This window comes from Helicoverpa zea, chromosome 30, assembly GCF_022581195.2.
Source record: "Helicoverpa zea isolate HzStark_Cry1AcR chromosome 30, ilHelZeax1.1, whole genome shotgun sequence".
NCBI classification, from domain to species: domain Eukaryota; kingdom Metazoa; phylum Arthropoda; class Insecta; order Lepidoptera; family Noctuidae; genus Helicoverpa; species Helicoverpa zea.
The window spans coordinates 2088565-2142403 of record NC_061481.1 but is presented as its reverse complement, the minus strand read 5'-3'; the positions used below and the strand labels follow the sequence as shown (position 1 = coordinate 2142403).

Here is a 53839-nt window from a genome sequence, read left to right as displayed (position 1 = left end):
TAATGCTGGCTGCTGACAGCAATAATTATGGTAGAGCTTATTATTTCTTCAACGATGCGAAATGAACTTTGTAGCAAAATAAACTCTAATTTCTCTAACTAAAACTCTTATGGAGTGTGTGTGCACTACATTAACGACGCTAAATGATTGACAAGAGTGATGCTGAACAAGAACACTCATAACATGCTCATAACTCATGTCAGAAAATATTTAATTTAGTTGAAACTTTTTGAGTTAGCCTCCAGTTTTGGCCACAAGTTTCTTGATCATAAACAAAATGCGAAATGAACGAATGACAAAATAACTTAAAATACAAGGTCTTGGAGTATTTGAAAAAAAAAACGGAAAAAATCAAATCAATACCTTTTATATAGTATTATATAAAATATAATTACTTATTTCGTCGTAATCTAGATATTAAGTATCAGCTCATATCGATTTATGTATAAAAATCATAGAAATTAATTTATTTTTAGCCAAAACTTGCATATTATTGCGTTTAAAAGTTTACTAACAAAGTTCGTACCTTTCACTTGACGTACTTCCGGGTGTTTTAAGTTTTAGCGGGTTTTGTGAAAATGCCACTATATAAAAAAAAAAAACCTCCTTTCACACGGAGAAGGATTGAGCATTAATCACCACGCTTGCTTAATTTCAGACTATATAGTCCAGGTTTCCTCAAGATATTTTCCTTCACCTTTTTATCAGCCATTAGTGTCCAAGGTCGCCTTCAACAGGCATCTGTGGAGATCTAAGGGGGAGGCCTATGTTCAGCAGTGGACGTCCTTTGGCTGAGATGATGATGATGAGTGTCCAAGATATACTTAGAAAGTAGGTACATACAAACTTGGAAAAGTTGCATTGGTACTTGCCTGAACTGGAATCGAACTCACACCTTCGTACTCGAGAGGTAAGTTCTTTACCCACTGGCCACCACGACTTCGATAAGATCACGCCTCATATCAATTTATTTATCAAAAGCAAGCAAAAACCCTATATATTAAAATGCCAGTTGAAGTATTCGCCTTAAAATGAAAATAGTAATGTTCAAATCAACATATTTATTTAGAAAAAGTATAAAATGAATAACACTATTAACTTAATCTAGTAGAAGGATCAGTTTTTATCGTTCTTAAAGTGATAATGTCGTCCTGGGCCAATTATCGGCTGTTCTCATATAAGGAGATCAGCCAGCTGCGCAAGTTATATTATAGTGCAACGAGCATTTGCTTGGACACAGGTGCACTCACTATTCCTTCACTCTCATAGCGCGATGGGACGACAATCCGACTCCACCGGAGAAAGATTAGGCGCAGGACCGACATTTACATGTCTATAGTAATTATTTATTGACTAGGGTAAATACATTTTTATTTATGTTAAATTCGTTTCATTAGGCGTAGAAAACATTAATTACTCCGAAAAGAACTAAGATTGAATTTCGGCCACGGCGGCTGTTCTCATATAAGGAGATCAGCCAGCTGCGCAGGACATTTACTTAAAAACTAAGTATAAAAATAGTAAGTTATTTTAAACTTTCAAAATCAAGACTTAAAGTCTTATAAAATAGTTAAACTGTTGAGCCTTAGACAGTTTCGTTTAAACTTAAAAAAATAATCAAAAATAACCTCACAGGTTTTCTTATTTACTAAGATTGAGTTGCACCATTTATAGTTCGGCCATTCAGAGAATGCGTTCCTGACACGTCGCGATTGAACTGACGACGTAACTTTGCAATGGCGTTGCAGTTACGATAAAAATATTTTTGCTGGTTGTTTACCGTTTTAACAATTGAGGAGCATTAAAACAACATTATTATATCAATAATCAATGAATGTAGTTACGTCGTCAGTTCAATCGCGACGTGTCAGGAACGCATTCTCTGAATGGCCGAACTTTAACTATAACGATAACCAAACCATAACCAGCCGTATACTTGCCGCCCATTGGTCACATCGGCGATTTGACAACTGAAAATGGTTCGCTTATCGTTATACCTACCTATCTTGTTAACTATAGTTCGGCCATTCAGAGAATGCGTTCCTGACACGTCGCGATTGAACTGACGACGTAACTTTGCAATGGCGTTGCAGTTACGATAAAAATATTTTTGCTGGTTGTTTACCGTTTTAACAATTGAGGAGCATTAAAACAACATTATTATATCAATAATCAATGAATGTTATTACGTCGTCAGTTCAATCGCGACGTGTCAGGAACGCATTCTCTGAATGGCCGAACTATAGTATTTTTTCTCTTATACTAAAGATATTTGGAACGTATTTAACACTTAAATACTCTTAATACATACGAATTTAATAAAGTTGTACAAAATATGAGACTCGTTAAATACAATCGTTGGGTAGGTAAATCCACAGAGGAAGGAAATACGAGTAGAGATGCCATAAGGCAGGTAAGTCCAGCGCCTTCTTCTAGGTCAAATTCGTACGGTGGGCGTGATAAAACACCCCGTTAAGTGTGAACTAACGAGGCGTTCGGTTTCCTAGACACATCTGTAGACGATTTCTGGTTTTACCAAAAAATGGGCAGGTTCCAAAGGTGTATACGGGCGGAGATAGTAACTTTCCTCGTCCCCCTCGCACCCGCATGTTGTCGCGCTACTTTCTTAGGAGATTTTGCGTTATGACATCTCCGCTAGTCATTTTGTTCTCCATGGGTAGGAAAAACTTAATAATATAACAAAATCATTAAAAAAAAAATGGCACCTTAACTCAAATTCGTATTTTTTTAGTTATAATACATTTTAATTATCAATAGTGATATGGCCAAATTATTTATTCTAATAATGTACTTGTTATGTACTAGGTACCACTCGTCACAAGGGTAATACTTAACGAGGTTGTTTTTTTCAATATCTCATTTACAAAATCATTCCTTTTTAATAATAGAAACTTTCTTTTTCTTCCCATCCCCATCTTCTAGTACCATCAAACAAGCAAACTTGCTTGTCAAATCTTTAATACAAACCACTTCATCTTTCGTCAACCCCATTGGCAAATCGAATTTGAAATAGCCATCCCTTCCCACCAATTCTTGACACATGCCTTCGACGCCATCTTTAAAATCTCCATCGACATCATAGACTAACTTTTCTTCTTGAACAGACTCATTACATAAAGCCTTACGCCACATAACTTTTTCAGTAATGGCCGACTGTTTATTTTTCTGATCTAAATCCGCCAAAATCTGACCGATCTCTTTATTTTTCGGTTCTAACTTTAGCGCTTTTTTGTAACAAGAAATTGCTTCATCTATCCTACCTAATAGTTCGTGTGCACGACCGTAATAAAATATAGCTTTACAGTGTTTATTAATGTCAATAATTCTATCAATATGTTCGCACATACCAATAATATACTTAGGTTTATTTACTTTGTAGTAACATATTGCTAAATTGACATACATTTTGACTTTTAAATCTTTTATTTCTTCTTCTTCGTTTTTGTTTTGTGGTTGTGAGAGGGATAGGACGGACATAGCTTGTTGGTAGCTTCTAATAGCTTGAACATATTTATGTCTTTTGAATAAATCTTTGGCTTCGGCGCGTATATCTTTGATGGTTTTGACTGTAGTTTCGAACTTGGCTTGCTCAGCTGTTGGGAGGTCGTTGAACCTGAAAATATAAGTTTTTTCGTTCATGTTAGGGCACAGTTAGCTTCTAGTCTAACCGGATGGAGTTCATTTCAGATTTGGCAATCAGTGTCCAATTTAAGCCTATATAATTAAGTACCGATCAGATAGGCAGTCGCTCCATGTGACACACTGGTACTCAGCTGAATCCGGTTAGACTGGAAGCCGACCCCAACATAGTTGGGAAAAAGGCTCGGAGGATGATGAATTAAGAACCGGTGACTTACACGGAGTAACTGCCTATTTTTGAATTTTTGGCGTCTATCATGCAGTATCTTTTATGCAGTTGACAGCTGTCAATTTTGAAGGGAAAATTGCCAATTCTCTTGTTAACAGTTGTGAAGCTAGTTCGTAACAATGTCACTCACACACGCATGTACTCGACGCACGACAGTCAGTACTGACAGCACCGAGAGAAGAACATTAAAGCTCGTCGACAAGCGTGTGTGAGTGACATTTTTACGAACGTTAGTAGGTAGTTTCACAACTGTACATCTTTGTCAATTAGTCAAAGCTAAAGAAATGGCTGATACACAAGTGTTTTTATACGCTAGAAGAATTTATGCAATGTAAAAGTGATGATTATTTGTAAAACCAAAGGAAATGTAATACTTATTGTATATTTAGGTATAATGAATCATATTAAGTAGGTTCATCTTCCGAGCCTTTTTCCCAAACTATGTTGGGGTCGGCTTCCAGACTAACCGGATTCAGCTGAGTACCAGTGCTTTACAAGAAGCGACTGCCTATCTGACCTCCTCAACCCAGTTACCCGGGCAACCCGATACCCCTTGGTTAGACTGGTGTCAGACTTATTGGCTTCTGACTACCCGTAACGACTGCCAAGGATGTTTAATGACAGCCGGGACCTACAGTTTAACGTGCCATCCGAAACACAGTCAATGGTGCCTAAGATATACTTAGAAAGTACATACAAACTTAGAAAAGTTGCATTGGTACTTGCCCGACCTGGAATCGAACCCGCGCCCTCATACTCGAGAGGTTGGTTCTTTGCCCACTAGGCCACCACGACTCATCATATCGACTAATCATATTAAGTAGGTTATAAGCAACTATAATTTTTACAATTAAAATACTAGAATACAAAAAAAAAAAACGGTTGTCTGTAAAGTCGGTTTACTGACGATAGTCGAACGTGACAACGTCATAAGAAATTGATCGTCAGATGTCGAACGTTGCCGAACGCGGAGGCCGATCGTGCCTCTTTGTCACTCGTTGCGTGCTCTCGCTTGCACTTCAAGCCTTAAACGGAACGCCTCAGAACGAGGTAACGCCGCATGAGTCATGTTTTTTCGTGCGTGCAGCCGGCTCCATCGATTTATAAGACGTTGTCACGTCAAAAAATATGTAAATTATTATGTAAGTATAAATATTTGCATGCCAAGTTAGGCAGAATGTAGCTAGATCTTCGAACCACTGTAAAAACTGGTACCACCTATGTTCTAAGCAAATAAATGTTTCTCTCTTTCTTTCTTTACCACAGGTCTACAAATATGACTTACCTAGAAGCGGCGGCGACACAGCGAACATCATATAGAGTTATGACAAACAACACAGGCTTGGGTTGTATTCTCGGCAGTATGCCTCTACGGCCCCAAGCCACAGCCGGTTGGAGCAGAAGGTGGAACCTAGCCTTAGGGCCTTTCACGTGGGTTATACCTATTTCTAGCCCGGGCAACATCTTGCCTACGCCTAGGCGGATGCGCTGAGGAAAAAAAAAAAAAAAAACAAAAAACAATATGTATAAAAAAAATACTCGGCTTGTCCAATTTTAGGGTGGGTTTCCAGTTCAACCGCATGTAGCTGAGTACCAGTTTTACATGGAGGGACTGCCTATCTGTCCTCAAAACACTTATTTTTAGGCAATCAAAAAAAAACTATCCATGTATAGCGTTATTATCCATTAATTTTAATAAATTAAATAATTTTATTGATTTATGAATTAATAAAGAGACATTTTGATCGCTCAGTATTCTAGTTTCAGCACACCAAATAACATTGGGATCAGGGGCCCGATTCTGCTAAGTTAATAATGTCAAAATTGAATCGCAATAGCAGTCTATTAACCTTAGCGGGCATTCTGCTACTAACATAAGACCAATCGTATTCCGATGACATTTCATTGGTTGGCGATTGGCCTGCCATTTGGTCTGTACGGTAGTTTGCTCTACTATCAAATTGCAAACGTAAATCATTTGCAGACAATATTTATTTAAAAGAAAAAATTGCGGAATGAATGCCACGTATGCTTCATTCGTAATTGAGTCGTGATTGGATCTACAATAGAACTATAGTGATCTCAGTCGGATTTAAATCGTATGTCGCTTAAGTAAATTAATAGAATCGAGCCCCAGTGCGGAGGGTAGGAGTATAGATAATACGACATTTCGCTTTGTTCGGACGGACGTGAACGGAGCTATAGTACGCGCCAAATAAACTTGCAATAAAGGTCATTCAACCGCCCTGCCGTCAGGGGCGCATCACCTGTCCGCCATTTTGTAATAATGTCCTTCCGTCATTTCGAATTTGGAATGCGCTTGGGATAGACTACTCAACTTGTCTAGGTACTCTACTCGGAAAGTTTTACTGACTGATCATACTTTTGACCAAAGGTTTGTAATCCTTTGCGACAAGGACGCCTCTTACCACGATACACTTGTTTTGATCGTGTTACCGACACTGCCCATACATTTTTTTCGTATCGTTTTGGAATATTGGGATACATTAGTAGAAGGAGGTGAACAAACTTTATTGCACGTTTATTTGGCGCGGACTATAGTATACTAAAATAACAAATAGGTATAACTTACCATAGGCTGTCCTTTATTCATTGTCAAAGTTGTATCAAACGGTATGTCACATCTTTCGTAATACGCCGCGTGGTGTATTAATATTTCTGCATCAGGAGGCACTAGGGGGCCGTCTCCTGAAAAAATAATGTACAAAAGTTCAGATCAATTTCTTAAAAAAAATTACCGACTTTAAAAAGAGGAGGTTTCTTCCGACCGCATTTTTTATGTATTCGCCGATAAGTTTGTCGTTTGTCGGTACTCTTAAGGCTCAGAAACTAATGATCCAATTTGAGTATGGGATGCAGTATGCAGTAGACCTTCGCGAAAAAGCTAGTCATAATTATAAATGCATGGATATTTGTTTCTCTTTCTCTTTTTTTTTTCTTTCGCAAAAAGTACAGAATGAATTTTGACGAAACTTGGCAATAATATACACAGCTTATCATGAAAATATAGGCTGTATGAGAATAACATAAACATTTTTATCCAGGTATGGGAAGTAGCTCCTTCAGGAAGCGGCTGAAACAGCTGTCAGACAGAAGCAGATTTATAATATATCTGATGTCCTCCTAGCCGATTATCGGCTACGGCGGCTGTTCTCATGTAAGGAGATCAGCCAACTGCGCAGGACATATTATAGTGCACAAGCATTTGCGCAGACACAGGTGCACTCCCTATTCCTTCACTCTCATAGCCCGATGGGACGGCAATCCGACACGACCGGAAAGAGATCAGGCGCAGGACCGACATTTACGTGCTCTCCGATGCACGGGTGAATCAATCACCAACTTCCAGGCTTCGGGCTGCTTTGTGAAAGTCTTCTAAAACCCACAAATCGATTTCGGCCCGACTCGGGAATCGAACCCGAGACCTCGTGCTCAGCAGCCACACTTGCGACAACTAGATCAACGAGGCAGTTAAAGTATAATCCTAACTAATATTATAAATGTGAAAGTAACTCTGTCTGTCTGTCTGTCTTTTCTTCACGCCTAAACTACTGAACCGATTTGTGTGAAATTTGGTACAGACATAGTTTGGAACTTGAGAAAGGACATAGGATAGTTTTTATTTAAAAAAATATATATAAAAATAAAAAATAAAATTAATTACGAACATATAGCGCCATCTATTGGTCAAACCAAAAATATGCCGGAAGTCACTATATCATGCGAACGAAGTCGCGGGCAAAAGCTAGTATATAATATACCAGCGACCCGCCCCGGCTTTGCACGGGATATCAATATTTCCCCACAATTTAATGGATGTTATTATACATATAAACCTTCCTCTTTAATCATTCTATCTATTAAAAAAACCGCATGAAAATCGGTTGCGTAGTTTTGAAGATTTAAGCGTACAAAGGGACATGGGAACAGAAAAAGCGACTTTTTTTATACTATGTAGTGATCATAGATACATACCTTCTTCAATAATCAACAGCTTCACATCACCACTGGGCAGGCAGTCTATCATCTTTTTCGAAAGCTGATCAAACGAGTGATACTCCGGAGACGACAACAACATCTTCTCAGCCGACTCCTCAATTTTTACAAGAGCATCATCCGAGTCACTGAAAATGAAAAATCCTTTATTGCTAATATCATCATCCTCCTAGCCCATTTCCCCATAACCCGAACTATGTTGGGGTCGGCTTCCAGTCTAAACGGATGCAGCTGACCACCAGTGCTTTACAAGAAGCGACTGCCCTATCTGACCACCTCAATCTTCTTTCACTGCATCTAAACATGCTGTAACCTTACTAGTGGATAATTTAGCTTCCCAACAGTGAAATAATTTTTTAAATTGTTTTAGAAGCTTCAGCCTAGATCTTTATTATAGTATACAAATATTCCTGAACACTAGCTTTCTCTGACAAAAAAACTACATCCAAAGGACAATGGGCAGATTGGTATACCCCACCAATAGAAATGATTTTCTTTCATATACAAGACTTACACTTAGTAGTTCTTAGATTTTCCTTTAAAAACTTGAGGTATCAATAGATTACTTAGTTCTAACTTTAGCACAGTTTTTGATCTATATCTCAGAACGGACAAACATTTCAGCAAAGCTGTCATAGTAAATCTTGTCCTACATAAAAAGGCCTATCCAATGATATATATGACATTCCTATTGGTGGGGTATACCAGGTCCCATATATTTGTGCCCATTGTCCTTTGGTTAAAGAACTACAAAAGAGACACATACCAGTAAATTTTATAACATCTAATTTTTTGCATTTCTCAACCGAATCTATAAAAATAGTTGTACACTTGAAAGACATCCACTGCTAGACAAAGGCGTCTCCCAAGGTTCGCAACTTTGCTTGATCTTCAGCAACCTGCATCCACTTCTTCCTGGTGACCTTGGCCTAGTGTATAATAACGGCCTCCAATACCTACTGATTTGGCCATGGTGGTTGTTCTCTCAAAGGAGATCAGCCAGCTGCGCAGGACATACTATAGTGCAGGCACATTTGCTTGGACACAGGTGCACTCACTATTCCTTCACTCTCATAGCGTGATGGGACGACAATCCGACACCACCGGAGAGAGATCAGGATCTTATATAATAGACCACCACTGTTTTGTTTTATGTGTTTTTGTTTTTATGATTTACAAATAAGGTATATGAATGTCAAACTTTTTTGTTGTAACTAGTTTTATCATTAAGTAAATGCTGTGGTTTCCTGTAATTGGAGGAACACAGCAATCAGTTCCTATGTATTTGTGTTTAATGTAAGTGATCTGTGTATCCTCTGTCGGAAATCCAAATAAATCTACTAATATCTACTAATCTACTTCTACTAATCTACTAATATTATAAATGTGAAAGTTTGTAAGAATGTATGGATGTATGTTTGTTATTCTTTCATGCAAAAACAGCTGAACTGATTTGGTTAAAATTTGGTATGTAGATAGGTGATACTCTGGATTAACACATAGGCTACTTTTTATCAACACACCATGTGGGCGAAACCGCGAGCGGAAGCTAGTAAACAAATAAATTATATATAACTTACCTATCATCATAAATATCAGCAAATAGATCCTCGTCAAGGGAAGAAGATAGCATTGATTTCGTCTTAAAATCTAAATCTATGGAAAATTCCACCAATTTGTTTTCCATAAGATTTCTGAAAGCAACATAATTTTTTTTTAGGGTCACATTGAATGCTGAGGTTGGTTTAAAGAAAAAAAAAATATTTCGTTATCTGGTCAATGGGTCGTCTTAGGTTTTAAGTCTTTTATTTTTTTGTAAGGAATAGAAACAATTTTTGTACAATTTTTGTACAAAAATTGTTTCTTCGTGATGAAATTTGGTTTTTCAGCTATCCGTGTGGGTAAGAAATTTTAGTCTTACTTCCCCCGGAGCGAAGGTGAATCCCGGGGAAACAGGTAGCTTAACAGTCGATAACCAAGACTACACTACAATAAATGCTCTGACTAAGCAATTTGTATCAGATTACTTTGAAAAATCGCGTTTTTACCTCATATTAATCCCTTCCGCCAACTGTACGGGATTTTTGTACATATCTTCCATTCCTTCCATTTTTTCGAAGCTTTTTAACTTGGTAAATCACTAAAATATCACACATTAATTAAATACCGCCACTGAAGAGCAAAATAATTAGATATTTTTGAAAAGTGAAGTGACAGCATTGCTTTTTTTATTTCGTTTCGTTATCGCTATGAGCCTAGATTGCAGCTTCCTGTCTTTTGAGTCACAATCTTATACGTCGTACAGGCTTTAAGACATTTTGAGAAGGTATTTCAGGGTAGCTGAAAAATATTAGGTATGCCTTTCCTGTAGGATATGGTGATTCAATTCAATAAAAAATGTGGTCAGGCGCACGCAAGTCATTCAATCAAATAGCCTTAATGACACATGCGAGGTGAACAGAGGGTTTATTTCATTTATTCGTATTTTGGACACAGAAAGAATCAAAAAGGGAAGTAAACGATTCTACCTCCTTGACTCAAAATAGTAATATTTGACTTTGTTGACATAGTTTTTACTGGATTTGAAATATTTTTTACAGTTTTTGCAAGTAAATTCTTATTTTTAGCACAAAACGCATTAAGAAAATATAACGTGGAACGAAACACGAACGTCAATGTCAAAACGTAAATGACGTGACGTGTAGGTAATCCCAGAGGTATCTTTTGAAAACGTTTGCGAAATATCTCGACATACGGACAATATATCGTAATAATAAATTATCAATACATCGATTCGATAAGGATATTATCATCCACACTCCACGTCATAAGTTTACATTCACAGGTATAATTAATTTTCCGTACTTTCCTTACACATTGATTTCAAGTTTTAAAAAAGGAATACTTTTTTTTACACCTATTTGACTGTGTGTCGCGGTAAATGTTAATTTAAAAAAAGTTGTTTGGTAACTTTTTGGCATTTGTGTTCATGTGGTATTTTAATTTTCAGATATCAAAATGTTGAGATTACTATTCTTGGCTGCATTGCTGCAGTGTACAATTTCTCAGCAATATCAGCAGAAAGTGGCTCCAGGAGTTCCACCACAGAACTATCAGGTTGGTCACCAAAAAGTTTCTAATTCTAAACAACCATTAGGTTAGGCTGAATGAGTAAAAGTGTTTTGGTGCTGTAATAGAAAAAGTGAAAGTTAATATGTCAGATGCAAATGAGAGCCTACCAAAAATGAATTAGCTTATTGACTAAGTATTTTCCAGCATTTTCACCCTTGTCCCATGGGAACTACTGCCCGTACCGGGATAAAATATAGCCCATGTTACTCAGGGAGAGTGTAGCCTTCCAACAGTGAAAGAATTTTTCGAATTGGCACAGTAGTTTTGAAGCTAATTGCGTAAACATAAATAAAAAAACACTTGGAGAGGCCTATGTCCAGCAGTGGACTGCGATAGGCTGATGATGATGATGATGAAATAAAAAATGTTTCCTCTTAGTTGTATTAGTAGGTATTTAGCTAGGCATTAATAATTATAAATTAATATCAAACACTATCCTTGTCCAGTCCATAGTCTTTCCTTATTTAAGTTTAACTATCAGCTGACTTAAAGTTTGCACTGTGTGGGTCTTAAACACTGATTTATAAAACTAGCTGATCTGACAAACTGATTTATTTATTGGAAAACCAAAACAATGTTATAGACATAATATAAAACAACAGAAAGCCAATTATAAGTATTCACGAATAGTAGTAGAATAACACGCTTAATACGAATAACAGTCTTAAAGCTAGGTAGCTGGTCTATGAGAAATTAAAATTTGTTATTTTAAAGTTAGTTTTTTTTTTTAATCCATGATTTAGCTGCCTACGTACCACAACACTTGGTATTGAATGGGTCAAAAGAGTACTCTTTACATAATTTGACAAAATCCTTGCTCGTTTGCAACATATCGGGTGTGTCGTTCACAATCACATTAAATGAAATCCGTTAATATACTGGTTAATATATGTCGATTAACACAAAGAAAAAAGAAAAATACGTAAAAATAAAAAAATGAATTTTTCAAACAAAGTAAATAGAATAAAAATGTGCGAAAATTAGAACACCATATAAAAGTCAGTCATTACAAACAACTGAAATTCTCCCTTGAAAACTGACAGCTGTCAACCGCTTAAAACATTTGATATTCCTAACTTTATCTCTGCTTTACACATGATGTTGTAAATTATAAAAACGAAAAATGACTCCTGTGGTTAAACCACTGAATGGATTAGGTTATTTTTTTTACAATTCGCCATAGAATATTATAAAGTATATGCCATAGGATTTAATGTGATTATGAACGACACACCCGATATATGTATTCTGCCTATAGTTCGAAGGTGACAATGGGACTGATATGTTTTAGATTTTGATTCAAGTTGTCCAGTCCAAAAGTAGCTTTCTATGGAGAAGACTGGCCAATCACACTTACTTTACTAAGTATATTTATGTGACTAACTACTGCCTCAAATATACCTCAAAAAGTACATGTAATAGCGTAACACATAGTTTATATTAAATTAGTTCCAAGTGATAACAAGTCAATACTGCTATTATTGATTTTCTAGTCATAACATTTGGTATAGTGACGAGAACTTTATAGTGTACTAGCTTCCGCCCGCGGCTTCGCCCACGTCTCATTGATACTACTGCACGTCATCATCATCATCATCATCATCTCAGCCATAGGACGTCCACTGCTGAACATAGGCCTCCTCCTTGGATCTCCACAGATACCTGTTGGAGACGACCTGCATCCAGCGTCTTCCGGCGACCTTTTTAAGGCCGTCAGTCAGCTTGCTAGTCCTCGTCTACTGCCCGTACCGGGATAAAATATAGCCTATGTTATTCGGGAAGAGTGTAGCTTTCCAACAGTGAAAGATTTTTTTCAAACTGTATCGGTAGTTTCGGAGCTATTACAAATAAACAAATAAAAATTTTCTTCTTTTTTATATTAGCATAGACTAGCCGTACCTGCATTAAATATAGTCTATATCACTTCCGAATCATCATCATCATCATCATCATCATCATCATCATCATCATCAGGGTGTTTTTCAGAAAAGAATACCCTGTGACGCACAGGAAATATTTTTTTTTTATTTCGTGAATTCTATTATATTTACTCTAATATTAAAGAATATATTGTTAACTAGCTAAATCTGCATTTTAAATTAAAATTATAAGATGATTTTAAGAAATATTAAAGTTTTTCTGTCAGCGTATGATGCATAGTATTCCTGAACGTCACAAAATATAATTAATTAAAAATAAAACAAACAAGTATTAAAACGAAATCAACTTATGGTAGCATAAAGATATACTTAAAATCTTTTAAAAACAAACAAAACGATAGCATAATTTTATAAGATTATTAAATAATCAGCTAAATAATTTCACTTTCGTCACTTCTTGGACACATCTCACTAGAAAAGTTGTTATTACTAATGATATCCGCTACAATTTCCAAAATCAAGTCTAGTGAGAAATTTTAGATACTAACAAAATACTATGATGCCAAAATAAACGCTACAAAATGAAAAATATATATTTTAAAACCATTTTTGTAACATCCAGAATATGGGACAGTGACTATTATGAAAATTTCGTGATGGATAAGAATAATTTGAGCAATGTCCACACTGCCGTTTTCAAAACACAATTACAAAGAATAAAGTATTAACTCACAATTTTTTTAGATATAAACCTTTACACACACATATATAAACAAAACCGATTAAATGTAAGCCTTTTCGTTTGATACCTACCACACGCGCGGACAGGACGCTCCCATAAATTATTTAATTGTACACTAAGCTTTACAATTCAAGATCGTTACGATTTTGTTCCGGTAGTATGTAACGTGACGCACAGGAGGTGACGTTTTCATCTCACGAGACTTTTAAAATTGAAAATAACTAATATTTATTTAAACTACCTTGTTTTTAGCCTTACTAATCTAATAATGATGAGTTGTTTATGTTATATACAGTGTTATACAGTTAAAAAAACAATTTATTAACCTTTTAAATACTGCCACTATCCGGACCAAAAATTTTGCGCGCCGATGACACCAACATTGTCGTCACAGTTTTCGCCTTAACTGACTTTAAAACGGCAATGGCGGAATCCTAATACGATCATAAAGTTGCCAAGAAGGTAGAAAAAACACAAATTAGTAGATTTTGTCTTCAGTACGATATCAAATTCACCGTGACGAAACCGGATTTTCCGGAACAATGATTTTCGTAGGACAACATTAAAATAATGATATTTCTTAAAATAACAATAAATTTATGTCATAAAAATTAAAAATACGTTTTTAGAAATACAGAGACTAAGTTCAAAAACTTAAACATACCTAAAAACGAATATTTTAGAAGTTAAATGTATTTGAAATCTCCAAGAGCGCCATGGGACACACGATATTTATACGTCCTCTTCAGGTTTATTTTAAATATAAAAATAACTATCCACTTTTTATGCTACATATCGATTTAATTGTACATTAAAATATATACCTAAATTAATCAAAAACTCACTTTCACACGTGCCATATAAAAAAATCAAAATAAAAATGTTTGAATGTGTGGGACAGGCCCATTTTGCTAGGGTCAAGTTTTCTGAAAAACACCCATCATCATCATCAGCCCATCGCAGTCCACTGCTGGACATAGGCCTCTCCAAGTGCACGCCACTGAGATCGATTTTCGGCTTCTCGCATCCAGCTCCTGCCAGCCGTCTTGCGCAAGTCATCACTCCACCGTGCCTGAGGACTTCCGAATACTGATAGAATTTTTCAAATCAGTTGAGTAGTTTCGGAGCCTTTGTACAAACAATAGCAAAGCACACATTCTTGAATGTAGCCTTGAGATGATACGTGCGTGACAAAAGTAAGAAATAGTACATCTCGTTGATACCTACTGAAATAATGCTGAATATGTAAATTTTTACGTGTAGGATTAATTCTAAGAAAATTCTGTCGAATTAGCATAATTATGTTATGCTAATCATATGCTGTCTGAGACTATAGAAATAAATTCATTACGGAATCTCGGAAGCGTCCCGAGTGACCTACTTGGATAAAAAAATTATCCTGGTACGGTCAATAGCTCCCACGTAAATGTCGGTCCTGCTTGTGATCTCTCTCCAGTGGTGTCGGATTGTCGTCCCATCGCGCTATGAGAGTGAAGGAATTGTGAGTGCACCTGTGTTGGACGCAAATGTGCCTGCACTATAATGTGTCCTGCGCAGCTGGCTGATCTCCTTACATGAGAACAGCCGCCGTAGCCGATAATCGGCTAGGAGGACATTATCATTATCAGTTTCCACAGGACGCGGGTGAAACCGCGGCAAGTCTATTATACTAAGAAATTACGACGATTATACGTTTTAATGTCCTAATTACTTTAGCGATTTTCTATTTAATTATATTGTAGTAAAATTGACAAGGAAATGTTAATGTTATCTCTATTATCTATAGATATGTTACTAGAAATAAAAGATGAAGAGCTACTTATTTTTATAATTTATGGGGGTAATAAAACGTATATCGGCTTTTTATATTTTAATACTAGTTCCGCCGCGCGGTTCTACCCGCGTCCCAAAGAAACTACTTCACGCACCCACATAAATAGTCTATTTTCAGGCTCTAGAATCTAGAATATCTGTGTACAAGATTTCACTTAAAACGGTTCTGTACTCTGAAGGCCCAAGTCCGGCGACAGCATAAACATTAATGTTCAAACAACTATTATTTATGAATTTTCAAAGCAAACAGTTGATTGTGAGAGAAAGAAGGACGTTTATGTTGTCGGCGAACTTGTAATGAATGTTTTATTAATAAAAATGGGTTTAACATTATATGGCCTTACTACAAAAACTTTAACCACTGTTTTACACTTGTCTAAAAAAATGTGGCTCCAAAATGAACCATATGTCAACGTCATAATTTGTCATTTTTTTAGACAAGTCTTAAGCTGACGTTAAAAAGTTTTTGTGGTAAGACGGTTAATGTTTTTTTTTTCTTTTAATGGATTTTCTATTATTTTTTTTGCAGAATTATCAACAACCGCCGCCTCCTCCGCCCCCGCAACAGGTACCTATGTTTAAATTCGGCTAATACGTAGGTATATGTAAAAGAAACATTAAATAATGAAATTAACTACATAGAGATCAATAAAAAGTTGATTAAAATTATACATGATTGCTTACCAAATATAATAGTTATGTAGGTTATTAAGTAATACTCTATAGTCTATTGTACCTACTAAAATCAATCATAGTCGCCATATTGTTTTTTTTTTCACCATCACATACACAAAAATCCTTCGAACGATACGTCTTAATCGCTATAACCATTTAGCAAATGCGTAGATACAATACTTACAAGATATGCGCGAAAAACTATATTTCTAGTGAGTCAGGTAAAAATAAAAAAACTTGTCAACACATTACTCAATCTCACAAACTTCTATTACAGCAACAATACCAACAGCAACAACAGCAACAATTCCAGCCACCCCCACCTCAACAACAGCAATACCAGCCTCCGCCCCCGCCCCCACAGCAACAACAACAACAGTTCCAACAACAACAGCCGCCGCAACAACAGTTCCAACAGCAACAACAGCATGGACACGCTCATCACGGTGGTAAGTGTGTAGAGCTCGCCCCAATAACAGCAATACCAGCCCCCGCCCCCACAGCAACAACAACAACAGCCGCCGCAACAACAGTTCCAACAGCAACAACAGCATGGACACGCTCATCACGGTGGTAAGTGTGTAGAGCTCGCCCTAACAACAGCAATACCAGCCCCTGCCCCCACAGCAACAACAACAACAGTTCCAACAACAACAGCCGCCGCAACAACAGTTCCAACAGCAACAACAGCATGGACACGCTCATCACGGTGGTAAGTGTGTAGAGCTCGCCCCAATAACAGCAATACCAGTCCCCGCCCCCTCAGCAACAACAACAACAGTTCCAACAACAACAACAGCATGGACACGCTCATCACGGTGGTAAGTGTGTAGAGCTCGCCCCAACAACAGCAATACCAGCCCCCGCCCCCACAGCAACAACAACAACAGCATGGACACGCTCATCACGGTGGTAAGTTTAATAACTGACCTGTCCCATGAGTCATATGTGATACACACCGATTGTTTAACTATTGTGTCTACATCGTGGACAGTGAAGTGGTTAACCGACGATGCACCACCCTGCACCTGCTTTGTAACACCCTGCTAATATTATAAGAAATAGCCGGTTCATGAACAGAAGCTAGTTACATGGCTTAGAAAATTGGTAAACTAGGTAAATTGGCAGCAATTAAATTACAATTAAAAAGAAAATACGTTCAATTGAGCCCCAACAATAGCATGGACACGCTCATCACGGTGGTAAGTGTGTAGAGCTCGTCTGAGCAACAACAGCAATACCAGCCCCCGCCCCCTCAGCAACAACAACAACAACAGTTCCAACAACAACAGCCGCCGCAACAACAGTTCCAACAACAGCATGGACACGCTCATCACGGTGGTGAGTTTCCCCCGACGATGCAAAAAGAGTGTGTTTCCTACTATTCCTACTTATATCAAAAAAAGGATGTGATAATGTAATAAGATGATATGTACTGCAAACCTCTCCTACCTTTTTATGCTGTGCCCTACCGGGTCCATATTGTGTCTAATATATTGTTTAAACTTTACAAAAATACCACAAATAAAGAATTGAGTATTGAGTATCTTCTCTTGGCAGTAGTATAGTTCAGTTATATCATATTAGAATAAGTATTCTGTATATTCAGTGGCAACTTGTTTTGTTTCAAATACTTTATTTTTACAATTTTCAGATCCCCAGCTTCTGAATCCTGCCAACATCGCCCAGGAAAGAGAGTAAGTCCTAGTTTTTATTTTACAGCTCTTTTACACTAGCGAAAATCCGTTTGTACTTAGAAAGTGACTAACACAAAATTCAATCGTTTTGTATCTTCGTTGTTATTTGTTTTTGAGAAAATATAAAAAAACGTGTCCATTATTTTAGGGATAATTCAAAAAACGGAAAGGGGCCCGATTCTACTAATTTTACTTGAGCGAAATACGATTCATATTCGACTGAGATCCAATCACGACTCAATTACGATTGAAGCGTATGTGGCATTCCGCTATTTCCTTTTCCTTAAACGTTTTTATCCTTTTCTGTGATCAATAATGAATCATATTGTCTGCAAATATTTACGATTGCAATATGATTGTAGAGCAAACTACTGTATAGATCAAACTCACCAAAATGGCAGACCAATAGCAAACCAATCGAATGTCGTTGGAATACGATTGGTCTTTTATTAGTAGCAGAATGCCCGATATGGTTTAAAACTGCTATTGCTATTCAATTTTGACATTATTAACGTAGGAGAATCGGGCCCTAGTTTTTTCACCAATTTTTTCTTACCTCCTTTTCTCCAAATTACAGCCACATACAAGAACACATGGAGGTCCCAATAGATACATCAAAGATGTCTGAACAGGAGTTACAGTTTCACTACTTCAAAATGCATGACGCTGATAATAATAACAAGCTGGATGGCTGCGAGCTGATCAAGAGTCTCATTCATTGGCACGGTGAGTTCTGTACTTAACTACATATATTGTATCTTAAATATAAGGTGCTTTAATATTACCTGCCAGGACTTGAATGGGGGGTAGAATTTCGTTTATAGATTACAATAGTGAAGATTCAATTTGAGACAGTAAACATGTTAAATTCACATTGGTTCTACTCTGCATAACGTGGTTCACAAATTACGCGCGTAGTGTCGCTTCGTCAATGAAAACAACTGCTATCTCTTTCTATCTGTTCTGCAAGAGTGGCAACGCGCAACTCTACTGGATGGTTTTAAACTAATAAGTCAAATTTATACGTTCTTTTTTTTTGTATGAAAAAAAATATGACAAATAATCAATTATTTATCTTCACTATTGTAATCTTTAAACGCAATACTATCCTGGCAGGTAATTTTAGCACCTTATATATAGGGTGACTGGTAATAATTAGTGATCTTAACGAATGATACTTGAACACAAAGTGCTTTCCCAAAAAAACTTTTATTTTCATCAGTTTGATCACAATAACAAAACAAACACAAAGTTTAACATTTTAAACAGCTTTTCCGTCAGTTGCAGAAAGGTCCATTAAAATTAAAGCTTCATTAAATCTACTGCTAACATTTCTTGTTGACGAAGAAAGAGTCAGCAATAGATTCAAAGAAGCTTTAACTTTTATTATAGATGTTTGTGCAACTAGAAAACTAATGAGTATAAAAAACAGTTTCTTTGTGAAAGTTGTGTGTAATCATGAGTAGTATCACGTGTTTAAGTATTGGATACTAATTTACCAGTCACCCTTTATTTAAAGATGTAATATTAGTAGTTAAACATGTCTTATTTTATGAAAGCGGGTGAGGTATACTTGTGTGTGTAAATGTACATGCACATTGTTTTTGTATGCGTGAACTCCAAAGCGCTCAGTAGTGGTCGAGTCGCCGAGTCATACAAATACTATGTGTATGTAAATTTCACACACAACTATGGGTCCCCCGCTTTTCTGTATTAAAAAAACAATATCTGATAGCAAAAGACTTTTTCTTGATGATTTTTTCTTAATCGGGGGTTTTTATGGGGAATTTGGCAATGGGAAAGTATGATACTTATAAAACTAGATGATTTTTGTTGTAGATTTTCATATCAATACTTTAATTGTGTCTCAACCGTTTTTTATTTTTCCCGTAGAAAGTTTTGTGTTTTTTAGTAGAGGATTTCTTGGTCATTTTTTTTGTGTAGGATTTGTTATAATATTTTGGGTTATGGTAATGAATATACATAGTTAAATGTGGGTTTTGTTTGTTTGGTGAAAGTTACAAAAACATTTGTTTAGTCTTTTTAAATCTAGATAAGACAAATGTTTTTGTGCTTTTTATATGTTTATTTAGATTTTTGCCAGTTATATAATGTTTTTTTTTAATTTGTGGCAAATTGGCAAGAATCTAACAAGTAGGTATGTGTATTTATATAAAAATACTTATGTGTTTGTTTGTCCTTTTTCTATATGTGTCGTCGCTGCCGCTTGGGAACTACATAACTACATTTCGTCTACCATACTGAAAACCTGCGTTTCGGTAAACAATATGGGTATAATTTAATTTATACTTACAAAAATAACACGAAAAAAATCCGCCATCTTAAAAAAAATTTCGCGCCAACTGTCACTTTTGACATTTGAACTGTCATTTTGACATTTCAACTTTTTAAATTCAGAGCAAGGTCATAAACAAGCGCCGCAAGGAGGTGCGCCGCCCGTAGGCGAGAAAATCTTTGGTGATGATGAATTAGTGAATTTAATAGATCCTATATTAAATATGGATGACCATAACAGAGATGGGTACATAGATTATCCAGAGTTTGTGAGGGCACAACAAAAGAGTCAGCAGAAGCAAGGAGGACAGTAAGGTTTAAGAGTAAAATAGATATATGGGAGAACTAGATATGATTGGTGGCAAAAACTTTGTGATACATGAAAAAAACTGTATGTTTTAGATTTTTCAGATATGTTTTTACATTCTTGTTCCATGAAGTAGTATAACTAGGCTGTTATTTTTATGGGTTTTATTAAAACTGACTTCAAAGCATGAAGGGCCAACCTGCCATTCAATTTAATATTTTTAAAATAATTTTGATCTGAAAGCAATTCAGATTTTGGTGCATTTTAGCGCATATTTGCATGATTTTTAACCGACATCCCAAATAGGAAGAGGTTGTAATTATTTTGAAATTTTGGTAGGTACTTAAAATAAAATAATGACAAAATTGCGAAAATTGCAAACTATTTTCAACTTTTGAAGCATTTATATGGCATTTTCGAAAAAAACATTCCAATTTACAATTTCGTCACAATCATATCTAGTTTATTCTATAAAAAGCCAATTCTGATTAAAAACTTAGACTTATTTAATTTCAGGATTCACTCGCATATTACCTAACATATCTACATATGTGTTGATCAAATAAATCTATATATATCTATGATCTTTATACTCTACTATCTGTTTTCCCGTGGTTTCACCCGCGTCCCGTGGGAACTACTGCCCGCACCGGGATAAAATATAGCCTATGTTACTCGTAGATGATATAGCTTTCTAATGGCGAAAGAATTTTTGAAATCGGTCCAGTAGTTTTGGAGTTTAGTAATTATAAACAAAAATACATTTTTTCCTCTATCAATTGAAATCTTAATGCGATTGAATCCTGAATTTAAATAAAATAAAAAAATGTACTGAAAGAGATATATGTATAAAATACTTTTTGATGGAGTTTTTTAAATGTTAAACATTATTGTAAGAATCCTTTGAACATTATTGTAAAAAGCATTTGTAAAATGTCCGCGAAACTGCAACCGCCGCGCGGATCCATGCCAGCTGTGGACTCGCGACATAGCGTACACGTTTTTATATCGCGAACAATTTTGGTAGAATCTCGCCGTAAGGGTTGGCCCACATCTGGCAGCACGAAATCGCCTTTTTCCGTCGCCCTTTCTCTTTCTGTCGCTCAGAACTGCTATTTGCTAGACCGAGATAGAAAGCATAATGCGATAGCACGCGGCGGAATCCTCGAGGCAATCGCCATCACTTAATCTGTCTCGGTCTAGCAAATGGCAGTTCTAAGCGTCAGAAAGAGAAAGGGCGACGGAAAAAGGCGATTCCGTGCTGCCAGATATGGTCCAACCCTGAGACGAACTTTTTGTTTTGGATTGAAAAGTAGCTTATCTTCGGATTTCAATAACCGACCTTCGTTGTTTTGCAATTAGTAAGAATTTGACACTAGATTTTCATAAATTATGTCAAATTTCAGTCTCGCATCGAAAAACAATGGTTAGGTTATAGAAATCCTAAGTAAATTGTGCGTTTTTTTCTCAGTTTTGTCGAATCTACATTTGTGTATATTTTGATTAAATGGTATCTGTCTCTATTTTCGAATAAATATTAAATAAATTAAAGTTTGTGTATATTTTGCTTTTAAATTATCTCAGCTCAAAAAATGATCTTCCAGTATTTTTGGCAAAATGTTTATAAAAATATTTTTTCTCATTCTTTTTTTACAAAATTAAGATCTGTTTTTACCCGACTGTCAAGAAGTGTTATGTTTTTTCTAAGTATATCTGTAAAAAATATTTTTACAATACTATTAGATTACCTATTCATTTTTTTCTTTAAGATGTTTTCACTCTATTTATTTCTCTTAAAAAAACTTTTACCCTACTTCTACAAACTAAGAAGTGGTTCATGACAATTATTTCACACATTTAATGTGTTATTGAAAAAAAGGCTCAAAAATAGTTTTTTTTTTTATACATTATTTCCTTTATTTTTTTTCTTTTACTTTTTTACCGTGTAAAAGTTAGCTTACTGCGATTCATATGTTGTTTTTTGAATAGATATTGAAATTTGGCATAATTTATATGAAGCTTAGTTCAACATTCAATTCAAAAAACAACGTAGTTAGTAAACTTGGCTGTTGATCAATTTTGAACTTTATTTCTTAAAGAATAAAGTTGAAACATAAACGATTACTTTGTTTATCGAGAGTATACACATAAAAACGTTGAAGAAAATATTAATTTATCTCTTAAAATCAAGGTTACAAGTAGGCCTATCTACAGCATATCATTTTTCTCAGTAAAAAACCTGATGTTTCTATTTTTCCGACTGTGTTAAAAGAGTGTTATGATTTTGTGTTTTTAATTTTTCTTTAGTTCATTGGTTGTGTAAGTAATAGTTGTAAGTCTTGACTTCAATAAAAAACTTTATATTAACAATGATTATATTTTATTTTATTTATACACTAGCTATCACCCGTGTATCGTGGGAACTACTGCCCGTACCGAGATAAAATATAGCCTATGTTACTCGGGAAGAGTGTAGCGCCCCAACAGTGAAAGAATTTTTCAAATCTGTTCCAATAGTTTGGGATCTTTTTACAATTGTTATTTATTATTTCAATTTTTCATCCCATTTGACCAAAGGGCTCTTAAAATCAGTTGATGGAATATGGAGTTCAGATAGACAGTATCAGACCTAATAATCTATTGTTAGCTGCTAGTAGTTACAGTTATCGGCACGGATATCGAGCCATGACCTTCACCTGCGCAGAAGCGATTTACTGCCTTATTGCCTTATGCGTACGGGTGCGCAAAGCGATCCCCACTCTTCCGCCGAGAGCCCAATATCCGTGCCGGTATCTGTACATAGAGGGCAGCAGAAACGAGCGACCATAGATACCTCGCCATTCAGCCGTGCATCTCTGCTTGGAGGATTCCTTTTTCGTCATTGTGACAAGACATGTTATAGTTTGACATGAGTTTGACGGGAATACGATTTTGCCGCGCTTTTGATTAAACTTAGTTGATCTTGTTATTTCCTTGTTAAATAAACCTGCTTCTGGTTTTTAAGACTAAAGTATTGTTTTAATTACTAGAGATAGGTATTTGACATTACTTGTATGAGGCCAATGACAAAATACAATTTCTACTAAGAAAATCAAAAGTTATATATAGAATATTAGGAACGGCAGTGAGATGGGTAGTTGGGAAATGGGAATTTGTAATTGCTAACTTTACAAGGGGTTTTACCTGTATTCCTTTCTTTTAGTAAAGAGTAGAGGGTTTAATAAAAATTACGGTTTTTAATACACACTACAGCTATAAGTAAGTATTCTAAATTTTTTGACGCGTTGAAAATAACGCTTGGCTGGAATTGCCCTTATTTGATATTGACTAACTTAACAGTTATTGACTGTTTTATTACTAAAACTAGCCGTTTTCCCGCGGTTTCAATCGCGTCCCGTGGGAACTACTGCCCGTACCGGGATAAAATGTAGCCTATGTTACTCGTGGATGATGAAGCTTTCGAATGGTGAAAGAATTTTTAAAAACGGTCCAGTAGTTTTTGAGTCTATTCATTACAACCAAACAAACAAACAAAGTTTTCCTCTTTATAATTTTAGTATAGATTGACTAACTTGTAGACAGTTAAATATATTACTAAAACAATAATCCTTTTTTTTGGTAAGAGTAGGTATAGCTTTCCAAATTTTAAAGAATTTTCAAAATCAGTCTAGTAGTTTTTTGAGTTTATCCATTACAATCAAAAATATATTTTTTCTTTTTTTCCTCTTTATAATATTAGTATAGAAATAATCATATTTCAGTTCACGAAAATAATGAAGTGACAGCTTTCAAAGATGGCGAATTAGAGCAGATGACAGATGGTACAATGAAAGTATTGGATGTCAACGATGACGGGTACATAACGTGGGAAGAATATAAGCTACGGAGTACTGCGTTACATAAATAAGAAAACATTTGAAATATTAATAAAAACAAAATAAGAGAAAAACAATGAGTTATTTTTAGAACGGATTCACACTAGCGATTTTTTCCGCAAATATACGCGCGATTTAGCCTTCGCGTCTAGAGTTGCCAACTCTACTGTTTTTCACTAAATTATACTTTTTATTGTAACAAAAAAAAAGTATACAAAATACTGTTTTCAGCATCAAAATGCAGACACATTATTATGTGTTACATTTAGACGCTCACAAATTTTAAAAAATATATTCTTACAAAAATAATAAATAAATACTGTTTGTTTTGCTAAAATACTGTGTAATAATCTTCATAGACCTGAATATACTTTATTTCTTGTAAAAAAAGTTGGCAACCCTATTCGCGTCCAAGTCCGACTTTAGCCAACAGGAGATCAGTCAGCTGCGGAGGACACATTATAGTGCACGCACATTTGCTTGGACACAGGGGCACTCACTATTCCTTCACTCTCATAGCGCGATGGGACGGCAATCCGTCATACTCTCTTATGCACGGGTGATACTTCGCAAGAAAATTATCACTCCCATTCTTGGTTATGGTGACAATTTAATGTGCTTAAAATTGTCCGCATGGTTTGTATGGCCTATTATTGTGAACGTCGTTTTATTTTTAATTTGGTGGTAGTATTTTGGTCTTTGGCAATCGTTACGGGTAGTCAGAAGCCAGTAAGTCTGACAACCAGTCTTACAGAGGTATCGGGTTGCTTTAATAACTGGGTTGAGGAGATCAGATAGGGCAGTCGCTAATTGTAAAGCACTGGTACTCAGCTGCATGCGGTTAGACTGGAAGCCGACCCTAACATAGTTGGGAAAAGGCTAGGCTGGCTGTTGATGATTTCGTTTAAAAGTATTAGGTGCTGGGTCGTTATTTTTAAGAATCGTGAGTTATCTGTCAAAACCATGAATATAACATGAGACAGAAAAGTGTTGGTGTGATGGTTAAAGAAAACCCTACTTGTTACTGGGGTAAGTAATTGTATCAATTTTGTTTATTTATAGCTTTTTATAAGTACTTATGTGGCTGTTTTGAATGAGCCCTTCGGGATCAGTTTAGTTGTTTTATTTAACGTCGTTAGTAGGCTTAGGCCTGATGAGAAGTAGAAGATTGTCGTGGTATGGACATGTAATGAGGAGGGATGATACGCATGCAACAAAGTGTGTGCTAAGTATGAATGTAGATGGATGGAGAGGAAGAGGAAGACCTAAGAAAAGATGGATGGATTGCCTGAAAGATGATATGAATAGGAAGGGAGTGAGTGTCAGTATGACGAGTGACAGGGGAAAATGGAAGAAAATGACATATTGCGCCGACCCCAAGTAATATTTGGGAACAGGGCAGGAGAAAGAAGAAGAAGAAGAAGTAGGCTTAGGCCTAAATAAACAAACTTATGTGTTTTTAAAACACTAGTTCTATGTTGCGGTTTCACCCGCTTCCTGGCGAAACTACTGCCCAAACCGTGATGAAACGTTTTCGGGAAGAGTGTAGCTTTCCAAAAATGAAAGAATTTTTCAATTCGGTTTCTTGGTTTTATGCATAGTAGGTACGTACAAACAAATTTGTTTTTCTCTATTTTATAGTAGTACCTACCTACCTGTATAGATTCGACGAAGGACTCCTTATTCTATGAAAAGTTGTAGTATATAAAATAAGCACTACAAAATATTTAGTCATATTCAAAGACACACAACATCTTCATGATTACCTTTTTCAAAACTTCCAGGGCAAGTGGACAAAAATCACCAGAGCTACACTGACGAGCAGCTAGAACAGCTACTGGAACACGTGTTCAAACACACAGATATCAACAAAGATGGCTATATCGACTACTTGGAGTATCGTATCAGTGATTACAAGGCTAAAAAGGCTGAGAAGGAAAAAGAAGCGTCTGGAGCTCGATAATTCATCGTTTTAATAATAAATATAAGCCTGTGTTCAAATTAAACTGACTGTTAGCCGCCGAAAGTGAGCAAACGTTAGGAATTTCATTGTATTTCCATAATTCCATATAGTATATTCAGTTTGTCGTTTACGTACATGTAACCGACGATACGTTATTGGCGTATTGTCAGCATGCTGAGAAAAAAATACGTTTCTTTTACGTTTACACTGGGGCTCATAGATGGCTTACTCACTTTCGGCGGCTGACAGTCAGTTTGGTTTGAACACAGGCACCGTAACAGCACTTTCAAACGAGCGTACTTTCCTACAGCAAAAATTAGCGACAGCTATTTACAACTATCGGTCCTACCTATACATGTCTATGAAAGATGACATTTGAAACCGCGCGTCAGATGTTTTTACAGCGATGAGCAAAATTATACTTATTAATACTTGAAGTACCTATCGTATCAGTGATTACAAGTCTAAGAAGGCTGAGAGGGAAAAAGAGATGAATGGGGCTCGATAATTCCTCGTTGTAATAATAAACTTAAGGGTGCATCTACACGGTACGTGTAGCTGAGCAAGTGAACATGCGCAAGTGACAAGAGCACGCGGGTGGGTATTTTGCTTTGGTACATGCGCAAGTCGCTGGGCTCGCGCGAGTTTAAAATACATGTAACCTGCGCATGTGTCTCAACATGCGCAAGCTATTTGCACCGTGTAGATGCACCTTTAATCTAAAGCTGCGTGCAAACCAAACTTACTGTCAGTCGCCGAATGTGAGCATAAGCCGAATGAGATGGTTTTTGTACACGCAGTTGGACTAGCGCCATTGACAAAATTCAGTAATAAGAATAGCTTTCCCGCTCGTATAGTACTAGGTACAGTCTGAAATCAACCTAAGGCTCAGTTGCTGATATAAGTTATATCAGAGCAATACTTAAAGCCTTGAATATTATTATTTTAACGACTGGAAGCCGAGTCATTTTAGTTTCAGTGAGCTTTTCCTACCTTTACTGCGCTCGAAGTTTTTTTTTACCGTAATTAAATAATATTTAATAAGTATTCTGTTGATTTGTCTTATGTCATTTTATAATCTGTTTTGTTTATTTGTTTTTTGTTATGATTTTATAAAAAAAAAGTTTAAAAATAAAATCAATGTCGTTTTATTTCGATATTCATTTGCAGAATTATTTCCTTTGGCTTCATTTTTGGTGAGTATTATTCTACCTTATTTTATAGAATAGGTATTGTTTTCCCGTGATTTCTCCCTCATCCCGTGGGAACTACCTACTACCCGTTCCGGGAGTATTGAATAGCCCATGCTACTAGGGAATAGTGCTGGCCAGCAGTGAAATCATATTTCAAATCAACAAACAAATAAATGTATCTCTTTGTCCTACTAGGATAGATAGATATAGACCTGAGATTCTCACATTAGCCAGAGAAGTGGGGAAGATTAAGAGGAAGATATGCTGAAAATGCAGCTGCATCCGGTTAGATTAGAAGCCGACTCCAACATAGTTGGGAAATGGGTACGCAGCTGACGATGCGCATTTTTCGCTTTTCTAGGTTTAAAATTATTATTTTTTTTTAATGTAAAATGTTTAAAAAATACATTGGTGTCAGTCTAGCCATTACCTACCCGGAGCTACGGGATTAATCGCGCGAGTTACCGCGGCGCTGGTACATAAAGGGATTAAGAAGGAACATGTGCGTTTTAGTCAGCAAGAGTCTGACACTCCCTCACGCTGCACCCACAGAGAGAGGTCATTTGATGATTTAACCTTATAATAAAGTCTAGCAGTTCCAGAGATTTCTTACTGAACTTACAAATTGAACTTCAGTAGACTAATTTACGTTATATTTTATTACAGAAACGGACAAAGCAAGCGCAATCAAGTATAAAGACGAAGATTTGATAGAAATGGTAGAAGGCGCTCTCAAACAAACAGACAAGAATAACGACGGATATATAGAGTATTCAGAGTATAGAATATTTACTGATGTCAATGTCGTTGACAATTAAAAAGGCCCTGTTGCACCGTCAAAGGTTTGATTTTGGTGCAGATGACAGCTGTCAATTTTCAAGAAAGGGTAGCATTTTTGTACTTACTGTCAGAATTATCATCTGCACCAAAAAACTATCAGACCCATTTAAAACTAACAGCTATCAACTGCACAAAAACACAGGAGGGAATATAACTATAACGATAACCAGCCGTATACTTGCCGCCCATTGGTCAAATCTTACTTAATTTTGTAATAAATATATTTTTATGACAAACTTGCTTGTTTTATTTTTACCTAGCCGTCTTCTCGCGGTCTCACACGCGTCCCGTGGGAACGAATGCCCGTACCGGGATAAAATATAGCCTGTGTTACTCAAGAACATTGAAGCTATCTATCAGTGAAAGAATTTTGGAAATCCGACCAGCGGTTCTAAATATTACCCCAAAAAATATACCTCTACGTTATTTTTAATGTCTTTGTATCAATTCGAAAGTTAATTATTTTTCTTTTTATTGAAATGAAATGAGTATGACTTTCTTGAACCAAGACACTTAAAGGGCTTGGCACAATTTTTTTTTAACATTTTCATTTTGGCAAAGGCCCAGTAACGTAGTAAGTAAAACGCCATCTATGACTTTCTTAGGAACGATTTTTTTTTATACACATATTAGCTTTAATTGTATTGTAATTGTAGGTAAAAGTCGTGGTGGCCTAGTGGGCAAAGAATCAACCTCTCGAGTATGAGGGCGCGGGTTCGATTCCAGGTCAGGCAAGTACCAATGCAACTTTTCTAAGTTTGGATGTACTTTCTAAGTATATCTTAGACACCAATGACTGTGTTTCGGATGGCACGTTAAACTGTAGGTCCCGGCTGTCATTGAACATCCTTGGCAGTCGTTACGGGTAGTCAGAAGCCAGTAAGTCTGACACCAGTCTAACCAAGGGGTATTGGGTTGCCCAGGTAACTGGGTTGAGGAGGTCAGGCAGGGCAGTCGCTCCTTGTAAAGCACTGGTACTCAGCTACATCCGGTTAGACTGGAAGCCGACCCCAACATAGTTGGGAAAAAAGGCTCGGAGGATGAGGATGATGTAGGTAACTATGTATGTAAGAAAATCTTGAAATCTCAATTTAACCTACTTCCCGGTCTTCGATTAGGATGAAATTTTGCACATGCTCTGAGTTCTGATGACAATACATGACTAGCTAAGAAACGTCATTAAAAATCCAATATGGCGGCTTGTTTTTTTTATTTTTTTTAAATTTTATTCTCATTGACGATGTCTTATATTTCAGAAATGGACAAAGCAAGCACAATCAAGTATAAAGATGAGGATTTAATTGAAATGGTAGAAGGCGCGCTCAAACAAACTGACAAGAATAACGACGGATATATAGAGTATTCAGAATTCAGAGCTGTCACTGATGTCAATGTCAATGACAATTAAAAAATCAGTACATTTGTAAAGGTACCTATAGTTATCGGCACGAATCTTGAGCTCTGACCTACATCTGCGCAGAAGTAATTTATTGGGTCCCTTTTGTGGTATGAAGTGAGGCGCGGGGGCGGGCTAAAGCGGTGATTGGCCCGCAGTGCATCGCGTCATAGCCGTCACTCGGGATTGGTTCTTTGCTAATAAATCACTTCTGCGCAGATGTAGGTCAGAGCTCAAGATTCGTGCCGATAACTATAACAAGATTCACAAGACTTAATTTTGTTTATTTTATATAAATAAAAAAGCGACTTTTTATGTAATAAGTATTTTTATGTCAAATTTGCTAGATTTTTTTAACCTATTATAGATGAAATTAAGCTTAAGGTGAATGCTTTGACTGGTTGCGAAAAATTAAAAAAAAAACATGTTTGCAGTCACTAAACTATTTATTAAAATTAATTGTACAATTTGGCATCACGGTCGTGTTTTTTTTATGACAAACAATAATCCTATTTTATCAAATAGATATCTTTATTTATAAATTAAGTTGTTCTTAATTCTTAACACACAAAATTAGTTTCACAATCTCTGCATAAGAATATAACATCCATAAATAGAATAGAATAGATGGTTTTAACTTAATTTAATTAAACAAACGCTCATAAAAAAAATAAGTCACGTTGGTCTCCAGACTCCAACCTATGAGCGCTTGTAGACGTCCGTTTTTTTCACCGGATAACGGACCGTGTTTTTTGCCGGATTCGCGGTGGTGTATGAATTATAATGAATGTGTGTACATGCACCGGACATCGGTCCGGCGAACAATTTACGCCGGATGCACCACCCCTTCCCCTAGGCGCGACGGACACCGGTCCGGTGTAAGAAATGGCGGTCATCCACGCCAGTGTATTGGTGCGTGTTGACGCTGCCGGGCGTATTGCCTGTTTTCTGTTAATTGAGTGCCGTCTACCTGCGTTCTAACGCATATAGACGGCAGTCCATCCATCCGGTAAAAAACTTATGTATACAAGGATAGCCGTTTATTCACGGTCCGTTATCCGGTGAAAAAAACGGACGTCTACAAGCGCTCTATACCTTTTTTGATTTTAACATTCTAGTTTTAAAAACTTCCGTTACTCAACAATAGATGGCGCTTAACTCAATTTGAAGCTCAGTTTAAAGTGGGTAATGGTGTATTTCGAGTATACGATTAGAGATTATAATTTTGACATTCATCATCATCTCAGCCGGCGGACGTCCACTGCTGAACATAGGCCTCCCCCTTAGATCACCACAGATACCTGTTGGAGGCGACCTGCATCCAGCGTTATTTTGACATTAGCTTCATATAAATTATGTCCATATTTTAATCTCTAATCTAGATAGATCTAATCAAAATTAGTTCTCTTTTTAAAATTAATATTTAAGCAAAGTCAACAGTCACTCTTAAGAAAAGTCACACTAGTTTCACGGTTCCAAAGAGTTGGTCTCATGGAGAAGAGCCGGCAAGAAACTCAATATCAATGATATATTTTCTTTCTTTCAAAACAACAGATAGATACGTTATAGAAACCCGCAGTTAATAGATAAGTTACCAATCCAGTGTATTTTGATTAGCGTCCCTAAAAGATATGCTATGTTCACTATAAAACTGTGAGAACCAACTCCTGAAGGCGCGTATAGTTTTGTCCGTTTTGACGTACGCGGGGGCAGAGACGAAACGCTTGCTGTTCCATATTGTGATGTCGCGTTCGAACTGTGGAAGAAAATAGAAGTTTATGAGTAATACAGAATAAAAGGCTTTGAGTTTGAATGCAGGGACTCAAATAAGGTATAGTATTTGTTTATAAATGCACAGCCTATTTTTGTGACCCCTCCCGCTGTGGTTGCAGCGTGAGGGAGTGTCAGACTCTTAAAACCCATCATGTTTTTACTGAAGTCCGTTATGTATGTATCTGTTTCGAAAATCCCGCAAGCAGGCGTTGGCCCTGGTGGCCCACTGCGGATATATTCACGTCCAGTGTCGAATTCTAATCTAATCCTATACTTTTAACAAAACACACATACAAACTTTCACAATCACAATAATACTATAAATAGATCCTCCTTACCATAGCCCCCTCAGACTTGACAAGCTTGGTCCTGCTTGTGATCTCTCTCCGGTGGTGTCGGATTGTCGTCCCATCGCACTACGAGAGTGAAGGAAGAAGGCTGATCTCCTTGAATGAGAATAGCTGCCGTGGCCGAAATCGGCCGTGGACGCCATTATTATGGCGTGGATCGGGCCTTGAGAAATAACTAAGTCCTGCTTACCATAGCCCCCTCAGACTTGACAAGCAGCGCTGCTAGGGGAGCGTGTCGGCGAGTACATGCGATGCACCACGCGCTGCAGAGAGGGCGCTAGTGGCGTCACCGACTGGGAGACTAACATTGGGCCATCATCATCATCCTCCTGCCCTTATCCCAATTTTATTCGTGCTCAACGCAGCATGTTTTCTCCTTCCATACTGTTCTATCTGCCGTCATCTCACAAGTAATATTCTTGCTTACCATATCTACTTTCATACAATCCATCCATCGTTTCTTTGGTCGTTCTTTTCCACTATATCCATCCACGTTCATGCCCAAAACGTTCTTCGTTGGGTGAAATTCTACATAAAGTCATCATCTCCCTAGCCTTACCAAATTATGTTGGGGTCGGCTTCCAGTCTAACCGGATGTAGCTGAGTACCAGTGTTTTGAGTACAATGCTGTTCTACATAAAGTGAGTAATGACTAAATAAATCCTTATTACCATAGCCCCCTCAGACTTGACAAGCAGCGCTGCTAGAGGCGCGTTGTGTGTCGGCGAGTACATGCGATGCACCACGCGCTGCAGAGAGGGCGCTAGTGGCGTCACCGACTGGGAGACTAGGATAGGCCCTACTGGGGACTGCATGAAGAGACGCACGTGGCCGGGACCTATCTGGAAATGAAGGTTTTATAATGAATATCAACTGCTCGTATGCCGCTAATTATAAAACAATGCAAAATCAATTTTGTCTCGCGTGGATCTGCGCTGATGCGCTGGTACAACGGGTTAAGGTTGAAATGGCATCCAGAACGACTGTCGCCCACGGCGGGTGTTCCGTAAGGGCCGTTCCCAATATTTTATTTACCTGTTCTTTTGCTTACAGAGATAGGAATTTTATATTGCCTATGTATGGGGGTAAGTCAAAATTCTATCTTTGGTAAACAAATCAACAGACAAATATAATTTTGTGAACGGCTGTCAGAAGATCAGCCAGTTGCGCTGGACATACCTATGCATATGCAGGTGTTGCTTGGACACAGGTGCACTCACTATTCCTTCACTCTCATAGCGCGATGGGACGACAATCCGACACCGCCGGAGAGAGATCACAAGCAGGACCGACATTAACGTGATCAATGCACGGGTGTAATAATAAGAATCAATTTCCAGGGTGTTAATTACCAAGTTTCAGGTTCCAGGCTGCTTTATGAAAATTTCTAAAACCCACAAATCTATTTCATCCCGACCCGGGTATCGAACCCGAGAACTCGTGCACAGAAGTGGGGCTGATGACCACGAGACGAACGAGGCCGTGATCGTCTCTAGTGGTTATTACCCTACATTGTGTATTTATAATAGACAGTGTAGGATTTTAGGCCAACTGCACTGTATTGGTATATCTATGTTATCTTACCTGTGTAACTTTGACATCTATATGACATAAATGACACTTCATGATTTTGTAGTCATGTGTCAGCGTCATGTGCGCCGTGTGGTCGTCGCCCTTCGTCCAGCTCGCTGACCATACGTGACAACCTGGAAATTAAGTATAGAATTATTACAATCTTGTTAATAATGTATATGTATATGATATTGTTCTTAAATATGTATTTATATTAACTGTTTCTCGTGTTGGTAGACAGAGGAAAAGATGAATTGATTGCCTGACCCAGAACAAAAATAAGAAGGATGTTAGTATGACGAGTAACACAGAGAAATGGGAATGGAAAACTTGGGATCAGGGCAGGAAGAAGAATGGATCCACATTATCCCGAGGGAACTACTTCCCGCAACTGGGTAAAAAATAGCTTATATCCCTTTTCAAGGCTGCAGGCTATCTGTGGCGTTTACAAAGGCAATTTTTATCCAGATGTGGGAAGTAGTTCCTCCGGGATAAGGGTGAAGCTATTAGATACTATTAATTTTCTTAAATTAGGCTTACCTATCAAGTCATACAGTAGTGGATATTTCTCTCCTAAACTGGAAACTAAAGACGGCGAATGAACCGCATTCAGATGTGCTACATCAGCACCATTTTCTGGTATTTCCTGTAATTGAAAATAATCTCAATATTAAGTACAGTCACAATCTTTACCTATTCTACAATAATATCTAATTTACTGAATGAACCGATTTGAAAGATTCACTTTTCATCTTTCACTTTTAGGACGCTACACAATCTACGCTGAACATGGGCTATGTTTTATCTGGGTACGGGAAGCAGATTCAGTGGGACGCGGCCACGCGGGTGAAACCGCGTGGAACAGCTAGTATAAAGCAGAAGAGTTTGTCTGCTGGAACGTGCTAACCACCGAAACAATTGGCTCGAAAAGACCATAGGAGAAGGCTAAGCAAATGACAATGACGGATTTAATAGCACCCGGCAGCTGATCCTTAAGGAACTTTTTTCTACACATGGATATAAGCCAATATATTATTCTGATACTACCCGTGCCGATAAAGAATGGGATTAGAAATCGCGACAGCTGTATTTACCTCTCGCTCATACACTATAGCACATGAGCGAGAGTTGAATACAGCTGTCGCGATTTCTAATCCCATTCTTCATCGGCACGGGTTGTACATAATTTCTATTACTGCCAAGTTCCAAGTTGCGTGAACGAGGAACAATCATGCCTAAATCTACCATACTAACTTTCATTTTCTTAAAACATATTATTTAGTACACTTACTTGTATATGAGCGCTAACAATAAACTCGTTCCTGCCTCTATACCCCCAGTGCTGCAGCTCAGGCACCTCCTCTATGTTCCACAGAGGCGGTCTGTCCTCCGCGTCATACCAGATCCAAATGGCACCGTCACGTTCCACTGTCGACCATTGCTTTATCGATACGCCTTTTGGGGCTGGCGGGAAGGAAAGAAAATGTTTGATATTTTAGGGAGGTATTTTGCTGGATATCTATGTTTTAAGTATGTAACTGAAAGTCTATTAATGAAATTTGTGGAGTATAATATACCTACTCCGTTTTAGGAGGCACTTGCACTTAGGAGGCAACTGAAGGTACCATAACAATCTTGATATGACTTTTTACACAAATAGATATTACCTAAAGAAGTAGACTGCTACTTAAAATAATGATTCAATTGAATGATACGTAAATGCCTACTCAAATGGAGTATACGTATTTCGAGTCATGATCAGCCCAACGGGTTGATCAATTATTAAGTCAAACAACACTTGGTGCGGTCGATCAGTAGGGTGACCATTTTATCATGATGAGTTTCGGAACGCACGTTAAATTGGTGGGTACCGGCTGTCGTTTCAACATCTTTAGCAGTCGTTACGATACATTAGTTAGAGGCTAAAAACTCTGACAACCAGTCCTACAGAAATACCGAGTTGCTTAAGTAAATGCGTTAAGCACTCTGGTACTACATAGTTTATAAAAGGCTAGGCAGATGAGATATAAAATATATTGCGTACCTAAATGTTTCTTTAATTAAGCTTAAAGAAGTTACTACGTACAAAATACTCACCATTTTCAACTCCCGGAACACTAACACAAGCCCCATTTTCTCCAAATCTCCACTTATGAAAGGGGCACTCGATGCAGTTGCCACAGACATTGCCCCCGACAGCTAGGTTTGCCCCCAAATGAGGGCAATAGGCGTCAACACAGCGGGCAACGCCGTCTTCTCCACGGTAGACGCAGAGATTTTGACCTGGAAATCAAAATATTATATAAAAGGTGTATTCAAGTTTCATTTGCTAACTTACGTGGAAAGGGATAGTAGTAAAACAACTCTAGAATTTGCAAAATTAAATCATTTGAGTAACATACTTTTGCTACTCGACAATAGATGGCGTAACTGGATATTTCTTATCAAATAAATTGATTCAAACAGAAAAGCTTGGAACATTGAAGGCCAGGAAGACTACATCTGTGCCATTACAATAAATCTATTTTAATCGTTATAACTACTCTCAAGTTATACACATTTCGTCAATAAAACACCTACACCATCCATAACATAAGCCTCCAGTATACCGAAAATTTTCTTGAAAACATTTCAATTTCATAAAAAAACTTCCGCTACTCAACAACAGATGGCGCTTACCTAAAGCATCAACAGCGGTTACTCCGCCAACTTTCAGTTCCCTACTCTCTGCCACTGCAAACCATCCGTTAGGGTACGGTGGGGGTATTTTGTTACCCATCCGTCTGGTGGCCTGGGCCCTGGATATCCGCCTGTCCCTATCCGGGCCTTTCGCTATGTGCTCGAAACCGATTTCTGTTAGTTCCTGTAAAATTAAAAATAAAAAGTTATTTTTTGAATAAAAGTGGCTATAAAAATTAATAGGTAAGTAAAGGAGCTAAAATTTTTTTTTTAATTTTGAAGGGCGTAAAATGATCGTAAATTATTTTAATTTATATTACTAAATCCATTATTTACTCAGACATGCAGTAAAATATTGTAATTAATAATTTGGGAGTTACTTAACTGAAACGTATTTACTCAAAACTTTATTATTTTCCTTTTTTTGGGCGTTAAAATCATTATTTTTGAGAACAGGAATCGGATCTTTAACTAGGACAACTATAAGTAGCTTTGGCTATATAAGTAATATTAAAAATAATACACACTAGTTACTTACTTTTTTATACAAAAGAGGATTAACATAGCTTCTATAACCAACGAACAATAAAAAAGATACAAAAACACAAAATAATACACAGCCACTATTTTCAAAAATAAACTCAAATATCGTTCTTATAACGTTGAAAATTACATTCAAATTAAATAGCAGGAAATCTCTTAAAAATTCTTTGTTTTTCATTGCGTTTTGACATTCCGAAAATGTCACTTCCTTTTTCAAAATGCTGTCAACGTCATTTGGGCAGTAAGAAGCCATTTTGGTTTCGTGAATTTGTGATGGTCGGTTGAAAAATTGAGATTTCTGGAAAGAAAGAAAATGGTCATGTTATTATTTATTTTCTATAACATATTGCTGGGAATTCTTTCCTGCAAAAGCACATAATATATAAGAAATGCAAAAGGGCGGGCTTACTATTTTCCGAGTTTTCAGTGCCTACACGCATTTTTCTATGGGGACTTTTGACGAGTACTAAAAAAAACGGTTCCCGGATTTGTTGTTAATTTCCACCATGGAGTACGCTAGGATCGCTTTTGTACCTACTTCTTCCAATTTTGCACGAGGCGAAAGGGACATTTCTTATTGCTATAAACGGAAAACTGGGGAAAAGTTAGCTGACACATTTTTTGTTAAAAAAAACAGGTAATATAATCAATGTATTACATTTAACCCTTAAATGCATGATTTTACCTTTTTAAATACCATAAATTGAAACAGGTAGGTAATTAAACATAGATAAAGGGAAAAATAAAGAAAAAAATATTTATTTTCCAAAAAGTATATTTTTATAAAAAAAAAAAAACTTACTGATGTAGATCTACATCAGTATGCATTACAGTTAATAATAATAATGTAGCCTAAGTACTATGCTATTAGAAATAGCCTAATTATGGAATTAGGCTTACTGCAGTGAATGAAAATCTTTGAAACAGTTGTTTCTCTGATTTAGACACAACGGTACCTACATTACATTTGGTACACGACCATTGTGTCGTGCCCTTACAATTGGGCATCTTGCACCGTAATCGATTCGTGTGTGTGAATTTCTTTCACAATGTGAAAGTGAACTGTCATATTGTGAAAGCTTGAATTAAAAAACTAAGATAAATATTTTTAACACCTATTAAAAGTAAAAAATACTGTATTTGAGTTACCGTTTTGAAATTATTTAAGGACGAAAACACCGATGTATATATACATCATCATGCATTTAAGGGTTAAGGTGACGAATTGGCCAACAATAATTCCATAACCGGCACGCGCATCTAAGGCGCCAAAAGGGGTCGGAGCGTCTGAGCGGGGCGAGGATAACAATACGCGCGCTAGCTTATAACTAAAAGTCGTAAGCGACAAAATGGTTTAGTAATTTTATTATTTAGAAATGATAATTTGATAAAAATTCCTTCAACAATTTTAAAGAGTATGTATATACTCAACTACTAAAAAAGTTAAGAGGCTTAAATCGGTCCCGTTTGCCCATAATATGTGAATCTCTTTTTAAAAAGAGGTATGTTTGATAAAGTTTATTTAATATTATATATATATATATATATGTGTATGTATAATAAGTCTATGTACGTTTATATATTTTCGATTTGTCTTATATACATATTTAGTGCACCTGCCATGAAATTTCTCCTCCACCTAAAGGTTGACTGGTAGAGAACGCCTAAGGCGTTAAGTCCGCCTTTGTACATTGTTTTTTTTTGTAAAATGTGTGCAAAAAGTATAATAAATAAATAAAAATAAATATATTTTTCTCTGTTATAAAAGTTACCTAATCATGTTTTTTGACGTCTAACAAAATAAGGTTTATATCATGAACTTTCAGGTAACCAAGTTGTATTTTGATTCGTTTTGTATTTACTGAGAAAAATTGAGATCCTTGGCGCCAAAAATTCCAATTCGTCCTCTTAATAATTAACCGTAATAAATGTGATTTTTTCTATTGATAACGTTACAGATCTATGCACGCACGGCTATTGTTAATCTGAGTTGCTTTTCAAGAATGCTATGGTTACAGTAATGTAAATAAAGATCTGTATATAAAAAATAATATTATAATATATAAAACTGATTTTTACCTCCGTCAGACAAGGACTTTTTCCAAGAATATCAATATTATTAATCATCATCTTCATCATCCTCCGAGCCTTTTCCCAACTATGTTGGGGTCGGCCTCCTGTCTGACCGGATGTAGCTGAGTACCAGTGTGCTACAAGGAGCGACTGCCTATCTGACCTCCTCAACCCAGTTACCCGGGCAACCCGATACCCCTTGGCTAGACTGGCGTCAGACTTACTGGCTTCTGACTACCCGTAACGACTGTCAAGGATGTTCAATGACAGCCGGGACCTACAGTTTAACGTGCCATCCGAAACACAGTCTAACAGTGTCTAAGATAAACTTAGAAAGTACATACAAACTTAGAAAAGTTGCATTGGTACTTGCCTGACCTGGAATCGAACCCGCGCCCTCATACTTGAGAGGTGGTTCTTTACTCACTAGGCCACCACGACTTCAACTACATCAACCTATCTCAAGCAGTCAAATATCTTCAATAGGTTTTCAACCTTAGCATACTGCACGTTTTATGGGGCCATTTTCAATGAGAACTCTTGTATCTATTTAATAATTAATTCTATGTACATATTTACATGACCTAAAAATAAACTTATTTATATAATACAATTAATATACACAACCTTAGCACAATATTGGAAGGTTTATGTTCGATCGGTAAAATTTTATAGATTCAGATAGGTTCGTAGAACAAACAAGAAAATCGCATTTTAATATTACGATTTTAGTAATCACCATTTCATTAAAGTTGTCTCAAAAGGGTTTCAGCATGTTGGCCGGGACTCTTTAGTCCCGTGGTCGGGTAGAGACATCTACCTATACTAATATTATAAAGAGGAAAACTTTGTTTGTTTGTTTGGTTGTAATGAATAGGCTCAAAAACTACTGGGGCCCGATTCTCCTAATTTTACTTAAGCGACATACGATTCACGCTCGACTCGATTCGACTGCGATCCAATCCCGACTCGATTACGATTGAAGCGTATGTGGCATTCCGCTATTGTTTCTTTGAAATAAACGTTTTTATCCTTTTCTGTCATTCAATAATGAATCATTTTGTCTGCAAATGATTAACGATTGCAATATGATTGTAGAGCAAACTACCGTATAGACCAAATTCACCAAAATGGCAGACCAATCGTAAACCAATCGAATGTCGTTGGAATACGATTGGTCTTATATTAGTAGCAGAATGCCCGATATAGTTAAAACTGCTATTGCGATCATATTGCGATTCAATTTCTATTCGATTTTGACAATATTAACTTAGGAGAATCGGGCCCCTGGACAGTTTTTAAAAATTCTTTCACCATTCGAAAGCTACATTATCCGCGAGAAACATAGGCTATATTTTATCCCGGTGCGGGCAGTAGTTACCACGGGACGCGGGTGAAACCGCGGGAAAACGGCTAGTACAAGATAAATATTAGGTATAATATATTATTATACGTTAATATAATAATTCTGGAGATAAAAAAATAGCCCATGTTCAGAACATTGAGTGTAGCTTCCTTACAGTGAAAGAATTATTTACATCAATTCAGTATATACGGAGCCTATTCGATACAAACAAACAAATAATAAAATCTTTCCTATAAGTAATACTAGTTTCCGCCCGCGGCTTCGCCCGCGTAGAGTTCGGTTATATCCCGTTTCCAAGAGAATTCTTCAAAACTCCGGGATAAAAACTATCCTATGTTCTTTCTCAAGGTCAACTCTAACTCTGTACCAAATTTTATTAAAATCATTTCAGTGGTTTATACGTGAGGGCGTAACAGACAGACAGAGTTACTTTCGCATTTATAATATTAGTAGGGATTATAGTTCGGCCATTCAGAGAATGCGTTCCTGACACGTCGCGATTGAACTGACGACGTAACTACATTCATTGATTATTGATATAATAATGTTGTTTTAATGCTCCTCAATTGTTAAAACGGTAAACAACCAGCAAAAATATTTTTATCGTAACTGCAACGCCATTGCAAAGTTACGTCGTCAGTTCAATCGCGACGTGTCAGGAACGCATTCTCTGAATGGCCGAACTATAGTACGCATATCAACAATATTCAACCACACACAATTTTGTTAAAGGAAGTGAATAATTAATACTTAATCATTAATTTTACAGACTCGTGTAGTATCGAATGACAAACTAGTGTGGATTAGTGTACCGGCCTTGCTGTGTCAGCGATGTGACTTGACAACTCAATATATAGGTCAATTTGACAGGTTCTAACATAGGCTGGTTTTAGAATACCTAAGCTAAACTTATGTGTGCACTTAACTACTTAAAGGTTAACAATTTTGATAGAACTGTTTACTATAAAAAAATATTCAACTGACTTCTTATTATCTACCGAGCCTCTTCGCAACTATGTGGGAGTCCGATTCCATCGAATCGGTCTAATCGATTGCAGCTGAGTACCAGTGGTTTACAAGGAGCGACTGCTTATCTGACTTCCCCAATCCAATTACCCGTGCAACCCAATAGCTCATGGTCAGACTGACTGGCTTCTGACTACCCGTAACGACTAACAAAAATGTTCAATCACACCCGGTACCTGCAGTTTATCGTGCCCTCCGAAACACAGTCGCTAGTGTCCTAGGTAAGACTTAGAAACTTTGCATTGGTACTTGCCTGACCTGGAATTAACTCACACGCTTACTAGAGAGGTTGGTTCTTTACCCACTAGGCCTTTATTTTTTTTTTTACCGACGTCAAAAATCATCAAATGACCCCTCCCACTGTGGGTTAGCAGCGGTGAGGGAGTGTCAGACTCTTACTGACTAAAAACCGTCGTGTTCCGTCATAGGCCTTTTATGTACCAGGGCCGCGGTATCTCTTTCGAATAGTGGAAGGGGACGACCGAGAAACGATGGATGGATTGTGTGAAAGTTGATATGGTAAGAAAGAATGTTACTTGTAAGACGACGGCAGATTGAAGAGTAGGTATGGAAGAAGAAAACATGCTGCGCCGACCCCAAATAAAATTTGGATAAGGGCAGGAGGATGATGTAAGATAGGCTACTTTTTACCCTCGTGCCGGAAGTAGTTCCGACAGGAAACGGGTGACATCGCTGTCGGAAATTATTCCTTAATATTTACCTTACGCAATAAGTAATTATTTTTATATATTTTTAAAGTGAAGGTGACCCCGTCGAACTTCATGCCAAAACTACTGAACTGATTTTAATTATAGGTTTACAAATAGCATGCCTGAAAAAGGACATAAGCCATTTTATCTGGTTTGGGAAACTTTTATCTTTTTGTTATCTTTATCATTATTAGTAGTATTTAACAAATTAATGCCTGAAACCAAGGAAATAGGAAAAACTAGCTATATTAATTTGTCCTCAACAAATATTTTTTTATTTAGGTATCCTGTAATGGCGTCCACGGCCGATTTCGGCCACGGCGGCTGTTCTCATTTAAGGAGATCAGGCAACTGCGCAGGACATATTATAATGCTCGAGCATTTGCTTGGACACAGGTGCACTCCCTATTCCTTAACTCTCATAATCCGACACCACCGGAAAGAGATCAGGCTCGGGACCGACATTTACGTGCTCTCCGATGCACGGGTGAATCAATCACCAACTTCCAGACTACGGACTGCTTTGTACAGTTATCGCGCAATAACTTCTATTTGTTGTGAATATTATTTTCGTGCCAATGTTACCGAGAAGCTTTTGAAGAAATGCTTTGGAGGTGGCAAAATGAACATGGCAACTGACAGCGACTTTCCATTTTGTGTTTGTGACGTCGTATTTTCAAGTTTCCATAAATACGACACGAGAAACTGTAGGTCATGGCTGTCATTTAAACATCTTTCTTTGGCAGTCGTTACTAGTAGCCAGAAGCCAGTAAGTCAGACAACCAGTCTTAGGTACCTTAGTCTAGTTGTATTGCGTTGTCCGTGTAACTGGGTTGAGGGGGTCAGATAGGCAGTCGCTTCTTGTAAAACGCTAGTACTCAGCTGAATCCGGTTAGACTGGAAGCCGACCCCAAAATAGTTGGGAAAAGGCTCGACGGATGATGATACTAGGTACCTACTTGAATAAGTTATCTCTATGAATCGTGAGCTGTTGTGACATTTTGGTATTAAATCAATACATAAGCAAGATAAGAAAGGCTATTACGCTAAAGTATGTTGTTATAGTATCTACGTATAATGTAGCTTACTAGTTTCCGCCAGCGGCTTCACCCGAGTACCGTATGAAGTTCTCCGCACGCGCACACGAAAAAATACATCATCTGTGAAAATTTCAGCTCTCTATCACGGGTCATGATATACAGCCTGGTGACAGACAGACGGCCGGACAGACGGACGGACGGACAGATGAGCGAAAACAATAGGGTCCCGTTTTACCCTTTGGGTCATCATCAGCCTATCGCAGTCCACTGCTGGACATAGGCCTCTCCAAGTGCACGCCACTGAGATCGATTTTCGGCTTCTCGCATCCAGCTCCTGCCAGCCGTCTTGCGCAAGTCATGACTCCACCGTGCCTGAGGACGTCCTACACTACGTTTGCCGAGGCGTAGTCTCCACTCTAGAACTCGTTAACCCCAACGGTTATCGGTTCTTCGGCTAATATGGCCAGCCCACTGCCACTTCAGCTTGCTGATTCGGTGGGCTATGTCGATGACCTTGGTTCTCTGGCGGAACCCTTTGGGTACGGAACCCTAAAAAGCCTATAGCCTTCTTCGATAAATATGCTATCTAACACTGAAAGAATTTCCTTAGATTAGCGAATGAAAACAAACAAACTCTTAAGCTTTATAAAATGTAATAGGCACATAGTTTTAACTATTTACCTATATCATAATTACATAGGCTTTTATCCGGGTGTGTTTATTAGTTCTATCAGTAAATGTGAGTGACACCGCGAGCAAAAACTACCTATTTACATAGTGTGAAAGAAAGCCCATGTTGATCTATATTTTGCGCTAAATTTGCTGATTTAGAAAATATCGGAACAGGCAAAATATTTCCATAAATAGAAAACAATTACTTACAAATAAAATACATATAAATACGTAATTAGGTACTTTAAGTCCACTCTATAATACATATGACTTTTGTATCCAATTAGGCTCAAGTTCACGGAAAACATGCACCTTAGTTTTATGTAGTTGATGACTGACAGGACTCTCAGCTCTGCCAAAAACGGTCGGATCTTACTATTTATTTTCACGTTCAATTTTCAAAAAGGAGTCTTTATTTTGTGAAAACTGACGTTCATATTACCGGTGTACATGGGTCAGAAGGCCTATTATTCCCCGACCGTTTTTTTGTGCAGTTGACAAATGCTACAAATAATACAAGCAACGCTATTTTCCCTTGAAAACTGTCAGCTTTTAACTGCAAAGCAGTATGTACCTCTTATAAAACTTTCAAAAAAAAACTCACCTGTCAAATGTTAAAACGTCATGTTGTCAAAAAAGCGCGCGAACGTAGACGGAATAATAAGCTTATAAAAATAGGACAGGACGCGTGCGCATTCAGCCACGCGAGGCGCGCTACTGCATACATCCTTAAACTTTATTGTCATTTATATTCGATAGAGTTTTTATTTACAGTTTTTGTGGGCCTTGTCTTTTATACCTATTAAAATGAATCCCTATGTCTCTTGGTCACGCTATCATGAAACGAGGGGAGGTAGCTTAGACCCGGGAGAAAGACGTAGGATAGTTTTTGTCACCATCCGGCTACGGGAAGTAGTTATCTCGGGACGCGGGTGAAACCGCGGCGGAAGCTAGTATAGAATATTTTCGAGTATGCAAAATATTTCCGTAAATAGAAAACATACTTATATATAGATATAATTAATATTCAGATAATTAGTTATTTTATTGTAGGTTCTTATTATGTTTTGTATCCATACCGAATAATTACGGCATAATTATCATTATCTTATTGCAATATGATGTTTTATAAACCATGCCTAACAATTTATAAATTAATAATACAATCTTTAAAAAAAAACTCACCTGTCAAATGTCAAAACGTCATTGTTGTCAAAAAAGCGCGCAAACTTATACAAAACAGAAATGGGGACAGGACGCGTGCGCATTCAGCCAAGTGAGGCTCGCTACTGCATACATCCTTAGACCTTATTGTCATTTATATTCGATAGTATTTTTTTTACAGTTTTTACAGCCTAGAACGCATTGTTTATGTAATGTAGGCTAATGGTGGGATAGTCTGACAAATACTTATCTTTCTCAAAAGTACATTAATAACTTTTAATAGTAAGTGGTAGTGTCGTGGTGGCCTAGTGGTTAAAGAACCAACCTCTCCAGTATGAGTGCGTGGGTTTGACTCCTGGTTAGGCATGCAACTGCTCTAAGTTTGTATAAACTTTCTAAGTATATCAGTTCTGGAGTATTTCCAAATAACCTTAAAACAGTTATAGTCAAACCACTCTTCAAAAAAAATGCTAAAGAAGATATGGCAAATTATAGGCCAATCGCTTTAATAACAATTTTTTCTAAAATAATAGAAAAAATCCTTTATGACGCGATAAATAATTTCCTATCTAAATATGATATTCTTAGTGCACAACAAAAGGGATTCAGAAAAGGCAAGGGCATAAATGCGGCTGTTTATGATCTATTAAATATAATTATGAGAAATGTTGATAATAAGGTTCCAGTTTGTGCAATTCTAACTGATATGACAAGAGCTTTCGACTGTGTCGACCACGAAACACTGCTTAGGAAGCTAAGCATTATAGGCATCAGAGGAAATATGCTTAACCTTTTAAAGTCGTATCTTAACAACCGAAAACAGTTTACCGAAATTTCTAAAGTATGTGTCAAAACAAAACGAGAAAAAAAATATTTATCTGAACATAGATTTGTTAGGTATGGCGTGCCACAGGGCAGTGTGTTAGGCCCTTTACTATTTTTAATTTATATTAATGACTTGCTGCATCATATAAATCACCCTATGGTTTTATTCGCTGATGATAGCACTGCCTTGATTAAATGCACTGACCCTAAAGATTATGAACATGACATAAATAATACCTTAACTAACATTATAAAATGGCTCGACCAAAATAATTTGATGATTAATATACCTAAGACTAATGTTATACATTTCTACCAGCGAGTACCTCCGCAATCTTTAGATTTAAATTACAATGGACAAAAAGTAGACCAAGTACAAGTTGCAAAATTCTTAGGTATTATGATAGATAGCCAGCTTACTTGGAAGCCACAGGCAGAAGAGATTTGCAAAAAATTAAGTACAGCGGCTTATGTGCTTCTCAATCTATCAAAAAAAGTTAATATGGCTACCAGACTTGTTGCTTATCATGGTTTGGTGGCATCAATACTCAGATTCGGAATAATATTTTGGGGAAATTGTAGTCTGAGAGAACAGGTATTCAAAGCCCAAAAAAGGTGCATAAGAGCTATGTGTAACATGAAAGTAACAGACAGCTGTGTGCCTGCATTTAAGTCCCTAAACTTACTAACACTTCCATCACTGTACATTTTCGAAATAGCTGTCTTTGTAAAATCAAATATGAAACTTTTTACTAAATTGTCAGAAAATAGGAAAAGGCCACTAAGAAGGCAATATACCAACAACTTGTGTGTTAATGAGCATAAGACAGCTTTGTATAAGAAAAGTGTTTTAGGAATGTGCCCGATTATATTTAACAAAATACCAGATAGCATTAAAAATGAACCCATGTCAATATTTAAAAAAAAGTTAACTTCCTACTTATTAAATAAATGTTATTATTCCATCTCTGAATTTATAAATGATAAAATAGACCTTTCATAATATCCAATTTTAATATTGTAATTAACCTAATGTACTAACGTAGTTAACCTATTGTAATTAATCAATGATTCTATTTTTGCATGCCTAAGTTAAGGTAGAATGTACAAGGATCGCCAATTGCATTTTTGTAACATCTGTATTTATATTGTACCTACATTCCGTTGCAAATAAACTATTATTCTATTCTATTCTATTCTATTCGACACCAAATACCGTGTTTAGGAAGGCATGTTAAACTGTAGGTCCCGGTTGTCATTTGAACATCTTTGGCAGTCGTTACGGGTACTTAGAAGCCATTAAGTCTGTCAATCAGTGTTACCAAGGGGTATTGGGTTGGCCGGGTAACTGGGTTGAGGAGTTCAGACAGGCAGTCGCTCCTTGTAAAGCACTGGTACTCAGCTACATCCAATGAGACTGGAAAAAGACCCCAACATAGTTGTAGATAGGCAAATGATATCAACATTTCCGGGATTTGGTTAAAACAGTAGGAAAAATGGTAAAAGTATATTATAATAAACTGCTATAAAAAATATTATCCTTCTATTACTTTTATCAGACTTGGCTTATTTAACTATTCATAACATTTAAATTGAATAAATTACTTTGACAGTAAATCAACACCAACATTATTATGGAAAAGGAATCATTTTTTGTATGTTTGTACCCTGAAAGACGTACCCGAAACTACTGAAGGGATTTGAAAAGTTCTTTCACTAGTACGGGCAGTAGATGATTTTGCTTGTTACTTGTGAGATGACGGAACGAGAAAAAAAAAGTCGTGGTGGCCTAGTGGGTAAAGGACCAACCTCTCAAGTGTGAGGGCTCGGGTTCGATCCCAGGTCAGGCAAGTACCAATGCAACTTTTCTAAGTTTGTATGTACTTTCTAAGTATATCTTAGACACCATTGGCTGTGTTTCGGATGACACGTTAAACTGTAGGTCCCGGCTGTCATTGAACATCCTTGGCAGTCGTTACGGGTAGTCAGAAGCCAGTAAGTCTGACACCAGTCTAACCATGGAGTATCGGGTTGCCCGGGTAACTGGGTTGAGGAGGTCAGATAGGCAGTCACTTCTTGTAAAGCACTGGTACTCAGCTGAATCCGGTTAGACTGGAAGCCGACCCCAACATGATTGGGAAAAGGCTCGGAAGATGATGATGACTTGTGAGATGACGGCAGATAGAAGAGTATGGAAGGAGAAAACATGCTACGCCGACCACAAATAAAATTGGTATAAGGGTAGGAGGCTGATGATGGGCAGTAGGTGATTTTGCGTTATGACATCTCCGCTAGTCATTTGTTTTCTAGGTAATGTTTTACAAACATATTAGGAGGACGTAGGACAGAAAATAAAAGCAGGTTCATACCATCTCCCGAGCATTTTCCTAACTATGTTGGGGTCGGCTTCCAGTCTAACCGGATTCAGCTAAGCACCAGTGCCTTACAAGAGCGATTGCTTATCTGACCTCCTCAACCCAGTTACCCGGGCAATCCAATACCCCTTGGTTAGACAGTTAGACTGGTGTCAGATCAGACTTACTGGCTTCTGACTACCCGTAACGATTGCCTAGGATGTTCAATAACAGCCGCGACCTACAGTTTAACGTGCCATTCGAAACACAGTTCTGAAAAAGTTGCATTGGTACTTGCCTGACCAGGAATCGCGCCCACACTCATACTTGAGAGGTTGGTTCTTTATCCACTAGGCTATCTTGCATACATATTTTCTTACAGAACCATAGTACAGAAAATAATAAGTAAGTAGATGATTGATTACCAAAAACACATGTGATGTGGTACTTATCGATTTTGCTTATCTTACACTAAAATGTCCCTGTGTCAATATGTCGTCATTATAGGTGAAATTGACACGCTTGTAACTTATTTAGGCCTAGGCTTTTTAATTATAACATCGCAGGTGTTTAGTACAAGCTACTTTCCTGCGGTTTCACCCGCGTCTCGTGGTAACTTGACCCTTGAGTTTGTTTCGGCGTTTCTTCTCAGGGATCAGTCAGTTAGGAAGTGCCGACTCCAGCGTTCTTCGTCATTCACCGCTGTATTACGGCCGTTACATGACGGCACCGCTTTCCTAGGAAACCAAAGCTTAAGAGTCTGGTCACTCCCTCACCGCTGCTAACCCACAGCGGGAGGAGTAATTTGATGATTTTCGACGTCGTTAAAAAAAACTGTTTAAGTATTGTAGGTAATATCAAATTGAAAACAGAAAATACGAAAACATAATTTAAAAATCTTATTCTTGCGTCTACAGGATCGCATGCAAATTTCCCCTAACGGTACGTATCTTTCGAAAACAGTGTCAGATAATTTCAAGATGGCGACAACATATTCATATATTCGGGAGCCGACTGTTACAAGTTACCGTTACAGTGTTAACATAATTTTAATGTATGTAGTTTTGTCAATTTGATACCGTGCGATATTGTAATGTTTTTTAATGGGGATTTTCTTGTGTTTCGAAGTGAATATTAAAGCTCTAGGTTATAGTTATCGGCACGAATCTTGAGCTCTGACCTACATCTGCGCAGAAGTGATTTATTAGCAAAGAACCAATCCCGAGTGACGGCTATGATGCGATGCACTGCGGGCCAATCACCGCTTTAGCCCGCCCCCGCGCCTCACTTCATACCACAAAAAGGATCCAATAAATTACTTCTGCGCAGGTAAAGTTCAGAGCTCAAGATTCGTGCCGAAAACTATACAATCTTAAGTAGGAGTATTGGGTTGCCCGGGTTAATGGGTTGAGGAGATCAGATAGGCAGTCGCTTCTTCACTGGTCATGCAAATGAAGATGAATGTATATGTTTTGCGCCCGAAAGACGAAAAAAAGAAAAAGTTGAGTGTGATTTACATAATTTTTGATGGCTACTTTTTTTTAAGAAATAAATACTTAGCAAAAAAATATGATTATCTCGTGTCGTCTTCAATGTAGGCTGGGCTCAGACCAACCCAGACCTACTGTTTCTTGGCTTTACTTACTAGAACAGAAAAGAACTGAAACCACAAAACATTCTAGCAGACACACACTGCCAAAAATGCCCCGTCAGCAAGAAATCGGCCAACATTTGCTGGTAACAACGTTCCCACCGATAAGAAAGTGACTGAGGCGATCATGAAAGCAACTAATGAGGAAATAAAAGAAACAGTAAGTCTGCAGAAAGCCTAAGTTAAAAAAAAGCGTATAGATCTATTATAATCTTATTCATATTCATATTTCATAAAACAGAATGATAACTGTATGCAATACAAAAACAAAATTAAAAAAACGAAAAACAACACAAAATTCACGGTCAAAACATACTGGCAGTACAAACGTCAGTGCGCGTTCTAAATTCAAAAAGATACAGATTAAATAATTCATAGCGATCCGTTTGACGCACGAATTTCATCAATATTGTATTGAGGTTTCATGTGACTAATGTATTAAATCCTCCTTGTAGGTACTTTATTTACTTTATATTTAGTACTAGATGTTGTCCTTGTTTCCACCAGTATCCTGGGAGCATCATTTCCCGCAACTGGATAAGCCTTCCGTAGCCTATAGCCTTCCTCGATAACTCAGATAGGCAGTCGCTCCTTGTGGCACACTGGTACTCAGCTGAATCCAGTTAGACTGGAAGCCGACCCCAACATAGTTGGGAAAAGACTAGGAGGATGATGATGAACTTTCCTCAATAAATGGGCTGTCTTATGAAATAATGTTTTTTTAATTTGTCAAGTAGCTTCTGAGATTAGCGCATGCGATAAAACAAAAAAAAAAAGACTAGAAAGAAAGGAGAAACAAAGAAGAAAGAAGGAACAAATAAGGAAAGGGGAAGGAAAGGAAAAAAAAAGGGTAAACGTTTACGTTACACAGTTTAGGGGCGTGAAATAAATGACGCATAAACAAAAACATGAAGTGAGAAAAATTGCAGAATTATGCTGACCTTTATGGTTAATCATCAAATGACCCCTCCCGCTGTGGGCGCAGCGTGAGGAAGTGTCAGACTCTTACTGACTAAACCCCACCATGTTCCTTCTTAAGCCCTTTATGTACCAGGGCCGCGGTAACTCACGCGAACAATCCGCCCATAATTGTTTAATCGCGGTAAGTGATTAGGTAAATGCGAGACAAAGTCCAAGTGCTAATTTATAAATGAAAAGATGTATAAATGACAGCCGGGACACGCCAATTTTGCCGTGCCTTCCGAAACACACCGGAATATTTGATTCAAACATACTGTCTTCTTACTCCTGCCCTGTCCCCAATTTCATTTGGGGTCGGCGCAATATGTCATCCTCTTCCATTTTCCCCTATCACTCGTCATACTGACGCTCACTCCCTTCCTATTCATGTCATCTTCCAGACAATCCATCCATCTTTTCTTAGGTCTTCCTCTTCCTCTCCATCCATCTACATTCATACTTAGCACACACTTTGTTGCATGCGTATCATCCCTCCTCATTACATGCCTATACCATGACAATCTTCTACTTCTCATCTTTTCTGTAACTGGCGTTACTTTCAGACTTTCTCTAATGTAATCATTCCTCACAAACATACTGTAAAATGTGTAAATAACCTATTTCCTCTGTTAGAATCAACAGTCAGCCCGTTATTTTTATGTAAATTAGTGAAAATAGATCAGGAGGAAAACCGTAAGACGGATTACAAATTCAATTGGTCTCGGCCGACATTTTGGAAAACTGTTATCAATGAATATGGTGAAAATAAAGGCTTTACACACGAGTGTTTACGATGTCGCGCGTTTTTCCGATATTTAAATATGCCTGTAAAAAGTTTTTTTTATATGTTCTAGAGCCAGAGACTTTATATGTAGTTGTTCCTTCAATTCTTCCGTGCTTTGGAGTATCTATTAAACGAGTGACAGTCGTTACGGGTAGTCAGAAGAAGAGTCTGATAGTCTTTTAATCTTACCAACAGTGCTTACCAATAACGCAGGGCAGTCGCTTCATGGACACCGGAACTCAGCTGCATCCAGTTAGACTGGAAGCCGAGTCCAATAAAATTGAAAAGGCTTTAGATAGAACGCGTGGTAACAATCGCACCTGCGAGAGTACACGTCGTTTTTTTTACCGACGTCAAAAGTCATCAAATGACCCCTCTCGCTGTGGGTTAGCAGCGGTGAGGGAGAGTCAGACTCTTACTGACTAAACACCGTCGTGTTCCGTCGTAGGCCTTTTATGTACCAGGGCCGCGGTAACTCGCGCGAACAATCCCGCAGACGGGTGTATACGTCTGAAGGAGCCTTTATACATTCTATTTCCTCTATATTTTTTTCATATTTCTTATGACGTAGCGTTTTACGGATTATTCAGTCTAGTCCTTGACTTTGAATAAAGTCTTCTTACACATGTTTTCTTGTTTAGAAACAAAAACAGCCTTTACCTATCTTTTTTATTAAGTACTTTTGTAAATTCTTTCTTTCTTGTCTTCTTTCTTTATCATGTGTCTGTACAAAAATTTTAAATATATAATAAATAAATAAACAGTAGGTTTCTAACGCGGTTTTGCGTTTTTGTCTTGTTTCTCCACCGTCCTGAAGAAACTTCTCCCGGTTTTTTTCTCAGGTTCTAGACAATTCGAGCAATTTTTATTTTTATTGTTTCAGTAGTTGTCGCATTTATAATATTAGTATGAAAACTGAATGATTGGATCATCCACTTAAGATCTCAATACTCAATTCTTTAGGTGCATTCTATGTGTTACCTACAGGTGGTATATTTTATAGTTCAGAAACAATATGGACCATATAGGGCACGAGCCCTGCCTTATTAGGACGCCAATGGCGACCTCGTCGGCTACGTATCCAAGCAGTTAGTATTGAAATGTATGGAACCTAACTCACTTGGCGACGGTTTTTCAGCGTCGCCAAATTGGAGGCGCGGCCACGAGCTTCAGTTCCCGGGCTACCGTGGCAGCTTGGCGGCGTTATCACGGTTGCCACTATAATGTACACGGTAAAGCGCACCTCCTTCACTCAGTCGCCAGTGTGGTCACCAATCAGCCGCCATTTTGTGACGCTCACTCGAATTATAGTACATATTTGATTTAAAGAACTGGGCCTCGATTCTCCTAATTTTACTTAAGCGACATACGATTCACGTTCGACTCGATTCGACTGAGATCCAATCCCGACTCGATTACGATTGAAGCGTATGTGGCATTCCGCTATTTTTTCTTTGAAATAAACGTTTTTATCCTTTTCTGTCATTCAATAATGTATCATTTTGTCTGCAAATGATTTACGATTGCAAAATGATTGTACAGCAAACTACCGTATAGACCAAAATCACCAAAATAGCAGACCAATCGCACACCAATCAAATGTCAATCGAATACGATTGGTCTTATATTAGTAGCAGAATGCCCGATATGGTTAAAACTGCTATTGCGATCATATTGCGATTCGATTTCTATTCGATTTGACATTATTAACTTAGGAGAATCGGGCCCCTGACTGTCGAGACGCCATGGCCACTCGACTTGGCGACCATGCAGGCATGCCAGAAGTAGCCAGACCTGCGCCGCTGGCGACGTCGCTATGGCGTCTTAGTGAGGCAGAGCTCTAAAGAAGTTGGAGAGTTTAACAGTAGCTTATTAATTAATTAAAATTATTCTTAACAACATAATCATAATTCATAATCATTTGTGTATATGTGTGTGTTTGTGTTGTATCTTGTATGTGTGTACTGTTTATATAGTTTTTATTTCTTCAGCGTTTGTTTATAGATTTTTCTTCCATGTATCCTTTTATTCTGCCTCAGACAGAGACTGGTCGTCTTCAAACTTATAACACCGCTCTTTTTGCGTGTAGTGCGTTTAGTGTTTGCAGATTATTTTTTTAGTTATAGTTTTTTTTACTAGGATTGGGTTTTTTATATATATTGTAAATATCTCATCATCCTCCTGCCCTTATCCCAATTTCATTTGGGGTCGGCGCAGCATGTTTTCTTCTTCCATACTCTTCTATCTGCCGTCATCTTACAAGTAACATTCTTTCTTACCATATCTACTTTTACACAATCCATCCATCGTTTTTTTTTTTTGGTCTTCCTCTTCCACTATATCCGTCCACGTTCATACTCATCACCTTCCTCACAACATGACTCTCATTCCTCCGCATCACATGCCCATACCACGACAGCCGGTTTCCACGCAGTTTTTCTGATACCGGCGCTACTTATATACTCAAACTTCCTCTTATATACTCATTCCTCACTCTATCCATTCGCGTGACTCCACACAATTCTCTCACACTTCGAGCTCGCATCTTACGTCGCACCCGCCC

The 53839-nt window shown here is 37.4% G+C and overlaps 3 protein-coding genes across 7 annotated transcripts; 1 reads left to right on the top strand and 2 right to left on the bottom strand.

Annotated features, from left to right (window-relative positions):
• Nucleotides 1-2536: 2536 nt before the first annotated feature.
• LOC124644635 (inactive peptidyl-prolyl cis-trans isomerase shutdown-like) lies at nucleotides 2537-10139 on the bottom strand. Its single transcript, XM_047184123.1, has 6 exons — nucleotides 9955-10139; nucleotides 9487-9600; nucleotides 7886-8034; nucleotides 6483-6598; nucleotides 5175-5377; nucleotides 2537-3634 (listed from the first exon to the last, which is right to left on the bottom strand). Exons 1-6 carry the CDS (start codon nucleotides 10014-10016, stop codon nucleotides 2890-2892), a joined length of 1389 nt encoding a protein of 462 aa, XP_047040079.1. The 5' UTR covers nucleotides 10017-10139; the 3' UTR covers nucleotides 2537-2889.
• Nucleotides 10140-10586: 447 nt separating this feature from the next.
• LOC124644490 (multiple coagulation factor deficiency protein 2 homolog) lies at nucleotides 10587-29862 on the top strand. Of its 5 annotated transcripts, none has more exons than XM_047183899.1 (7): nucleotides 10587-10843; nucleotides 10917-11023; nucleotides 16023-16061; nucleotides 16446-16617; nucleotides 17823-17865; nucleotides 18443-18591; nucleotides 29595-29862. In XM_047183899.1, exons 2-7 carry the CDS (start codon nucleotides 10925-10927, stop codon nucleotides 29744-29746), a joined length of 654 nt encoding a protein of 217 aa, XP_047039855.1. In that variant the 5' UTR covers nucleotides 10587-10843; nucleotides 10917-10924; the 3' UTR covers nucleotides 29747-29862. The 5 variants fall into 5 exon arrangements, with proteins under 5 accessions (XP_047039855.1, XP_047039854.1, XP_047039852.1 ...); XM_047183898.1 differs by lacking the exon at nucleotides 29595-29862 and adding an exon at nucleotides 28165-28574; XM_047183896.1 differs by lacking the exon at nucleotides 29595-29862 and adding an exon at nucleotides 26127-27442 and having other exon boundaries at nucleotides 10587-10751.
• A 307-nt stretch (nucleotides 29863-30169) lies between these two features.
• LOC124644511 (cholesterol 7-desaturase nvd) lies at nucleotides 30170-36945 on the bottom strand. The gene is made up of 8 exons (XM_047183938.1): nucleotides 36647-36945; nucleotides 36109-36292; nucleotides 35527-35712; nucleotides 34721-34893; nucleotides 33970-34075; nucleotides 33442-33563; nucleotides 32529-32699; nucleotides 30170-31490 (listed from the first exon to the last, which is right to left on the bottom strand). Exons 1-8 carry the CDS (start codon nucleotides 36902-36904, stop codon nucleotides 31326-31328), a joined length of 1365 nt encoding a protein of 454 aa, XP_047039894.1. The 5' UTR covers nucleotides 36905-36945; the 3' UTR covers nucleotides 30170-31325.
• Nucleotides 36946-53839: the final 16894 nt, after the last annotated feature.

Bases quoted from the DNA above. Each gene is read 5' to 3' on its own strand.
- LOC124644635 (XM_047184123.1), bottom strand. From the start codon at position 10,016: ATGGAAGGAATGGAAGATATGTACAAAAATCCCGTACAGTTGGCGGAA. The intron at 6,599-7,885 runs GTATGTATCTAT...TTATTTTTTCAG, and splicing joins GCTGTTGATTATTGAAGAAG to GAGACGGCCCCCTAGTGCCT. The intron at 5,378-6,482 runs GTAAGTTATACC...TTTTTTCCTCAG, and splicing joins TGAATAAAGGACAGCCTATG to CGCATCCGCCTAGGCGTAGG.
- LOC124644490 (XM_047183894.1), top strand. From the start codon at position 10,925: ATGTTGAGATTACTATTCTTGGCTGCATTGCTGCAGTGTACAATTTCT. The intron at 11,024-16,022 runs GTTGGTCACCAA...TTTTTTTTGCAG, and splicing joins TTCCACCACAGAACTATCAG to AATTATCAACAACCGCCGCC. The intron at 18,592-20,283 runs GTGAGTTCTGTA...TTTTAAATTCAG, and splicing joins GAGTCTCATTCATTGGCACG to AGCAAGGTCATAAACAAGCG.
- LOC124644511 (XM_047183938.1), bottom strand. From the start codon at position 36,904: ATGGCTTCTTACTGCCCAAATGACGTTGACAGCATTTTGAAAAAGGAA. The intron at 35,713-36,108 runs GTAAGCGCCATC...TTTGATTTCCAG, and splicing joins AACCGCTGTTGATGCTTTAG to GTCAAAATCTCTGCGTCTAC. The intron at 34,894-35,526 runs GTGAGTATTTTG...CCTTCCCGCCAG, and splicing joins TGTTCCGGGAGTTGAAAATG to CCCCAAAAGGCGTATCGATA.